Raw genomic sequence first — 72089 nt, 5'->3', positions numbered from 1 at the left:
CATGGTAATTTGAAAACAAATGCCGGTGTCGGACACACAGAAACACACCGAACACACACACACAGACAGAGATGGGGTCGTTAAAAAAGTAATATATTACATATTACTTTAAAAAAAAGTTATATATTACTTTACTTCGTTACCCTCTACATAAAGTAACGCGCTACTTTACTTGTTACTTTACTCGTTACTTTACTCGTTACTCGCAGGGCCGCCTCTCCTTACAGGCAGATCACGCAGACTGCGGAGGATGCTTCATTTTGCGGAGGGAGCCTCATCTGAAGCGCAAATGCGGCGCACCTACAGTGCGTTACTTTACTCAACATCCTCCCTCTGGATTCGGAGGTCCTCCTTAGCTATTAGCTTCACGTTAGCATGTTGTCTTTGCAGGTGTTTGTTGAGGTTTGACGTTGTGTTTTGTGGATAAAAGCTTCTGGCCTGGACACAGTTTGCACCTCACCGTCACATTCCTGTCCTTTCTTCGGACGAACTCAAAATAATGGGCATACCTCCACCCCTCGAAAGTTATCGCTGTTGACTCAGCCATGTTTATGCACTGCATGTGGATGCGCAAGTCGCGCAAATGTTACGTAACTATAAACCTGTGGCGGAAATCCCTCTTGTCTGTCAAAGGGAGAATCTAGTAATTATTTATGTTAGTAGGCTAACTGTAGTGTGAGTACTGATTATATAAAAGTAACAAAGTAACGCCTGTTGGGCAATGTTAGTAACTGTAGTGTGATTACTGAATTATAAAATTATGAATTACTTTGTAACGCGTTACACCCAACTCTGCACACAGAGCGGAGCGTAGCACAAACACACACACATCATGCACCCTGGTGACCAGACCGCTCCTTCATAAAATGAGTAATAGGGGGAACTAGAGAATGCAATTCCTGAAGAAATTGCTAGTGGGAATGCTTTATGCTGAAAAGCTAACGCTGAATTGCTATGTTGAAATGTAATGTGTAAGAAGAAAGTGAAGAATTTAGATTGAAATGATACATGAACACTGGGGGCTTGAATGTGTGATGAGAGAAGAAAAGAAAGTAAAAAGGCTTGGAAAAGCAGCAGAATATTTGAACTGCAAACTTTTGAACTAACTTGATGGCGAATGATCTGTCGCCATGCCAACGGCATTTGATGACATCCCATAATACGCTTCGATGCGTTGATGGCTGCATCGTTACCAAACCTGTGAAGTTTTGGGCCGTTTGGAGCATTTTCACTGAAGTTATGAGAAAACCGTGTTTCATGGTGAGCATTGTGTTGCCATGGCAACGGCATTTGAAGAAATCTCAAAACTGTCCCGTAGATGTCTTCACGGCAGGACTGTTAGCACACATGTGAAGTTTGAGCCCTTTTTGAACATTTTCATAGGAGTTATAACGACATCGTCTTTTATGGCGAGGGATGCGTTTCCATGGAAACAGCATATGATGACACCCCATCATTGACGTAGAGCTGTTGAGGGCTGGACCGTTAACCATTATCTGAAGTCTGGTGCTGTTTTGACCCTTTTCATAGGCGTTATGACAACATAGTGTTTTATGGCGAGGGATGCGTTTCCATGGAAACGGCATATGGTGAAATGCCAGATTTGATGTAGAGCTGTTGAGGCATGGAGAGGTGATATACAGTTGAAGATTGTAGGACGACCGGACCGTGTCCATTGGAGCTACAGCGACATCGTGTTTTATGGCGAGGGATGGGTTTCCATGGCAACAGCCTATGGTGAGATCCCAGATTTGGCGTAAAGCTGTTGAGGGCAGGACCATTAACCATTATCTGAAGTCTGCTGCTCTGAGCATGTCAGTTGGAGTTATGACACCATCGTGTTCCATGACACAGGTGTTTATATTTGAGCTAACGACGTGTCCAGAGATCAAAGGTTTCCATGGTGATGTGCAGTAATCAGTGAGAGGAGAGCATTTTCATTGTTCTGAATGAGCGATAAACCTCTTACATGTGAAAGTTTTGTTGAAGAACCGTAACAGATATCGGTGAAATTTCAAAGCGTGAAGCATGTCAAGGAACTTGAGCATCTGAAGTGTACTTTTTGTGTACTTTCGGATTAATGATGTGGCCTTTTTGGCAGATTAACTAAAGGTGTGCGGCTGCTGTGGGGAAAGATGACGCTGAATTTACAATGGGGTTTAATGGAGACATGTTGAAAGTTTTTGTCACTTCATGCCCTCAAGAGGCATTTTGTTTAATTATTTTTGCTTGATTATTTTTATTCTTCAAGCTACGAGATGTTTTCCTACGTTTCTCATGAAAAATTATGTCTCAGGAATGTAGGGTTTGGGAATTATGGCAGGTTTAAAAAATAATAATAATATGAAGGTGAATTTCAATCTCTCCTCCACTCTAGCTGTGACATCACGCACTCTAAATCTGAAGAAGGCCTCTTTACCAAGGTCTGAGCAATGTTTAATATCTCTAAAAGTACGAATCAGATTTAAAAGTTGTGTAACACGAATAATGTCAGAAAGATGTGTAACATGTTTAAGTTGGAATGAGGTTTCTGAGTGAAAGTATTAAGGAGCAGTTAGCAGTTGAAGAAGGAGCAGTTAGCAGTTGAAGTTGCATGAAGATTTTTCAAGTCTGAAGAGTTTCTCCATTGACTTCCATGTTAAAAATGTGATGAATTATGGGATGTATCTCTGGAATTATGAAAGTTATGAATTTGAAAAGTAATAACAATCGATTCCCGACCGAGCTGAACGTTTTGATGTTTGAACGGAGTTTCTGCGATGTGGAATGTGGGAGAAGAAGAGCAGCAAAATAACCCGGCGGAATAATAAAGAATGTCGTGAGTCGAAGAACAGACGGTGTGAATGCTGTATCAGCATTCCAACTAAATAATCGGGCAGTTCGATGTGTGTAGAGGTGTGTGTGGTTAAACGTAGCAGCCTCGATCTCTATTCAGCGGTTCTAATGAAGGGAAACACAGTGAAGTAACCAGTAAAAGGCACAGCTCTTTGCAGCTGGTGGCCTGGTGCTGCTCTTCTCAGATTCTGCTGAGTTACACGTTACTGCCTCCAGTGCCCTGTACGACGAAGCCAGTTCAACAGACCCTGGATATGTTTGAGTTACCCGGCTTAACTAACCCTAACAAACGTGATCTCGCTAAGCGGTCCTACGAAGCTGGTTATCAACTCAGTAAATCAACCAGGGTTTCTCTGTCCGGCTGAGTGCGCGTTCATGTGAAAAGGAAGGGGTTAGCGACATTTGACCAATCACAAACATGGAGAAGCGTGTTGACAGCACAGCATCATACTTCATGAATGAATAGTAAATAGCAAACCCTGCTTCGTAGTACAGGCCACTGGTGCCGCAGAGATTTCATAAATTTAAGGAGGCTTCCCTTCTATAAAACAGCTGTGGGCAGCAGATACTGTGAGAGTCACGGACATGAATTCATAGATCAAAGCAGACTCTTCTGTTTTGCGAATCCGGTGCTTAAACAAATAGCTTTAAACCCCTGGCCAAAATGTCCCTAAATGAAGTCCGAGTTTGAAATATATCTCAAATAATGTATGCACTGCCATTATAAACATAACAGTCTGCAATGAAACGGTTCTTCTTCTTTCGTGTAACGCAGAGGTCCAACTCGGTGTCGTGTAGCCATGCCCGCATCTCTGGTCCTAAGTCGAAGAGGCTGGCTTCCGAGGGTGGTCTATATAAAGGGCAGGTGGTTATTATATGTTCGGCAGTCTGTTCAGGGTCACCGCACTCGCATGCAGCACTGTCTGCCAGGCCCCACTTCTTCATTTATGTTTTGAAGCGACCGACCCCAGTTCGTAGGCGGTTTAGTGTGGTCCATTGCCGGCGTGGTAGGTCGTCTCCTCCTATGGCGCCATCTCCTGGGTCCCAGATGTAGCGATGGATCCGGGAGGGCCCGGCTAGCTCCAACTCCTGCTTCCAAGCTGCCGCCAACCATGCATCTCTGGAGAGGTCCTCAGAGGTGGAATTGAGAATCTCTTGTGCTGCCTTGTTGAAACGGTGGTCTCCTCTGTGCTCCACTTCCTACTTGGCGCACCGGTAACTTTCGAGAAACTAACGAAATACTAACGAAATACGTTAAAGTATATCGTGCACACAAGATACTTTTTTCCCCCTCCATGAACCTTTGGGCCGGAGGTTCCGTACAATTCTGACTTTTCTTCAGATTTTTTACTTTTTTCTCAGAATTAGTTTTTTTTCGGCTTTAAACTCAGAGGAGGCGGATAAACCAAAATGTGGACTTTTTTCAGGGTTCCAAATGTTCTCAAAACTCAGATTTCAGACTTATTTTTCCCCTCCGAATTTTGGCTTTTACTTGTCTTTTCTGACAGAAAGTGATTCTGACTTATTCTCAGAATTCTGACTTTTCCAACTGATCTCATGTGGCCCCAATCCTCTTCCGTAGGTTTATAGTTTATAGCGTTGTTGACACTGCTCACCTTGTCCAACAGATGTTCTGGTACCGTGGTCCCGTTCAGTCTGGCCGCCCTCTGCAGCTCCTTCAGCGCCTCCTCCTTCCTACCCTGGGTGATCAGCCAGCGGGCGGACTCTGGGAGAAACCTTAAGATAAGATAACACTTTATCCCGAAGGTAAACAATTACAACAAACACAGCAGCATAACATTAACACTGTACAAAAAAGACGGGGTTACAGATGGGGTCCAAAACTAGCAAGCCACATGAATGTCTGGGAGCAAATTCATTTTATATGCTACACAAATATGACCAGGATCCGTTGAATTTTCAGAATATTGGGTTGCAGATTAGAATTATCCGAAGGGGGGTTCGTTTAGCATGAAACACTTGAAATAACTAAAGGATAAGTTAAAAAATAAAGTAGAAATTAAGTGAGGTCAAAGAAAACTATTTCTGCTAAAAAGTCAGTGTAGGAGCCATGACACATGTAGTATTGCGTTTTTGTTTTCATATAAGATATTTGTTTGAGCACTATTGATTGGTTGGCTTGGGTCACATGGATATGGACACTCATTATAATCCTGTTCGCCTGCGTGAGGTGTGTGGAAGAGAGGGTGACACAGGGTCGTTGTACTTTTTGTTGACCGCAAGTTGAAACGATTGCTTCAATAATATAACGATGTTCACGTCCAATGAGAATAAGTTGATTATCCCAGTTTTCATGAAACCACATTATTTTAACAACAGAGCTTTTGATCTCAGCGAGTTCTTTTTTGTAGCGCGACACACAACATCAAACCGGCCCTCAGCCTCTCAGCGACTTTGTTTGTTTCCTGCTGCTATAGTTAGCAATGATTGAGAGTCAGAGCTAAACATTTCAAATGTGTGTATCTCACACTGCACTGCAACTTTAATTCATGTTCCTTTGTTATTCATGCTTTATTATCTTTGCTTTTAAATGTGTTTTTAAATGCCATTTTATAATTTGTTTCTTAATGCTCTTAATGTCTTTCATTTCTGTAAATCACTTTGAATTGGCTTGTGTTGAAAGGTGCTATATAAATAAACTTGCCTTGCCTTGCCTAAAGACACACAGGATCAAAATCACACACTTTTACTTGTTATAATTCAAACCACTCTTATCGCGAGTGTAAGTGCAGCCTTTACATGTTCATAATTTAACTGTAATGTGTATTTTCTAAGTGTACTAATTATTATTGTTGTAATGTTTCATGCGTGCAATATTTCGTCTTTTATTTTGAAGTCCAAGCTCACGTCTCGTTATGCTGTTCTCGCGTGAGTTAGAGAGCGAGAACATGAGAAGCACCCTCAGAGTAAGATGCACGGATACTTAAAGCTCCGTTAGTTTTGTATTCTTATACATATAAGTTGTGAAGAGAACTGAAGAATACTTCCCTCTGTTTACAGAGCATGCAGCCCAACGAGGTATGTTGTTTGTGTTTGTATACTTTTATGTTTATTATCTCACATGCTGTGCATGTTATTGTGTGTCTAACACGAAACTATGTTTGTCATTTATACTGTTTGTTTGTGTAGTTTTCACGGTGGATTCGGAGGAATAAACCCGTTATGAGAAAGCCACTTGTGTCTGCCTGTGCTTCGAGGGAATTACAGTGAAAACTCGACTGTCCATCGACGCGAGTGTGTCTTAATTGACGAAGCGGCAACTTCAGAGGATCACGGACTGAGCACGAGGCTGTCTTCAAATGGCCGCCGGAGGAGGAGAAACTACGCATGCACACACAGAAGTGGACGACGCGCGCAGTTCTTAAAAGAGCAACGCTTCAAGACAGAGCCACAAAGAACTTGGACACTAAGAAATCAATAGTGATCCGAGTAAAGGGCTTCTGTAAAGGTTTGCTAAACCATTATTACCGTGAGTGCCAACTATAGTAGCGTGTGTGGTTAGCGTTTTGACTTATTTGCTCATGTCATTTTACTAAGGCTTGTTAATTAAGGCGTAAAGTTAAAGGGAACACAAGTGTTTTTATTTCCAATTTCTAATTCAAAGTGTGTTTTTGGGAATAATAAGTGAAAGTTATTTCATTGAAGTCATATTTTTGAGTATATTTTTGAAAGGTGTAAAGTTCAATTAAGCTGTTTTTTGCACATTTTCTATTTTAAGTGCATTTCTACCTCTATTGAAGTCTTGTAGGGTACATTTAAGTCACACTTACATTTGAGTAAGTGTTGAAAGTTCATTAAAAGGTTTAACTGCATTTTGCTGTTTATAAAAGTGAGTCACTTTAAAGTAGTGATTACTAATGTCTAAGTCTAGTGAGCCTACAATTCAGGTTAGGGAAAGTGCAGAGCCCCAATACGAAGCTGTGGATAACACTGAAGCACAGCAGCTAAGAAGAGGTCAAAGAACTAAAACTCCTACAGAAAAGGGTAGAGAAATGCAAGAAGAACAAATGAAAACGCTCCTACAAAAGTTCAACTACAATTATGAGAAATGGAGAACACAAGTGAAAACAGCTAAGCAGCCATTATCTCAAACAACAGAGTCTTTGTCTGAAGATTTGCTTAAGGCGAGACACCCCAGGTGAATAGGGTAATTTTTTTAACTTAAAAGTATCAGCTAGAAATTTCTCCAGTTAATTACTTACAATAAGGCAATTGTTTTTTGTATTACAAGTTTTCTGAAATAGCATGTTTAAATATACAAATTATCCATTATCTCATGAAATATGCACATATTTTAACACATTTCAGGAATCGAAATCTGAACTTTGGATAAAGCCAGGTTCAAAATTATTGTTTCATTTTGTAGTCATATTAGTATCTAAGGCTTTTACAGAAGGGATATTGGATATCTCTTTTTATCACTCCATAAATCAGAAAATACTGTCAACAGCCCTAAAATATCAATTTTCGCCATGTTTTAGGTATACAATGTTGTATAATTCAGGCTATGAATGATATATGAACAAACCCTTCTGTAAAAGCCTTCATAATATTGATAGGAATATAACTGGAAGGTTTGGTGTATGTACGTGCTACTGAAGTTGAAATTTCGAACTCAGAGTAGGAGAAAAAACTCATTTTGAGAAAACGACCTTTAAAGATTGTAGTGAGGCGCTAGCTAAACCCTCCTGTTCTTTGGATGACAGCTTGCGCCTCGACGCACTCCGTGAAGGTATTTCATGTTCGGGGTCATTTGTTTTTTGTATAACCTTGCTTCGTGCAAGTGACAATTGTTGTCGTCTTCTCTGTGAAAGTTTTTTTCCCCGTTCTTTTGCTATTTTGAGATTTCAATTTCTAGCGGAAAGCTAACCAGGAAGTGTTTTAGCACACCACGTGACGCATCTGAACGAATCACGTTGTCAGAAATTGACACCAGCCAATGAGATTTCGTTTCTTGGTTTAAGACCCCTTTGTGCTTTCACGATTGGCTGCTGATACAAAGGAAATGACCATATTTGGATCCGATGCGATTGTGCAGGAGAGACACAGCTTTCCAACGATATCTCTGATGACATGGTGCACACAGCGGTCGCGGTACTTTATGTTACGTTAGAATGCTAACTTTTGGTGAATTTAGGATAAATCTACAGACTTAAATAGACAAACTATAGTAAAATAAACACTTAAATGTGTATTTTGTACGTTTTCCTTCCAAAAGCCTGAAAGAAAACATGTTATAGAATCAAAATAGCTCAAAATTGACCAGTACTTGAAAAACGATGTTTTTGCCTGCCGTGTCTCGCCTTAATGACATAATTCATGATGTCACAAGTTTGTCAGAAGATGTCCAACATGTTTATGAGGATCTGCGTACAATCTCAACTCCAGACCAGGACACGCGTCGAAGAGTGGATCTGTGTGCAGAGATTTCTAAGTTTGTCATCATCAGAGCCTCAAGTCTCCTGGATGGAAAGGTTCCAGAAGGAGAAAAGAAAGATTGGCCTGAAGCAGGTTCTCTCTTTAACTCAAGCACCTACACTTCTTCTTCGAAAAGCAACTCCAAGCAATCGAACCAGTCTTCTGTGAAGCGACAAGAAGCTGCTGCTGAGGCTGCTGCAAGCCAAGCTGTTCTGAAAGTGTTACAAGAAAGAGAACATTTGGAGATTCAGCGCCTGGAAGCAGAAGCTAAAAGAAAGATAGCTGATCAAGAGACTGCAGCCATAAGACGTCGTTCAAAAAGAGAATCAGAAGAGTTAAGACATCGTTCAGAAAGCGAGGAAGAGGAAGCTAAAATTAAAGCTCACCTAGAAGAAGAGCATGTAGCTCTACAACAGACTCTGGATGACAAACGGAGAAAAATACAGCATTTGGAAGCAGTAAAAGGTTTAAATGCAGCACGAGCAAGAATGCAAGTGTATGACCAAGAAGAGTCCATTAAAGAAGAATGGAAAGATGTGATAGAGAGGGATCTGGTAAGTAACCCAGTGCCTGCTCCCACAAGTCCTCAACGACAGGTTGTCACTACTTCCTCAAGTGAAAGTACAGCAGAGCTTGTTAAGGTGCTAGCTGGTGCCTTAACTGCCAACAGAATTCCAGTTCCTGAACCCTCAGTATTCAGTGGGGATGCATTGAAATACAATGACTGGAAACTTTCATTTGAAATACTGATTGACCAGAAGAACATCCAAGACAAAGAAAAGATATACTACTTAAGGAGATATGTTGGTGGACAAGCTAAGAAAGCACTTGATGGTTATTTCCTGCTCGGAACCAAATCTGCCTATGTTGCAGCATGGGAGATTTTGGAGGAGAGATATGGGAATCCATTTACAATTGCAAAAGCCTATAGAGACAAGCTTCAATCGTGGCCCAAGATAGGATCTAAGGACAGCTTTGAGCTCAGAGATTTTGCAGACTTTCTCCGTAGTTGCGAGGCTGCCATGGTCCATATCAAGGCATTAGAGATCTTGAATGACTGTAATGAAAACAGGCAAATACTTTCAAAATTACCAGATTGGCTAACTGCAAGCTGGAATCGGAAGGTTACTGAAGTCCAAGAAGACAGTAAACAATTTCCCTCCTTCAGCCAATTTGTAAAGTTTTTGACAAGAGAAGCAAAGATTGCCTGTAACCCTGTCACATCATTGCAATCACTGAAGCAAGGTGAAGCTGGAAACACCAAATCTCAAAGACAACAAAGCTTTGCAGCAAAGACACTGACCACAAGTTCAGACGAAAACACCGTCTTAACATGTATTCTGTGTAAGAAGAATTGGCATTCCTTGCACAATTGCAGGAAGTTCATGGAGCAAGCTGTTCCAGACAGAATTAAGTACATTCAAGCTCAGAAGCTATGCTTTGGATGTCTCGAGACTGGCCATCAGTCAAGCAGCTGCCACAGTAGGAGTGTATGTGAAGTGTGCAAGAAGCAACATCCTACCTGTCTGCATGAAGAGCGTACAAATCAAGAAAGATACAAAGAAAGACTTCAACCAACACAACAAGAAGAAATAACCACAGCGGCTACTTCCAACAGAGTAATACTTGGTGAAGGTAATACACAAACAGCTGCTATAATTCCAGTCTGGCTTTCATCCACATGTCAACCAGCAGAAGAAATCCTTGTATACGCTCTGTTGGATTCTCAAAGTGATACAACATTTGTGCTAAGTGAAGTAGCTGAGGCTTTGGAAGCAAGTAAACAACAAGTCAAGCTCAAGCTATCTACTATGACCTCAAGAACCACAGTTATAAGCGCTCAAAGAGTGAACAACCTACAAGTCAGAGGCTTTTACTCCGGTAAAAAGATTCCCTTGCCACCAGTCTATACACGTGACTTCATTCCAGCCAACAGAACTCGCATACCAACAGATGAAACTGCAAAAGCTTGGTCTCATCTAGAGCACCTCCAAGGAGAGATTGCACCTCTGCAAGACTGTGAAGTGGGTCTGCTCATAGGATACAACTGCTCACAAGCTTTACTTCCAAGAGAAGTTGTGTTTGGCAAAGAAAATCAACCTTACGCACAACGTACAGATCTTGGATGGAGTATTGTCGGAAACTTGAATCCCTGTCTAGATTACGGAGACGCCATTGGTGTTAGCCATCGCATAGTAGTAAGACAAGTGACACCAGGTGTAGAACCTTCTCTCAGTCTCAAAACTGAAGTACACTATGTGAGCCGAAACAAAGTTAAAGACATTACTCCCTCAGAAATCATAAAAATCCTCGAATCAGACTTCTCAGAAAGAGTTGGAGAAGAGGATTCTGAGTCCCAAGAAGATCTCAAGTTCCTGTCGAAGTTAAGAGAAAGCATCACACACAAAAAGAATGGTCACTACGAAATGCCATTACCATTCAAAGGCGAAAGACCAAAATTACCTAACAACAAGACGTGCGCAGTACACCGCCTAAATTGTCTTGAAAGAAGACTTAAAAAGGATCAGAAGTACTACAAGGACTACGTCAACTTCATGGATGACATCGTTTTACGTGGTGACGCAGAGAAGGTCCCTGAGGAAGAAATCAACAACAATCCAGCCTGGTACATTCCTCACCATGGAGTTTATCATCCACAGAAACCAGGAAAAATACGAGTAGTATTCGACTGTTCTGCCAAGTACCAGGAAACATCCCTCAACGACCATCTGCTCACTGGTCCTGATCTGACAAACACGTTGGTGGGTGTACTGTGTCGCTTTCGCAAAGGTTATATTGCTGTCATGTGTGACGTCGAAAGAATGTTCCACCAGTTTCACGTGAAAGGGGAAGATCAAGATTATCTAAGATTCCTGTGGTGGGAGAGCGGAAACTTAGAAACCAAACCATCCATCTACAGAATGAAGGTCCACTTGTTTGGAGCAGCATCGTCTCCTGGCTGTGCCAACTTCGGCTTAAAACATCTGGCAGCACAAGGGCAGGGTCAGTTCAGTGAAGACGCCGTGCGCTTCATTCAAGGAAACTTCTACGTCGACGATGGGTTGGTAAGCGTTGAAACTGAGAAAGAAGCCATTCAACTTGTCAAAGAATCCAGAGAACTTTGCTGCACTGGGAAGTTAAGACTCCACAAGTTTGTTTCTAACAATGAGAATGTGACGGCGACCATCCGAGAAGAAGAACGTGCAGCAGTTAAAGATCTTGACATGGCTTTAAGTTCACCGCATATGGAGAGAGCTCTAGGAGTGTCACATCTGACTCATTCAAGTTCAGAGTTCAAGTAAAACCCAATCCTCTAACAAGAAGAGGTGTGCTCTCTACCGTAGCCTCCGTGTATGATCCCCTGGGGTTCATGGCACCCTTCATCCTCTTGGGTAAACAGATACTCCAGCAAATGTGCAGAGACAAGATCGGATGGGATGAAGATCTACCAGAGAACTTAAGACCTCAGTGGGAGTCCTGGAACAGAGATCTACCCAATCTGGCTGAGATGCAAATTAAAAGATGCTTCTTACCTTCAAGTTTCGGTAATGTCAAGACTTATGAACTTCATCACTTTGCGGACGCAAGTGTCTCGGGATATGGTGAATGTACTTACCTTCGAGCCATTAACAAGTCAAATGAAGTCCATTGCTGTCTGGTAATGGGAAAGTCTAGAGTTTCACCAACCAAAGTTACAACTATACCAAGACTGGAACTCTCTGCTGCAGTTGTTGCAGTGAGAACCAGCGACATGCTCAGGAAAGAGTTGGAAATCCAAGACCTTAAAGAATTATTTTGGACAGATTCAAAAGTTGTTCTTGGCTACATAAACAATGACGCCAGAAGGTTTCAAGTGTTCGTAGCTAACCGCATACAGAGAATCAAGTCCAGCACGAAGCCTGAACAATGGGCTTATGTTGCTTCAGAAGACAATCCAGCAGATCATGCCTCTCGAGGTTTAACTGCAAAGCAACTGAAGACTTCAAACTGGTTCACAGGACCAACGTTTCTTTGGCAAAAGGACCTACCTGTAAGAGAATGCAAGGTGGGAGAAATCAATGAGGATGATCCTGAAATTCGCAAGGCTATCGTGTGCAACACAAAGGCAAAAGAAGACAGGTCATTATTGGATCGCTTACAGAAATTCTCTGATTGGTCAAGGGTAGTAAGAGCAATTGCAAGACTGAAACGACATGCCAAAGAACACCAAGGTACGAAACAAAGAACCAATGAATGTAAAACCATCGAAGAAAGGAAAGAAGCAGAACTTTTCATCATCCAGCTAGTTCAAAAGGAGTCCTTCTCAGATGAGCTAAAGAGCTTGAAACAAATGAAAGCAGTTACCAAGGCCAAAGACAGTAACCTGTTCAAGCTGAATCCATTCCTGGATGAAGAAGGTATCCTGAGGGTGGGAGGACGCTTAAGTCAAGCTTCATTGCACCCACATGTTAAGCATCCGGCTATACTGCCAAAGAAAAATCATGTATCAGCTTTGCTTATCAAGCACATTCACGAAAGACAACATCATCAGATGACGATGAACGAACTGCGAGCTAATGGATGGTGGATCCTGGGATGCAGCAGTGCGGTCTCGGCGCACATCTTTAACTGTGTCAAGTGCAGAAAGTACAGAAGACGTCCTGAAGAGCAAAGAATGGGTGACTTACCTCAGGACAGAACGGAAATCAGTCCGCCCTTTACCTATACTGGCATAGACTGCTTTGGTCCGATCTATGTTAAGGACGGAAGGATCTCAAAAAATATGGTCTCTTACTTACCTGTTTATGTTCAAGAGCCATACATATAGAGATGATCGATGACATGACTACTGATGCATTTATCAATGCTTTAAGAGCATTCATGGCCATTAGAGGTAATGTTCGTCAATTGAGATGTGACCAAGGCACTAATTTTGTTGGTGCAAGAAGAGAGTTTGCAGAACTCATGAAAGGAACGGATCAAGAAAGAGTGAAGGATCTAGGATGTGAGTTTCTTATGAACCCTCCAGCTGCAAGTCACATGGGTGGTGTCTGGGAAAGGCAAATAAGAACTATAAGAAGTGTTCTTACAGCTATTCTGGATAAATCAGCACAAAGGCTCGACAGCACCTCCCTAAGGACTTTCCTGTATGAAGTCTTGGCTATCATTAACAGCAGACCACTCACAGCAGAACATTTGAATGATCCATCCGGACCCCGAACCTTTAACTCCAAACCACATACTCACAATGAAGTCCACAATCATTCTTCCTCCACCTGGTCAATTTGTAAAAGAAGATCTTTACCTTAAGAAGAGGTGGCGCAGAGTGCAGTATCTGGCTAACGAGTTTGGACAAGATGGAAGAAAGAATATCTTTTGAACTTACAGCCAAGACAAAAGTGGCATAAAGACAGAAGGAACGTGAAGGTCAACGACATCGTCCTTCTACAGGGATGATCTGACACCTCGTAATGAATGGAAGCTGGCCAAAATCACAGAAGTCTTTCCAGGGTCAGATAGTAGGGTCGGAAAACTTAAATTACTGGTTAGCCAAACCACATTAGACAAAAAGGGGAAACCCACAATTAGGACTGTGTTCCTTGAAAGACCTGTACACAAGGTTGTTACTCTGCTTGAGGCAGAATAAGGTGTTTAATGTGTTGCCTGAGATTCCATGTTAAGTTGTTATCTACAGGTAATGTCTATTTCAAAGGGTAAAGCGTTTACTTTGTACAAACAATCTTTTGTGTGAAATCTCACGAGTAATGTGTGATTTGGTGGGAGTGTAAGTGCAGCCTTTACATGTTCATAATTTAACTGTAATGTGTATTTTCTAAGTGTACTAATTATTATTGTTGTAATGTTTCATGCGTGCAATATTTCGTCTTTTATTTTGAAGTCCAAGCTCACGTCTCGTTATGCTGTTCTCGCGTGAGTTAGAGAGCGAGAACATGAGAAGCACCCTCAGAGTAAGATGCACGGATACTTAAAGCTCCGTTAGTTTTGTATTCTTATACATATAAGTTGTGAAGAGAACTGAAGAATACTTCCCTCTGTTTACAGAGCATGCAAGCCCAACGAGGTATGTTGTTGTGTTTGTATTACTTTTATGTTTATTATCTCACATGCTGTGCATGTTATTGTGTGTCTAACACGAAACTATGTTGTCATTTTATACTGTTTGTTTGTGTAGTTTTCACGGTGGATTCGGAGGAATAACCCGTTATGAGAAAGCCACTTGTGTCTGCCCTGTGCTTCGAGGGAATTACAGTGAAAACTCGACTGTCCATCGACGCGAGTGTGTCTTAATTGACGAAGCGGCAACTTCAGAGGATCACGGACTGAGCACGAGGCTGTCTTCAAATGGCCGCCGGAGGAGGGAGAAACTACGCATGCACACACAGAAGTGGACGACGCGCGCAGTTCTTAAAAGAGCAACGCTTCAAGACAGAGCCACAAAGAACTTGGACACTAAGAAATCAATAGTGATCCGAGTAAAGGGCTTCTGTAAAGGTTTGCTAAACCATTATTACCGTGAGTGCCAACTATAGTAGCGTGTGTGGTTAGCGTTTTGACTTATTTGCCCATGTCATTTTACTAAGGCTTGTTAATTAAGGCGTAAAGTTAAAGGGAACACAAGTGTTTTTATTTCCAATTTCTAATTCAAAGTGTGTTTTTGGGAATACTAAGTGAAAGTTATTTCATTGAAGTTCTGAAGTCTTATTTTTGAGTATATTTTTGAAAGGTGTAAAGTTCAATTAAGCTGTTTTTTGCACATTTTCTATTTTAAGTGCATTTCTACCTCTATTGAAGTCTTATAGGGTACATTTAAGTCACACTTACATTTGAGTAAGTGTTGAAAGTTCATTAAAAGGTTTAACTGCATTTTGCTGTTTATAAAAGTGAGTCACTTTAAAGTAGTGATTACTAATGTCTAAGTCTAGTGAGCCTACAATTCAGGTTAGGGAAAGAGCAGGGCCCCAATACGAAGCTGTGGATAACACTGAAGCACAGCAGCTAAGAAGAGGTCAAAGAACTAAAACTCCTACAGAAAAGGGTAGAGAAATGCAAGAAGAACAAATGAAAACGCTCCTACAAAAGTTCAACTACAATTATGAGAAATGGAGAACACAAGTGAAAACAGCTAAGCGGCCATTATCTCAAACAACAGAGTCTTTGTCTGAAGATTTGCTTAAGGCGAGACACCCCAGGTGAATAGGGTAATTTTTTTAACTTAAAAGTATCAGCTAGAAATTTCTCCAGTTAAATACTTACAATAAGGCAATTGTTTTTTTGTATTACAAGTGTTCTGAAATAGCATGTTTAAATATACAAATTATCCATTATCTCATGAAATATGCACATATTTTAACACATTTCAGGAATCGAAATCTGAACTTTGGATAAAGCCAGGTTCAAAATTCTTGTTTCATTTTGTAGTCATATTAGTATCTAAGGCTTTTACAGAAGGGATATTGGATATCTCTTTTTATCACTCCATAAATCAGAAAATACTGTCAACAGCACTAAAATATCAATTTTCGCCATGTTTTAGGTATACAATGTTGTATAATTCAGGCTATGAATGATATATGAACAAACCCTTCTGTAAAAGCCTTCATAATATTGATAGGAATATAACTGGAAGGTTTGGTGTATCTACGTGCTACTGAAGTTGAAATTTCGAACTCAGAGTAGGAGAAAAAACTCATTTTGAGAAAACGACCTTTAAAGATTGTAGTGAGGCGCTAGCTAAACCCTCCTGTTCTTTGGATGACAGCTTGCGCCTCGACGCACTCCGTGAAGGTATTTCATGTTCGGAGTCATTTGTTTTTTGTATAACCTTGCTTCGTGCAAGTGACAATTGTTGTCGTCTTCTCTGTGAAAGTTTTTTCCCCGTTCTTTTGCTATTTTGAGATTTCAATTTCTAGCGGAAAGCTAACCAGGAAGTGTTTTAGCACACCACGTGACGCATCTGAACGAATCACGTTGTCAGAAATTGACACCAGCCAATGAGATTTCGTTTCTTGGTTTAAGACCCCTTTGTGCTTTCACGATTGGCTGCTGATACAAAGGAAATGACCATATTTGGATCCGATGCGATTGTGCAGGAGAGACACAGCTTTCCAACGATATCTCTGATGACATGGTGCACACAGCGGTCGCGGTACTTTATGTTACGTTAGAATGCTAACTTTTGGTGAATTTAGGATAAATCTACAGACGCAAATAGACAAACTATAGTAAAATAAACACTTAAATGTGTATTTTGTACGTTTTCCTTCCAAAAGCCTGAAAGAAAACATGTTATAGAATCAAAATAGCTCAAATTGACCAGTACTTGAAAAACGATGTTTTTGCCTGCCGTGTCTCGCCTTAATGACATAATTCATGATGTCACAAGTTTGTCAGAAGATGTCCAACATGTTTATGAGGATCTGCGTACAATCTCAACTCCAGACCAGGACACGCGTCGAAGAGTGGATCTGTGTGCAGAGATTTCTAAGTTTGTCATCATCAGAGCCTCAAGTCTCCTGGATGGAAAGGTTCCAGAAGGAGAAAAGAAAGATTGGCCTGAAGCAGGTTCTCTCTTTAACTCAAGCACCTACACTTCTTCTTCGAAAAGCAACTCCAAGCAATCGAACCAGTCTTCTGTGAAGCGACAAGAAGCTGCTGAGGCTGCTGCAAGCCAAGCTGTTCTGAAAGTGTTACAAGAACAAGAAAAAGAACATTTGGAGATTCAGCGCCTGGAAGCAGAAGCTAAAAGAAAGATAGCTGATCAAGAGACTGCAGCCATAAGACGTCGTTCAAAAAGAGAATCAGAAGAGTTAAGACATCGTTCAGAAAGCGAGGAAGAGGAAGCTAAAATTAAAGCTCGCCTAGAAGAAGAGCATGTAGCTCTACAACAGACTCTGGATGACAAACGGAGAAAAATACAGCATTTGGAAGCAGTAAAAGATTTAAATGCAGCACGAGCAAGAATGCAAGTGTATGACCAAGAAGAGTCCATTAAAGAAGAATGGAAAGACGTGATAGAGAGGGATCTGGTAAGTAACCCAGTGCCTGCTCCCACAAGTCCTCAACGACAGGTTGTCACTACTTCCTCAAGTGAAAGTACAGCAGAGCTTGTTAAGGTGCTAGCTGGTGCCTTAACTGCCAACAGAATTCCAGTTCCTGAACCCTCAGTATTCAGTGGGGATGCATTGAAATACAATGACTGGAAACTTTCATTTGAAATACTGATTGACCAGAAGAACATCCAAGACAAAGAAAATATATACTACTTAAGGAGATATGTTGGTGGACAAGCTAAGAAAGCACTTGATGGTTATTTCCTGCTCGGAACCAAATCTGCCTATGTTGCAGCATGGGAGATTTTGGAGGAGAGATATGGGAATCCATTTACAATTGCAAAAGCCTATAGAGACAAGCTTCAATCGTGGCCCAAGATAGGATCTAAGGACAGCTTTGAGCTCAGAGATTTTGCAGACTTTCTCCGTAGTTGCGAGGCTGCCATGGTCCATATCAAGGCATTAGAAATCTTGAATGACTGTAATGAAAACAGGCAAATACTTTCAAAATTACCAGATTGGCTAACTGCAAGCTGGAATCGGAAGGTTACTGAAGTCCAAGAAGACAGTAAACAATTTCCCTCCTTCAGCCAATTTGTAAAGTTTTTGACAAGAGAAGCAAATATTGCCTGTAACCCTGTCACATCATTGCAATCACTGAAGCAAGGTGAAGCTGGAAACACCAAATCTCAAAGACAACAAAGCTTTGCAGCAAAGACACTGACCACAAGTTCAGACGAAAACACCGTCTTAACATGTATTCTGTGTAAGAAGAATTGGCATTCCTTGCACAATTGCAGGAAGTTCATGGAGCAAGCTGTTCCAGACAGAATTAAGTACATTCAAGCTCAGAAGCTATGCTTTGGATGTCTCGAGACTGGCCATCAGTCAAGGAGCTGCCACAGTAGGAGTGTATGTGAAGTGTGCAAGAAGCAACATCCTACCTGTCTGCATGAAGAGCGTACAAATCAAGAAAGATACAAAGAAAGACTTCAACCAACACAACAAGAAGAAAGAACCACAGCGGCTACTTCCAACAGAGTAATACTTGGTGAAGGTAACACGCAAACAGCTGCTATAATTCCAGTCTGGCTTTCATCCACATGTCAACCAGCAGAAGAAATCCTTGTATACGCTCTGTTGGATTCTCAAAGTGACACAACATTTGTGCTAAGTGAAGTAGCTGAGGCTTTGGAAGCAAGTAAACAACAAGTCAAGCTCAAGCTATCTACTATGACCTCAAGAACCACAGTTATAAGCGCTCAAAGAGTGAACAACCTACAAGTCAGAGGCTTTTACTCCGGTAAAAAGATTCCCTTACCACCAGTCTATACACGTGACTTCATTCCAGCCAACAGAACTCGCATACCAACAGATGAAACTGCAAAAGCTTGGTCTCATCTAGAGCACCTCCAAGGAGAGATTGCACCTCTGCAAGACTGTGAAGTGGGTCTGCTCATAGGGTACAACTGCTCACAAGCTTTACTTCCAAGAGAAGTTGTGTTTGGCAAAGAAAATCAACCTTACGCACAACGTACAGACCTTGGATGGAGTATTGTCGGAAACTTGAATCCCTGTCTAGATTACGGAGACGCCATTGATGTTAGCCATCGCATAGTAGTAAGACAAGTGACACCAGGTGTAGAACCTTCTCTCAGTCTCAAAACTGAAGTACACTATGTGAGCCGAAACAAAGTTAAAGACATTACTCCCTCAGAAATCATAAAAATCCTCGAATCAGACTTCTCAGAAAGAGTTGGAGAAGAGGATTCTGTGTCCCAAGAAGATCTCAAGTTCCTGTCGAAGTTAAGAGAAAGCATCACACACAAAGAGAATGGTCACTACGAAATGCCATTACCATTCAAAGGCGAAAGACCAAAATTACCTAACAACAAGACGTGCGCAGTACACCGCCTAAATTGTCTTGAAAGAAGACTTAAAAAGGATCAGAAGTACTACAAGGACTACGTCAACTTCATGGATGACATCATTTTACGTGGTGACGCAGAGAAGGTCCCTGAGGAAGAAATCAACAACAATCCAGCCTGGTACATTCCTCACCATGGAGTTTATCATCCACAGAAACCAGGAAAAATACGAGTAGTATTCGACTGTTCTGCCAAGTACCAGGAAACATCCCTCAACGACCATCTGCTCACTGGTCCTGATCTGACAAACACGTTGGTGGGTGTACTGTGTCGCTTTCGCAAAGGTTCTTTTGCTGTCATGTGTGACGTCGAAAGAATGTTCCACCAGTTTCATGTGAAAGGGGAAGATCAAGATTATCTAAGATTCCTGTGGTGGGAGAGCGGAAACTTAGAAACCAAACCATCCATCTACAGAATGAAGGTCCACTTGTTTGGAGCAGCATCGTCTCCTGGCTGTGCCAACTTCGGCTTAAAACATCTGGCAGCACAAGGGCAGGGTCAGTTCAGTGAAGACGCCGTGCGCTTCATTCAAGGAAACTTCTACGTCGACGATGGGTTGGTAAGCGTTGAAACTGAGAAAGAAGCCATTCAACTTGTCAAAGAATCCAGAGAACTTTGCTGCACTGGGAAGTTAAGACTCCACAAGTTTGTTTCTAACAATGAGAATGTGACGGCGACCATCCCAGAAGAAGAACGTGCAGCAGTTAAAGATCTTGACATGGCTTTAAGTTCATCGCATATGGAGAGAGCTCTAGGAGTGTCACATCTGACTCATTCAAGTTCAGAGTTCAAGTAAAACCCAATCCTCTAACAAGAAGAGGTGTGCTCTCTACCGTAGCCTCCGTGTATGATCCCCTGGGGTTCATGGCACCCTTCATCCTCTTGGGTAAACAGATACTCCAGCAAATGTGCAGAGACAAGATCGGATGGGATGAAGATCTACCAGAGAACTTAAGACCTCAGTGGGAGTCCTGGAACAGAGATCTACCCAATCTGGCTGAGATGCAAATTAAAAGATGCTTCTTACCTTCAAGTTTCGGTAATGTCAAGACTTATGAACTTCATCACTTTGCGGACGCAAGTGTCTCGGGATATGGTGAATGTACTTACCTTCGAGCCATTAACAAGTCAAATGAAGTCCATTGCTGTCTGGTAATGGGAAAGTCTAGAGTTTCACCAACCAAAGTTACAACTATACCAAGACTGGAACTCTCTGCTGCAGTTGTTGCAGTGAGAACCAGCGACATGCTCAGGAAAGAGTTGGAAATCCAAGACCTTAAAGAATTATTTTGGACAGATTCAAAAGTTGTTCTTGGCTACATAAACAATGACGCCAGAAGGTTTCAAGTGTTCGTAGCTAACCGCATACAGAGAATCAAGTCCAGCACGAAGCCTGAACAATGGGCTTATGTTGCTTCAGAAGACAATCCAGCAGATCATGCCTCTCGAGGTTTAACTGCAAAGCAACTGAAGACTTCAAACTGGTTCACAGGACCAACGTTTCTTTGGCAAAAGGACCTACCTGTAAGAGAATGCAAGGTGGGAGAAATCAATGAGGATGATCCTGAAATTCGCAAGGCTATCGTGTGCAACACAAAGGCAAAAGAAGACGGGTCATTATTGGATCGCTTACAGAAATTCTCTGATTGGTCAAGGGTAGTAAGAGCAATTGCAAGACTGAAACGACATGCCAAAGAACACCAAGGTACGAAACAAAGAACCAATGAATGTACAACCATCGAAGAAAGGAAAGAAGCAGAACTTTTCATCATCCAGCTAGTTCAAAAGGAGTCCTTCTCAGATGAGCTAAAGAGCTTGAAACAAATGAAAGCAGTTACCAAGGCCAAAGACAGTAACCTGTTCAAGCTGAATCCATTCCTGGATGAAGAAGGTATCCTGAGGGTGGGAGGACGCTTAAGTCAAGCTTCATTGCACCCACATGTTAAGCATCCGGCTATACTGCCAAAGAAAAATTATGTATCAGCTTTGCTTATCAAGCGCCTTCACGAAAGACAACATCATCAGGGACGTGGAATGACGATGAACGAACTGCGAGCTAATGGATGGTGGATCCTGGGATGCAGCAGTGCGGTCTCTGCGCACATCTTTAACTGTGTCAAGTGCAGAAAGTACAGAAGACGTCCTGAAGAGCAAAGAATGGGTGACTTACCTCAGGACAGAACGGAAATCAGTCCGCCCTTTACCTATACTGGCATAGACTGCTTTGGTCCGATCTATGTTAAGGACGGAAGGAAGGATCTCAAAAAATATGGTCTCTTACTTACCTGTTTATGTTCAAGAGCCATACATATAGAGATGATCGATGACATGACTACTGATGCATTTATCAATGCTTTAAGAGCATTCATGGCCATTAGAGGTAATGTTCGTCAATTGAGATGTGACCAAGGCACTAATTTTGTTGGTGCAAGAAGAGAGTTTGCAGAACTCATGAAAGGAACGGATCAAGAAAGAGTGAAGGATCTAGGATGTGAGTTTCTTATGAACCCTCCAGCTGCAAGTCACATGGGTGGTGTCTGGGAAAGGCAAATAAGAACTATAAGAAGTGTTCTTACAGCTATTCTGGATAAATCAGCACAAAGGCTCGACAGCACCTCCCTGAGGATTTTCCTGTATGAAGTCTTGGCTATCATTAACAGCAGACCACTCACAGCAGAACATTTGAATGATCCATCCGGACCCGAACCTTTAACTCCAAACCACATACTCACAATGAAGTCCACAATCATTCTTCCTCCACCTGGTCAATTTGTAAAAGAAGATCTTTACCTTAAGAAGAGGTGGCGCAGAGTGCAGTATCTGGCTAACGAGTTTTGGACAAGATGGAAGAAAGAATATCTTTTGAACTTACAGCCAAGACAAAAGTGGCATAAAGACAGAAGGAACGTGAAGGTCAACGACATCGTCCTTCTACAGGATGATCTGACACCTCGTAATGAATGGAAGCTGGCCAAAATCACAGAAGTCTTTCCAGGGTCAGATAGTAGGGTCGGAAAACTTAAATTACTGGTTAGCCAAACCACATTAGACAAAAAGGGGAAACCCACAATTAGGACTGTGTTCCTTGAAAGACCTGTACACAAGGTTGTTACTCTGCTTGAGGCAGAATAAGGTGTTTAATGTGTTGCCTGAGATTCCATGTTAAGTTGTTATCTACAGGTAATGTCTATTTCAAAGGGTAAAGCGTTTACTTTGTACAAACAATCTTTTGTGTGAAATCTCACGAGTAATGTGTGATTTGGTGGGAGTGTAAGTGCAGCCTTTACATGTTCATAATTTAACTGTAATGTGTATTTTCTAAGTGTACTAATTATTATTGTTGTAATGTTTCATGCGTGCAATATTTCGTCTTTTATTTTGAAGTCCAAGCTCACGTCTCGTTATGCTGTTCTCGCGTGAGTTAGAGAGCGAGAACATGAGAAGCACCCTCAGAGTAAGATGCACGGATACTTAAAGCTCCGTTAGTTTTGTATTCTTATACATATAAGTTGTGAAGAGAACTGAAGAATACTTCCCTCTGTTTACAGAGCATGCAGCCCAACGAGGTATGTTGTTGTGTTTGTATTACTTTTATGTTTATTATCTCACATGCTGTGCATGTTATTGTGTGTCTAACACGAAACTATGTTTGTCATTTATACTGTTTGTTTGTGTGTTTGTTTGTGTAGTTTTCACGGTGGATTCGGAGGAATAAACCCGTTATGAGAAAGCCACTTGTGTCTGCCTGTGCTTCGAGGGAATTACAGCGAGTAAAGAGGACTAGAAGAGGACTGAAGAGCACCAGCTGCAGGATCCTCCAATCGCGGATTAAATAGGCGATGCCCGACAGTAAGGTCAGTCCCACACCGCAGAACGTTATGGTGATTGTTGTGAAACGAGCAGCGTAAGAGGGACCAGTCCACTCCACCCCTGTAACACAGATATATATAGACATTTTATGTATTAGGATAAACCCCTTGAGAAGCACCATCTCGTTTTCAATGGGGTCCCGACAAAAGCAACATCTTACAGACATACATGAACAAAATAACCGAAAGCAAAGCATGACAAACCACGTACAGTCTGTTTAGTAAAATGCATGTAATACAATCATTACAATTGTATAGACAGTCGTGTCTAATAGATCAGTTTCATCAATGACAAGAGCAGACCAGCTGAAAGTGAGCATATTGGGATTTAATCTATTCTTACGTTTCATTTTGGAGTGAAAATTGAGTTTAGTAGAGGTTGCCAGCTCAGTGTCATCTGTCCCTTAATATCTGTAATAATTTAATATCTAACATAATGTCCGTGCACCACCTGAAGTTAAACCAAGCTGCTACTTCCTGTCCTATCTTTACTTCTTTGGTGAACCTAGATGTGACACGAGATGGCCTTTCCATCCAACATCACTCACAAAAGTGTCAGCTATAAATATAGTGTCAAATCTGACAAACCACCAAGATTAATTAAGTAGTATACCCAGGGCCGCCTTAATGCACGGGCTGACCTGGGCTGAAGCCCAGGGGCCTACGGAGATCAGGGGCCTATCATGAGCCAATAAAAAAGTTTTTTATTTCGGATGTTTTTAAAAAACATTTAAATAAACAAAGTCTTGGCTTTCAGAATATGAAACTTTTACTTCCAAAATCACACAATAAATACATTTTTGAAGCTTGTAAAGGGAAGATGACAGCTCTCACTCGCCACTCACTCCCCCTCCCTCCGGCTGAAATTATGAATGTAAGGCGTATAGTAATCATAGATAACACGGCAGGGTCCATTACAGTTTGTTTTCATCTGATTTCAATTAAACAAAGTCTTGGCTTTCAGAATATTAAACTTGTTTCGGCAAATTCAGATGATAAATACAACGTTGAAGCTTGTAACGGCATAATTACAAGCGGAGAACGGAGTAACTTGACGTCACAGCAGGCATAACAACAGCCGGTGTTTCTCGTGAGTGTTTTCCCCGGGAAACAAACACAATACACACAAACGCAAAAATACACAAACACGCACGTATACATACACACACACACACACACACACACACACACGTGAGCTTCCCCCAGACCAGTAATCCAAACGAAAATATCTTCCCTCCTTAGTATTTTGATCATTTGCTCCGCTAATCAATCAGATCAATGGGTTCCAGAGATTTTTCTCAAAAATTATGACTCCATAACAGTCAGTGGGCACCACTTCACAGCGAATGAGAATATGTTTCACATGTGACTTATTAAAATTGCGAGTGATTGAGTGACAGATGAAGGTTGTTTAGGAGAAAAAGTTTGAGAGTGGCGCTCGGGAAAGGAAATTGTTGAGGGAAAAGGAGTTTCGAGACAAGCAGCTATTACAAAAAATGCCGAAGCTTACAGGTTATTCTAAACCTGTAGGCCAGGATGAGGAGGAAGGACAGATTAGTTCTGTACCGAGCGGTAGCGGTGCCGGCCTCGGAGCCAAGTAGGCCGTCTGGTTCTGATAGCGATGGAGTAGCGGGAGAGGAAAAACAGACAGGAAGGATGTTGGAGGAGATGGAGAGGACGACGAGGCCTTGCTACGTGGAGGGGAGCCAACGGCAACCAGACAAATACACGAGGGAGGTCCGATACGTCACTCATCTGGAGGAGAGGACCAGGCGCGCGTAGAGCAGAGTGGAGAAGTGCGATCACAGAGCCTGCCGAGGCTATAAATGACTTTGATTTGTTGTTTAAATAGGGGGCCTACAAAACCTATCAGCCCCAGGGCCTGATGGCAGGTTAAGGCGGGCCTGAGTATACCGGAAGTTAATAAGAGCGGGTAAACTCAAAGTTGGATGTGTTATCAAAGTGTGTGTTTAATGTAAAATGATGATGGGAAGAACAAACCTACCCAAGGTTGACACTCGAGGTGCCGCAGAGAAATTTGAAAACCATGTAAACGTAGATGTTGGGGGAGAAAGCTGAACCAACACTGAAGAACAGGAGGAGAGAAACACAGAGCAGGATCGAGAAGCGCCGTCCAAACCTGCAGGGAGAGGAGAGAAGACGTATGCTTTCACCTCAACACAATATAAACTACAGATAAGATTAACCACCACGGAGCACCACAGGAGGTCTTTCCACCCAGTGGCCATCAAACTCTTTAACTCGTCACCCTTCAGTAAAGGGAACTGAGAACTTCCACACCAACACTATGTGCAATATAAATATCATTACCATCATTACAAAACACTCGCTGCTATATGACATGTGCAATATTATTATTGTTAACAATGTGCTATGATAACGTGCAATTACGTATCTGCCACTGCGTTTATTTGCACTACTAAAGACTGTTAATATTTACATTAATTATGTGACCGTCTGTTTCCTGTAGATATTTAATTGCTCTTTTTACTGCACTGTTAGTGTACAGTTTTGCTATCATGCTGCTGTGTTTGTTGTATTTGTATGGCTCTGGCACAACAATTTCCTTCGGGATAAATCAAGTCTTATCTTAGAGATTATTTTTGTTATTTTCTAAAATAGAGATAATAACATACGTGCATAGATAAATACATAATTATTTATATTAATAATAATAATTAGATAAGGCTATTTAAAGAAAAAATAGACAAACAAAAAGGTGGATGTGTTTTGGTGTCTTACCGGTCAGAAATCGCCCCATAAGCCAGCGCTCCAACCAGAACTCCGGCCATGGAGATGGACTGGGACGCCTCGATCAAACCCCTCCTGTCACAAACTACATCAAACTGAAGTGAGAGGGGGACACAAATAAACAAAAACAGAGACCTTACTGCAGTATTTGTTTATAAAGTTATCAGTACAGTCACCACAGGCAGATAGAGGAGGGCATATGAGGTCACCGCTTCTCAAACATCAGAAACATTTACTTATAGTTTTAATAGTAAAGTGTTTAATATTTACCTCTGTCACGATGCTAGACGCCCCAACAGGTGCGTCATAGTCCCATCCATGTGTGCATCCTGTAGTCTTGTTGATGCCATACGCCTCAATGGTTTCCAAATCAAGATCCACAGGTGTGAACATCTCACAGCTCTCAAAGCCTCCATCCCTGTTCAGTGGGAGGGTGAGATTTCTTTGTCGCTCCTCCGTCAGGTTGGGTCCTCGCTCCAGGATCCAGTCGGTGTTACAGGAATGTGGGAAGTTCAGTCCTACAAACACCTGACCGGCGATGTCGAAAGCAGAAAAAATGCTGAGGATGCATATTCCAGCCAACAAGCGTTTCTGAAAGCTACCAAACTCCCCGATCTCCCGCAGGATCTTCCCGAAGCTGCTCATAGTGATGCTTGTCTATGCTGTGGTGCCACATTCACTGTGATGTGATGGATGTGCCAATCTGAAGGTGCTATACCTCAAGGAAGTGGGCAAAAGGTGCCAACTAACTAATATTTAACCATGGACATAAGATTAGTACGATGGACTTCAGACATAACAATAATAAAGTGTACACTTTAATAACCTGCCCATGCCAAGAGGTTATATGATGACTTAATTGAACTATTCATATCTTAAACTGCACTGTGACTTTTATTCATGTATTTCTTCTTTTAATGTTTATTTTATTATCTTTGCTTTTTAACTGCCATTTTCTTAATGTCTTTCATTTCTGTAAAGCACTCTGAATTGCCTTGTGTTGAAAGGTGCTGTATAAATAAACTTCCCTTGCCTTACAATGCTAAACCAATTCTTGAAGAGCACAGAAAATAATTTGTGCTGAAGTCATGATCAGATGTAAAAAAACAAAACGTGTGTCATTAACAGTGTCGGGACTAACGCGTTACAAAGGAACCCGTTACTGTAACACCGTTATTTTTGGCAGTAACTAGTACTCTAACGCATTACTTTTTAAATTCAGTAACTCAGTTACCGTTACTACATGATCCGTTACTCCGTTAGTTTTTTTTATATAGTCAACAGCCAGGCGAACAGAGATGAGAACTGTACTTAAGTACAGTACTTGAGTAAATGTACTTAGATACTTCCTGTGTCACATGCGGAGAAGGGCTGTGGGCGTGTTTATGTTGTTTACTAACAAGACTATCATGGCGGAGCTCAAGTCTAGTTTCTCCACCTGGAGATATTCTCACTATTTCACTTTTGTCGAGCACAAAGAAAAGAACGTTTTAGTTAAATGTAAGTTGTGTCTTGGCGGATCAAAGATCCTATCTACTGCCCAAACCAGTAATTAAAATCTCTTAAAACATCTGCAAAAACATGCTGGGACGAAGCTAGTAGCTAAGACCACAGAGACTCAGCCGACGCCACTCCACCTCCACCTAAGCAACAGCGGCTGGATTTTAACCAAGGGACTGCTAGCCAGGGAAAAGTCGATAAAGCCATTGCACGGTATGTTGTAGAACACATGCAGGCTATTGCTACAGTGGAGTCACCCGCTTTCAGGGAGCTAGTTAGCATGATAGCATGTCCGGGCGGCACACGGCATATGGGACGGAAAACTTTTTCCAACTACCTGGAGAAAGAATATACAAAAATGGAAAGCCAGCTAATATCGATGCAATCCAGATTGCATATAATGCATGTCAAGTTGATCAACAGATTGTATTATTCTCCAATGCAATAACAGTACTGAAATGAAGGCTATCCTTATAGCCTTCATTTCAGTACTGTTATTGCATTGGAGAATAATAAATGGGAGCCCTTTTTGTAAGTAAAAAAAAAAGTTACTTTTCACAGTAACGCATTACTTTTTGGTGTAAGTAACTAGTAATGGTAACTAGTTACTGGTTTTCAGTAACTAGCACAACACTGGTCATTAACAGGTTTTTGTAGTTTTACAACGGACGCAAAACATGTAGGCCTATATTTGAAGTGCCAATGTGTTTGATTACATTTTAAAAGTTGAATTGGTGACAGACTAGTTTTTATAATCTTTTCAGAAGCATTGGAAAAAGGGGACATGGAAAAAAAAAAAAAACGCTCTCGTGCTCACCAGTTAGTGAACCTGCAGAGAGAGGAGAGATGACGTATGCTTTCACCTCAACACAATATAAACTACAGATAAGATAACGCTGTCAAATAAAGGTGGATGTGTTTTGGTGTCTTACCGGTCAGAAATCGCCCCATAAGCCAGCGCTCCAACCAGAACTCCGGCCATGGAGATGGACTGGGACGCCTCGATCAAACCACTCCTGTCACAAACTACATCAAACTGAAGTGAGAGGGGGACACAAATAAACAAAAACAGAGACCTTACTGCAGTATTTGTTTATAAAGTTATCAGTCCAGTCACCACAGGCAGATAAGAATTTACAGAGGAGGTCATCGCTTCTCAAACATCAGAAACATTTACTTATAGTTTTAACAGTAAAGTGTTAAGTAAAGTTACCAGACTTACGTGTATGTGTGTAGATATCAGTACAGACATTATTTAAGTTATATTTAAATCTCAGACTTCATTTAAGGACTCACAAGATCTAGTAACTTCATCCTGAGCACAAGCACGTTTTTCTTTGGTTGTTTTGGCCATCTCCCCTCAGGGGCGCCGTAGAAAAGTGTATTATTGTACTGGATATACTGTATGTATATCCCAACTTTTAGTAGAAAACCACAACTAATGTACACCACCTGTTAAAGCTGGGATGAATAAGATAATACAATGAGTACAGACAGTTACAGTACATGTAGCTGTGTTCACCTCTTAACCTGTGTACAGTGTCAAAGTACAGTGTAAGGGAAACTTCTGTGTAGCAATGCAGTGGGAGTCACCGACTCAGGAAGGAGACACGGTAGAGCAGGAGCTTTTGATATCAAACACTGGAGGTTTATTTGGAGTTACGGCCGGAGGATTCACATCACAAGTCCAAGAGCCAGAGGTTCTGACTTCACGGTAGAGTTGCCACGTCAATTCTAAAGAACTCTACCTCAGACCCATGTATTTAACTAGTTCTGAGAGCATCATCAAACTGCTGCATAACAAGATAAAATCATAACACCTCTATCAGCTGACGTCAACAGACAGGAACATAGAATCAGAACACCTCTATCAGCTGACGCCAACTGGCAGGAACATAGAATCATAACACCTCTATCAGCTGACTTCAACAGACAGGAACATAAAATCATAACACCTCTATCAGCTGATGTCAACAGACAGGAACATAGAATCATAACACCTCTATCAGCTGACGCCAACAGGCAGGAACATAGAATCATAACACCTCTATCAGCTGACGCCAACAGGCAGGAACATAGAATCATAACACCTCTATCAGCTGACGCCAACAGACAGGAACATAGAATCATAACACCTCTATCAGCTGACGCCAACAGACAGGAACATAGAATCATAACACCTCTATCAGCTGACGCCAACAGACAGGAACATAGAATCATAACACCTCTATCAGCTGACGTCAACAGGCAGGAACATAGAATCATAACACCTCTATCAGCTGACGCCAACAGGCAGGAACATAGAATCATAACACCTCTATCAGCTGACGCCAACAGACAGGAACATAGAATCATAACACCTCTATCAGCTGACGCCAACAGACAGGAACATAGAATCATAACACCTCTATCAGCTGACGCCAACAGGCAGGAACATAGAATCATAACACCTCTATCAGCTGACGCCAACAGGCAGGAACATAGAATCATAACACCTCTATCAGCTGACGCCAACAGGCAGGAACATAGAATCATAACACCTCTATCAGCTGACGCCAACAGGCAGGAAAAGGGAGACAGAACACTGAGAGCACAGCAGCCAAGGTTACTAGGTGCGTGGGCTCAGTCAGGACAGTTTGAACTGATAAACTGGGTCAAAGTTATGGGCCTTGGAAAATATTCCACAACAGTTTTTTCTTTTTATCAATTTTGATAATCTAAAAACCTTAGTCTAATAATATTTTGTTCAATACTTAAATCAATGGGAATCTTCAGATTTGAGTGTGGACTTACACAACATCAATTACATCAATAACAATCACATTAAGATTGAAACATTCAATCACAATGATTGATACAGCCAATCCATCCATCCATCCATCCATCTTCTCCCGCTTATCCGTGGTCTGGTCGCAGGGGTAGCAGTTCCAGCAGAGAGCCCCAAACTTTATTTTCCCTGGCGACATCAACCAGCTCTGACTGGGGGATCCCAAGGCGCTCCCAGGCCAGCGAAGAGATATAATCCCTCCACCTGGTCCTAGGTCTACCCCTTGGTCTCTTCCCAGTTGGACGTGCCTGGAACACCTCCCTAGGGAGGCGCCCAGGTGGCATCCTTTCGACGCGAAGGAGGAGCGGCTCAACTCCGAGTCCCTCCCTGATGACCGAACTTCTCACCTTATCCCTAAGGGAGACGCCAGCCACCCTACGGAGAAAACCCATCTCGGCCGCTTGTATCCGCGATCTCGTTCTTTCGGTCATGACCCATCCTTCATGACCATAGGTGAGGGTAGGAACGAAAATGGCCCGGTAGACGGAGAGCTTTGCCTTCTGGCTCAGCTCCCTTTTCGTCACAACGGTGCGGTAAAGCAACTGCAGTACCGCTCCCGCTGCTCCGATTCTCCGGCCCATCTCACGCTCCATTGTTCCCTCACTCGAGAACAATACCCCGAGATACTTGAACTCCTTCACTTGGGGTAAGGACTCATTCCCTACTTGGAGTGGACAGTCCATCGGTTTCCTGCTGAGAACCATGGCCTCAGATTTGGAGGTGCTGATCCTCATCCCAGCCGCTTCACACTCGGTTGCGAACCGATCCAGTGAGTGCTGAAGGTCGCAGACCGATGAAGCCATTAGAACCACATCATCTGCAAAAAGCAGTGGTGCAATCCTTAGTCCACCGAACTGCAGACCCCCTCCCCCATGACTACGCCTCGAAATCCGATCCATGTATATTACAAACAGGATTGGTGACAAAGCGCAGCCCTGGCGGAGGCCAACCCTCACCGGAAATGGGTCCGACTTATTGCAGAGGACCCGGACACAGCTCTCGCTTTGGGAGTACAGAGATTGGATGGCCCTGAGTAGAGACCTCCTCACCCCATACTCCCGCAGCACCTCCCACAGTAACTCCCTGGGAACTCGGTCATACGCCTTCTCCAAGTCTACAAAACACATGTAGACCGGATAAGCGTACTCCCAGGCCCCCTCCAGGATCCTTGCGAGAGTAAAAAGCTGATCCGTCGTTCCACGACCAGGACGGAATCCGCATTGTTCCTCCTCAATCTGAGGTTCGACAATCGGCCTGACCCTCCTTTCGAGTACCTTAGAGTAAACTTTCCCGGGGAGGCTGAGTAGTGTGATGCCTCTGTAATTGGCACACACCCTCTGATCCCCCCTTTTTAAAAAGGGGAACCACCACCCCGGTCTGCCACTCCTTCGGTACTGTTTCCGACTTCCACGCAACGTTGATGAGACGTGTCAACCATGACAGTCCCTCAACACCCAGAGCCTTCAGCATTTCCGGGCGGATCTCATCCACCCCCGGGGCTTTGCCACTGTGGAGTTGTTTGACGACCTCAGTGACCTCCCCCCGGGAGATTGGTGTTGATCCCCCGCCATACTCCAGCTCTGCCTCTAACATAGAGGGCGGAGTTGTCGGGTTCAGGAGTTCCTCAAAGTGTTCCTTCCAACGCCGTAACACTCCATCAGTTAAGGTCAACAACGTCCCATCCTTACTGTACACAGCTTGGATGGTTCCCTGCTTCCCCCTCCTGAGGTGTCGGACAGTTTTCCAGAACAACTTTGGTGCCGCCCGAAAGTCCTTCTCCATGTCTTCTCCGAATTTCTCCCACACCCGCTGTTTTGCCTCGGCCACGGATGAGGCTGCTGCCCTTCGGGCCTGTCGGTACCTTGCAACTGCCTCGGGAGTCCCCCGGGATAACAAATCCCTGAAGGCCTCCTTCTTCAGTCGGACGGCTTCCCTGACCACCGGTGTCCACCAGGAGGTTCGAGCGTTACCGCCCCTTGAGGCACCTAGGACCTTGAGACCACAGCTCCCCGCCGCGGCTTCGGCAATAGAGGCTTTGAACACCGACCACTCTGGTTCAATGTCCCCAACCTCCACAGGAATGCCCGAAAAGCTCCGCCGGAGGTGTGAGTTGAAGGCCTCCTGAACTTGGGCCTCCTCCAGACGTTCCCAGTTCACCCGAACTACACGTTTGGGCTTACCAGGTCTATCCAGAGGCTTCCAGCCAATCATAATAGAAAAATCATCTCTCATCAGTGTTTGATCATCCTTTGTCAAAAGCATATTAATGAACACACATAAAACACAGGTGCACAATAGCTAAATATTTGTTTTAAACTAATATCTTTTATCATTTACCATTAGTTAATTTCATTCATTAAACTATAAAATCAAAACCAGCTTGCCGCTTTAAAGATTTACTTCAAGGCAATCACTAGTCAAAAGCATTTTAAAACTCAGGATCGTAAGAGATCCAGCTAAAAATTCACAGTTAGAGTATAGAATTCACAATGGTGATTTGATCAATCTGTAATCTGCAAAAGTGCAGTGTCCTCAATTTTAGGATTACTTTTACGTTTACTTAAATACGCTTTAGTCAAGAGTAAGGCACTTAGTGAAATCAATACATTCATTTTAGTCAAGTACATTGTTCAAAATCTGAAAAGGAAAAGTTAGGCAAATATTCAAAGACTTGTAAAACCCTGGAAAGGAAGGATTAAACATTCTTAAAACTTGAATTATTACATTTGTGAATGCTACCACTGATCTGTACCAAATTAAGTCTATCAATTATTCCTATTAGCCATACTTACCTGAGCATCTACTTATGGTACTTGGAAAGGATTCTTCTGTGTTTATCTAATGTTGAATATAGAATATCAATTTCTTTAAATTATACTTCTCTAATTTGAGGATCAAATATGCTACATAATTGTTATATGAAATATTATAAATATTAGTTTTGGGCCAAAACTGAAATGAATCCAGTACTTAAAACATCATTGTAGGTCTTTCCGTGCCTCGATAATACATTAAAGAGTAGTGTTGTTAAGCCTGATTGCTGGACGATTAAGGATATTAACATTATCTGTGATAATAGTAGAAATATCTTATGATTCAATACTTTATAATCTGAATTAATTTTGTTTAGTGCGAAAGTGTAATCTGATCCGGCAAAAATATATTAATCACCACTATTCAACACATGTCTGGACATTGGAAATATAAAGACAGTCATTAATTGTACATATGTGAACATCCAAGATATAAAATCAATTCAAAGTTCATCTTTGTACGAGAGCTGGAAGAACATGTCCTTCAGTCTTTCTGACTCGTTCTCCTCCTCTCTTTATGACAAAGAGTGTCTGGTGTGTGTAAAGGCATCCTGATACTGTAGATTAGCACTGAGGTGCTGATTGGCTCAAACTCTTCCTCAGAGCGCCATATTTAAACCCCCCAATTGCTCTGCTTTTGTGTGGCTCATTAGTGAGCACTGTAGTTGATCCCCCCAGTGAAACGGAGGCTCATCCGCCTGCATTCCTTCTGCTATCTGCTTGAGAGCAGTGCCAGACAAAACTGCGTATTCCAAGTGGCGCATCCAGGTCTCCCCCCGTGATGGGAGAGGTTAGGAAGACATCTGATCCTCCAAGAAACAAGGAACCTTGTATGAAGCCTCTGAAGTCCTCACTCGTCCCGCAGGGTTGTCTGCCTGAGCCCACCGAGCAGAATGGTGAAGAAGCATCCCATCTCCTCAGATAGTTGAAGATTAGAATCCTCTCATCTCGAACGACCTCGTGCCTCCTTGCCCGTGGATGGGGGTGCCCTCTGCAGCCGGAGAGTGTGACCCTCTCTCTCTGACCCTTGGCCTTCAGAACTGTCCTAGTTATTGGGTAACACTTGATAGGGATGGTTTTCCTGAGTGCAGACAACTCAAGGTAATGGATTAGCACATTATCATTTAAATACAAAAATAGGATAGGCCCCTCAGAATTATTTGGGAGCCTTCCTGACACATGCACATGCATAAATGTAAGTCATTTTAACATGCAAGAATCATATACTCATCAGTCCAAAGCAGAGAAATGTTATTGTAATTTAAAGGTGAGCTAGTCCCTGGATATCACCCCTTCTCAATGATTCTAAATGTTATATTAATTCACCATTTGATAAAATATTAGTTTATCAGAAATATATATTTTTCCTCTTCCATAAAACAGGTTTGAGAAATAAATGTTCCAATATAAAATCAATTACTCAATATAATTGACTCTTCCCTCCCTTTTCTTACATATGTCACATATGAAATAATAACTTAGGAGTCTATTTAAGCATGGTGTAATCTATTACTCGAGAAGACTCAGTATCACCTGTGTGCAGCTTGCAAAAAAACAAACAATTGTGAGACACATATTATGCAGGAAATGTATACCTTTGTTGAAAAACAAAGCATATCTGATTTGGGAGGAAAAGCTTCATCCCCCTTAACATCTGAGTTACCACTGAAGGCATAGCATGAATGATAGTGGGTGTCTGAGGGTGTTATTACTGAGAAATGTCAAACACATTCAAAACCTTACATTTGAAAACAGGTTTGCATTCCTTCTCTTAAAATGACGTTATCATTGGAAACAATAAAAGCTAATTGTTTTGATGTAGAATCTATCAATTGAATCGTTAGAGCAGAACAGAATGGTCGTATTGTAGCCTGAGTACCGTGCAGCCTTCAGTTTCACCAGGTGGAAACATTGTCCATATAATGTGAATACATGTAGAACTAAGAGGCCCCTGACATTTAGGCCTATTTTAAAAATAGTAGGGGCTTTTAACAGCTTGCCAACCTACAGGCATCCTCTGCATAGCAGTATGAATAGCCTTAAAAAAACAACCCACTCTGCGGTAACGAGAGTAATATTTCTGAACCAAATGCCCTAAGTGAAGCCGTTAGTCCCATCTGACTGACCCAAGGGTTGGTGCTGGTGTGACCGGGAGGCTTCCAGGTGTTCAAAGCAGATGTCAAGCTTTCAGTTCATGGCTTGGTGGGGGGAGTGGCCCACGTGAGACAGTATTGTTCAGTTTGAGGAGCGTCATTGTCTCTGGAAGCAGGGAATGGTGTCCATTCTCGGACTAGACCATTAATGTCATTTCATGTAGAGCAGCCATAGCATCTCTGTGACTGCACTCAGCCGGACTGTAGCAGGGCAGAACTGGGTGACTCTTAGTGAAGCCGTCCAAGGCCATAGACAAAATGGAACCACGTACCAACAAAAAGGACACAAGGTCATCAATGTCTCTCTTTACCATTGGCCTAATTGCACAACAAATTAGTGGAAAAAAATGTGGATCACTAACCCATCATGTGAAATGTTGAGTTAATCTAAATAATTACTTATGGGTTGAAATCAAATTAACATTAACATTAGAACTAAAGTCAGTCAAAATTGGACTTGCACGGATCAGAATCTAAGCAATACACCATTTTCCCAGCTCTGTAATGAAAAGGATAACAAGATTAGGTACATCACAGGAGTGTTAAAACATCCAAACATGCACACTTATCTTATTCTAGCAGAGATTAGAGGACAGGGTCTAATGTTGTGAACAAAATTATCAAATCAAAGTTATTTTACTTTATTCTATGTTATGTACCACATTTAATTTAATAATTAATCTTGAATTACTAATAACTTTAAAGAGGCAACTATTTACAATTTGGATAAAGTGAATACTCATCCAAAGTGTGTGTGTGTGTGTGTGTGTGTGTGTGTGTGTGTGTGTGTGTGTGTGTGTGTGTGTGTCTGGGGGGGGGGGGTGTGGGTGTGTGTGGGTGTGTGTGTGTGTGTGTGTGTGTGTGTGTGTGTGTGTGTGTGTGTGTGTGTGTGTGTGTGTGTGTGTCTGGGGGGGGGGTGTGTGTGTGTGTGGGTGTGTGTGGGTGGGTGGGTGGTTGTGTGTGTGTGTGTGTGGGTGGGTGTGTGTGTGCTTGTCTGCCCAAGGTTTAAAACATTTGGGACAGCAGTGAAAATGTTATGAGAAACAATTTGTTGCTTAGATTAAACTCGAAGGAAGCTAGACTGGAACATTTTAAATAAATCAAAGCACTTGCACATTAATTAAATACATTTGACATTTAGCTCAAGCTGGGTTCAATACTTATTTAAAATTGGGCTCGAGTAGAACCCCTGGATTTGGCTTGCAACACAAAAGTGATACTGATCTAAAGAGATTGCCCAAGGTTTAAAACATTTATTATGCACACAATAAAAACTTCAACAAATATATTGATCCTGGCTTAACCAGCGACCTTTACTCTATTGTTCATAAGCTCGGTTTCAGAAAACTTCTCAGTAGTTTAACAACTATTTTAATTGTAGTAATGTCTACGGAGACCAATTGGTTGATACGAGAAATAATTTGAAGCAGTTTAATAAAGAATGTTAAACTATTTTTAAAACTGTAATTGAACTTCAACTTATATTAATTATCTGATTGCAGTGACCAGTTGGAACAGACAATCAACAAAGTTTCCATTTTGCAGCAACAGCGCAAAAGGTTTCAACAACAATTAGAGTCTAGTTCTGTCTTATCTGCTTTGTTTCAGAATGTGTTCAATACATTACGTTTTTATTCATTATTACCATACAATACATAGATTTAAGAATAAATGAAACAAATAATACAACATTGACCTAAAACCAGATTTTGCAACCCTGATCTCCTCAGGCAGGTCTCTGAGGGTCTCGGGGCGCAGGACGGGCATAGGGTTTATACAAGGTCACAAAGATATCTTAACATACCAGCAATACCATTTAAGAATGGATTCTTAAAGCAATATAATCTTATTGTCTTCTTACACCTACAGCGCACACCCTGAACAGTGGGCTTCTTGTTTACATTTTTCCCCTGCACACTCAGAGGCAGGACATAAAAACACTCTTTTGCTATTTATTTTCATTTGGCAGCACATTTATACGACCAGAATTTTGCTTTACATCTATTTATTATTTATTTTTCTCAAGTCATTTACTTTTGGTGAGATAACTAAAGTTTAGTTCATTTTACCCTGTCTATGGACTGATTCATTATTAGTTGTTACAAAACATACACAAGACGGCGGGTAGACAAACCAATATAGACCCCCCATACAAACAATCAGACAAACAAAACATGAACTCGTAATAAACACCAGCGTGACCGCAAAGCTCATCCAGCTCAATTTAGTCCGAATTAGGAGGTTTTCAGAGGGGGTAGGGAATTATAGAAATGGAGCACCTACTCGCGCATCCACCCTTGTACAAGTGCTAAGATCGTGCCTGAAGACCGTCCAAAAGCGATAACTAGCTTATCCTCTTGCGACAACCACTACTATATTCTAGTGGCGCTATGAACCCCCGACCAGGAGAACATAGACTTTTTTTTCTCTACCCTTTCTCTCCAAAAACAGCACAGTTAACTGTAGTCCTACACGACCAGCCCAGAGCCATATAATAGAAGAGTTACGACAACGGAAGTCCAAAAACGGTTATCGTCACGTGGTTCATGTAGAAGAGGATCGTTCCCCGGAAGTTCATGGCGGGCAATGTGAATGCATTGATAACAGGAGATAGAACTACCATTTTTGGTAATTATTAGTGAATAAAGGTTTTGATTTGCAATATTTATACAAAAAATCGATATGTGTATGTATTTACATCAATATGTTTTTTTAAAAAAAATAGAATTTGCTAATATTAAGTGCTAATATTAGGATTAGTGTGAACAACTAGTTTACATGTTAGGCTAACAGTGCCTTGGTTAAAGAGCCTGTTGCCGTTTATTTATAGCTTTGAATTCTTTAAAACCAATATTATCTTCTTAAACTTGTATGGTAGTCAGGAGCATCACTTTCTAATGTTTATTGATATATTTAGAGAGAGGGGATCTAAAGTAATGCTTTAAAATTCAGATTAGATTAATGTCTACCATTTTCTTAAATTCATGGTAGTTTCAGTAATCCCATGGTAATTGAGGACACAAGTTATCTAAATGACTAATGTCATCTTTATGGCTTTCAGAAAGGACAGGAGACCGACAGGTGACTATCAAAGGACTAGCAGCAGCATGATGATGATGATGTTAAATGTGTTGTTTTAGGAACATCCATTGCAAATACATGGAATTCAATAAACATTGAATAGCATATCATGCAGTTTGTCTGTGCCTTTTCCTCCGTGTTGTCCTGGTTTGCTGTGCTGCCTCCTAGTCGCCACCATGGTTTGCTGTGCTGCCTGGGGATGCTCCAATCGCTCAGAGAAAGGAGTACGAATGTACAGCTTCCCCACTGACACAGAGCGGAGGAAGCAGGAGCAATTTCACGACCAACAGCAAAAAAATATGTGATTTATATACAAACACTGCATTTGCACTTTTTCACAAAACGAAAACCACACCATTGGGAAAGCTTAATGTTTTGTTTAATACAAAAAACAGGGAAAGGCTTGAAAAACACAGAGTTGAGACTCAGGGTGCAGGGTGAGGGTCTCAGTGCAGGTATTCAGGCTCCATTGAATCCCCCTCTGGTTCTTGTGCTGAAAGAGGGATAAACAGACAGGAGAAAGGGTTATACACACCTATATAGCACACCTATTGGATGGGAAATTGCCTTGGGGAGATAAGGTGTGGTCTTTGTTCCCAACTGAAGTTATGGAACTTTATTATTTGTGAGTTTAACAAAGTATGACAAATGGCATCAGTAACAGATGTGATATGAATTTCTATAAAGTTGTCTCACATTCTTGGTCATATTGTATATACAGTATGTAATGAGTATAACATGTCCAGTAAGTATAAAGTGTTTCCTAATACTGTGTATTCAACCACTATGGAATATGTATGTGGGCAGACAAAACTGAGTTGTTCTGTGTGTGAAGTAACCTCAAGTCACTCCGCAGGCACATTTTGATGCAGACCAGTTTGTCAAGACAAAAAAGGGCAAGACTAGGCTGAGAGCAGAGGCTATACCCACCATCTTCGTGCATCGCCCTGTGGTCAAAAAGTGAAGGGCCCCTGCACCACGATTCACCCCGGGACCTGTATCTACAAAGCCCATAGCTCATGATCACAGCTATAGTGTGAAAGGTGACACAGGTATAATAAGTATGAACTCTTAGTAAAAAAAGTAATATTTCTTATTTTTAAGTGGTATAATATTTTAAATGTTCGAACATTTACAGTGCCATGTCTTCTACTTACATTAGTCTCAAAGATTGAGGGAAGAAGGGAAGGGATCACTGCCCTCCACCTGCCAGAGGAGCGCAAACAACAAAAACAAGCAAGGTGTCCCGTCATGTACCTGGAAGTTTGGGTTGGCAAAATGGAGTAAGAGAGGGACTTGAAAAACCTTGGTGGCTCTCTACTCCTGTTGTTACAGTTGTCTTGGTTACAGCTCTCAAGTTTTTTTTGTGCCATTTCCACATCTTTAGAAAATATGAAAAAATTGAAGTGAAATCAACCTCATCTCTGGAGAACAAACTTCGATTTCTCTGTCTTGTGAGTTTGCAGTCTTGCAGTCTTGCTCCTCCACCTGTAACATCACTGCCCCTCCACCTGCCATACAGTAGGTTACTAACAAGATTACTTATATAATACAGTGACATAATACATGTTTAGTATGCTTACTTATATAAAACAGTAGTATTAAACTTACCTTGTGTTTTCACTCTCACTTAAGTCCCTCTCCCTTTGCCATCAATCCAAAATCAGCTGAGCTGCAACATTATACACACAGGTAATAATCAACATAATCACAAGGACACAATATGGCTCTGCTAAAAACTCTTACACGCACCAAAGTTATATTTATCTAATATTTAACTCCCTCCACCCCCGCATACAATCCCGTTTAGAAGCCCCTCTTCTCTAATTCAACAACGTTGGACCAAATAGACATTAAGAGAACGGAATTTACAATTAAAAGGCTGTTCAACGTGTGTTTCTAACTTGCTTCGGTATCCTAGCTTGATCTGTTATCTGTAAACGTTCCCTAAATCTACTAATTTAGGGATAATCCACTGACATCCTTTAATACACATGTTCAATTGAATCAGATGTACTGATAATATCCGCAATATAAATCTTTAAACTTCTTCTTACCTTTAAAAGTCCGTCACGAACGGTCTATTATGCTGCAACTCCACAGCTCTGCTAGCCTTGGCGCTAACTTCCGGGGAACGATTGAGAGGCTCCACGATCCGCCATTGCTGTAAAAAAGTGGTCCATTGGAGTGAACGGAGATGTCATAACTCTTCTATTATATGGCTCTGGACCAGCCTATATACCCGCCATCGAGTTCATCACAACGGTGAAACACAGCTTCTGTTCCACACTTGCTTGCCACTGCCCACCTGTGATCAATTAGCCTATAATTTTTATGTATGCACCCCGGATCGCCACCAGCTGGTCCAGCAACGTAGGCAACACTTCCAAGCAACGTAGGAAATGTTCCTCCAGCAGAGCTGTGGCGCATCGGGTGATGCACGCACCTCGTGCTGCCCCAGCCTTACCAGCAATGCAGAAGACGGTCACAAACAACGAGTGCTTTTAGACCATCCCGTTTTTAATAGGGATGGCGGTGGTGTGAGTTAAAGATATAGACAGGAACTGTGACTTTCTTCCTCTCAGCTGCACGGCTGCAGCCACCCAGACACGGGGGATGTTTACACACACACCCGTGGCTGCTGCTGGAGCCGTGCTCACAGAGGCGATGGGGGGAATATCTCTGGCTGCTTATTTTTAACTGCTGTTTTGGCCGCTGAAAACCCCAGAATTCGGCGATTTGTTCAATACAAATTCTTAACATTGCTTTCATACAGAAGCTCCACTTTACTGATGTATTTCTTTAAGGTTACTCTAAACATGAGCTGTGTATGCTTGTATGGCACTTCCGTCCCGAGCAGCACACACAGAGGAAATCAGCCAGGACTGAGTCCCCAGACACTGATCTCCTGGGTTTATTATCCCCAAATGTTCATTAACCAAAAACGAAACGCAGCCGCCCAGTTTCACAGGTAATTTTAGGATACCGTCAATCACAGATTCTGGTAAGGCAATGTCCAAATGTAGATTTGAAAGTCACACTTACCAGCTCTGAAGATTTGTTGGTATCCTGCCGAGAACGCCAAATTGTAAGGGAAACTTCTGTGTAGCAATGTAGTGGGAGTCACCGACTCAGGAAGGAGACACGGTAGAGCAGGAGCTTTTGATGTCAAACACTGGAGGTTTATTTGGAGTTACGGCCGGAGGATTCACATCACAAGTCCAAGAGCCAGAGGTTCTGACTTCACGGTAGAGTTGCCACGTCAATTCTAAAGAACTCTACCTCAGACCCATGTATTTAACTAGTTCTGAGAGCATCATCAAACTGCTGCATAACAAGATAAAATCATAACGCTGACATCAACAGGCAGGAACATAGAATCATAACACCTCTATCAGCTGACGCCAACAAATTATGTCTTACAGTTGCTGTTTTGTGATCAAAGCTCTTGTTCAAGGGAATAAAAACGCTGCTTAAGGTTAATCCAATGTCTCTTAGTCACTTTAGAATTGTTCCTGATAATCTATCATTACAATCATGGCAGCAGAGTAGGTATAAAGTTTTGCAGTCCCGAGCTAATGCTGTCTCACGTGCTGTTTACGCAAACCTCTCTCTACTTGACGTAAGTGTTTAGCGGGACTTACTAACTGTCACTCGATTATATTGGCTCTAACGGTTCAGAAAAGGTGTCAATCACCCAAATCGACCAATGGGTTCCAAATATATGATCCTGGTAGTGTAAACTACGCCCGCTCCGGCTCCATTACGCAGCCAGAAGGGAGAGCTTCACCACCGAGCAGGTGCTAGAGATGCTAGCGGGGCTATGATCATACCAGATGACTCTTCGTCGGATGATGAAGATCTCCTCCAGCCAGACCTGGATCCGGATATTAGTGACTCGGATGTTGAACTTCCACCACGGGAAAGGTATGTAATCTCTCTGTTTTTATATATTACTTTTGTGTTTGGTGGAACTGCATCACAGTGTTAGCTTAGCCAACAGGAATGATTAGCCAAAATGCTAAATAATGTTACTCGTCTTTTTGGAGTTACATTTTCTAAATGAATGGCCAGTGAATGAATATATATATGTGTTTACTTATTTATTTGGTGTAATATTATTCATTTATAGTCCAATATTGTCCTTTTTATATATTACTTTTGTGTTTGGTGGAACTGCATCACAGTGTTAGCTTAGCCAAGAAGCTACAGGAATGATTAGGCAAAATGCTAAATAGTGTTACTTGTCTTTTTGGAGTTACATTTTCTAAATGAATGGCCAGTGAATGTGTTTACTTATTTATTTGGTGTAATATTATTCATTTATAGTCCAATATTATCCGATAAGTATAAGCCAGTGAATTAATCTAATCTCTTTGTTTTTCCACATTTGTTAGATGAGGAGTGACCCCAGCAGGACAAAGCCACACACCCAGAAGACTTTCAGGGAGCAGCTTGCTGCAGAATTGTTGGAGTTTGCTGAAGGCCCTGCTGAAGGCCCTGCACCTACACCACCCCCTCCTCCACCACTCACATGCATGCCCGAGTATTATGGGGAAGATGCCACCAAGGTCAGGAAGAACTGCAGGAGGTGCCCATAGCCGCGGGAAGTAGGGGTGCTGGGGGTGCTGCAGCACCCCCTGTTGGCGAGTGGTATATATTTGAAAAACTGAGTGACCACCTAAATAAAAATTATTAAACTACATAAAATAGTTATGATTTTACTTAAAATAAAATTAGCTGTATACAGTAGCATATAATAGTCATAGTATATATTTGTATATATCAGGTGGCTTGAATTTATTTTCCAAATAAATAAAATCCGAGTCATCTAGGTCGTAGGTCCTGGGAGAGTGACGTAATTGACGCGACACACACACTGCAGAGTGACAACTTTATAGAATGGCGCAAAAAAGGATTTTGGATTTTTTTCTCCAACAAACAACCCAATAAAAATAGTGGACCACCAGCTACTCCTCAGCCCACCACCTCTACAAGTAATATGACACAGAAGAGACTGACACATCTGACTTTAATGCATGTCCATAGTAACATTTTGGACAATGTGGATGTATCTGCTCTAATGAGGGTCTTCATTAGTGCCACCCCAGGCTACATTTGGAGTTTTGTGAAGCCCCAACACAAGGTAAGACGATATTTTTCCTTTAATGCTGCTGCCGCTGTGCAGTGTTTTGCCTTGTCAATCAGTTAAAATTGAATTCATAGTTTTATTAATATTGTAAATAATATTGTCTGACTATTTGTAATGTTATGTAGGTTTGTAAGACCCATAGTTAGCATGTGGGCATGTGCAGCTGTTGCTAAGTGATGTAGGTCTATAATGGTGTATTAAGCCTAGTTAAGGCGAGACACCCCAGGTGAATAGGGTAATTTATCCAGTTAATTACCTACAATAAGGCAATTGTTTCTTATATTACAAATTTTCTGAATATGCAAATGAGCCATTATCTCATTAAATTTGCGCCTATTTTAACACATTTCAAGAACCGAAATCTGAACTTTGGATAAAGCCAGGTTCAAAATTCTCGTTTCATTTTGTAGTCATATTAGCATCTACGGCTTTTACAGAAGGGATTTTGGATATCTCTTTTTATCACTCCATTAATCAGAAAATACTGTCAACAGCCCTAAAATATCAATTTTCGCCATGTTTCTAGGTATAACATCTTATATAATTCAGGCTATGAATGATATATGAACAAACCCCTTCTGTAAAAACCTTCATAATATTGATAGGAATATAACTGGAAGGTTTGGTGTATGTAAGTGCAACTGAAGTGGACATTTCTGACTCAGAGTAGGAGAAAAAACTCATTTTGAGAAAATGACCTTTAAAGATTGCAGTGAGGCGCTAGCTAAACCCTCCTGTTCTTTGGATGACAGCTTGCGCCTCGACGCACTCCGTGAAGGTATTTCATGTTCGGGGTGATTTGGTTTTTATATAATCTTGCTTCGTGCAAGTGACAATTGTTGTTGTCTTCTCTGAACGTTTTTTCGCCGTTCTTTTGCCATTTTGAGATTTAAATTTCTAGCGGAAAGCTAACCAGGAAGTGTTTCAGCACACCACGTGACGCATCTGAACGAATCACGTTGTCAGAAGTTGACACCAGCCAATGAGATTTCGTTTCTTGGTTTAAGACCCTTTTGTACTTTCACGATTGGCTGCTGATACAAAGGAAATGACCATATTTGGATCCGATGAGATTGTGCAGGAGAGACGGAGCTTTTCCAACGATGACATTGTGCAAACAGCGGTCGCGGTACTTTATGTTACGTTAGAATGCTAACTTTTGGTGAATTTACGAGAAATATACAGATGCAAATAGACAAACTATAGTAAAATGAACACTTAAATGTGTATTTTGTACGTTTTCCTTCCAAAAGCCTGAAAGAAAACATGTTATGGAATCAAAATAGCACAACATCTCAACATTGACCAGTGCATGAAAAACGATGTTTTTGCCTGCCGTGTCTCGCCTTTAACAAACAATTGATGCGGCTTGTATCGCTTAAGCGGCTCCCTCTCCACTTTTGGCAGCACCCCCTGAGCCAAATGACTTCCCGCGGCTATGGAGGGGCTTAGATGCTGGACTCAAAAGGGTGAAGACACCTGTGTACTGCAGGAAGTGCCAGGTCCCTCTGTGCTTCACTGTCAAAAAGAACTGTTTCAGGGAGTGGCACGACCTAAATACTGGAACATTCAGGTAGGTATAAAGTTCAGGTAGGTATAACGTTTTGCGAGTGTTTATTTAAAAAAAAAAATACTTGTTGTTTTTATATACCTAGTGTGATTTTATTGTATAGTGTGTTGGTAAACTATTTGTTTTTACATGCCTATAGTGTGTTGGTAAAATGTTTGAAATAAATCTGTCCCAGTTGGAGTCAAATGTTACCTATGTTTCCGGTTTTTTTTATTGTGCAAGTACACCTACACACAATGACCTACAGTGTAGTTTTATTGTATAGTGCGTTGGTACAGTTACATACACACACAGCTACACTTACACATACACACCTACACATACCCACACAGCTACACTTACACATACACACCTACACATACCCACACAGCTACACTTACACATACACACCTACACATACACACACACATACCTACACTTACACACACCTACACACACTCACACAAAAATATTTTTAAATTTTTCTTTTTTTTTAAAAATATTTTTTTTTTGTTGGGTGGAATGAATACCTATAGTGATGATTCAATGTAATACAATGATTTTTATAGTCTGGTACCTGAAAAAGGTCAAATGGCACTGATGGAACCAAATGTGCCCAAATGTGCCCAAAGCTTATTGCGCCTGGACTTTATTTTCATAAACCTCTCTAAAAAGGTCAAATGTCACTTGTTTCGCCTCAATCTTGATACAGGGTACTTATTATATGTTATACTTTGGATTCCTAAAGCGTTTAGGCTACTAACCCATCATTCAAGGTTGGTCTTCACTATAAGTAATGGGTTTTCTTTAGGCGGAGACAGGAATTTATATTTTTTTGCTATGTTCCATCTGAATTTACTCTGACACAGAAAGATCTATATTGATTCTGACACTTCTACATCAAACTCACAGATGTAACCTTGCTTTGATAACAACAATTATTCATATAAACCTTTTAGAAGTGAAGTTATAGTCATTTGTTCTGGGAATGTCATTTTCGAGCCTGAAACCTGAAAAACAGGCTCGGGGTTTTTTAATGCAGTATGCTGCTTTGTTGCTTCTGTACTCTGTGCTCTTTTATTCCAGTAAAACTCCTCAGAAACCATTAGAAACCAGTATTTGACCAATAAACAAAACAATTGACAAAACTTTGAACTATGAAATATATTAAACTTTGGTGAGCTTCAGCGGGCTAATGCCATATAGGAGCTCCCTCACAAATACCCAGGGGTTAAATTGGGCTGGGGCTGTCCGGAGCTAAGCCCGGCACATAGGACGATGCTCTGACGTCATCACCCTCACACATTTGTCATATGTTTACAAAAAACGATATATATGTTAAGACTTTTCTCGTTCTTAATACAGACTATATTTAGGGTCGATATGTGTTGACATTACTTTAAAATAGCAGATCTCTGTGACCGGATATAGTTTGGCTTAGACCCCGGCCCCACGAGGACGCATACAGTAAAACGCATACGCAAAAAAGTCTTCCGTTCACACGCATTCGATTCATTAACGTGTCCGTTCACACTAGACCGCTGGAAATGCTGGAAACGCTGTAGTACATATGCCAGGCCTGTAAGTGGCGCTGCTGCCGCCACAAAATACACCAAAAGCAGCGAAGAAGACCCTGGAGCATGGTTGCCCCAGAGCCATATAATAGTTTTTTATGGACAACTTTACCATTCAGTCTCGTCCAACTGATCTTGCAGCTGTCACTCCTCGGCTCTTGGTAGTTCAGGCATTTATCAAACCTGGCAACTCCGGGCTTCCTGGCAGCTGTCAATCAAAGTCGAGTGGCTCCGCCCCAAAGTGTCAGAAACTTTTCACGCGCGCGTAGACAGACTCCGCGAGCAAGTGAGGCTGACACTCCCGCGAGCAAGCAAGAGGGCTGTCTCTAGCGAGCGAGCGAGCGAGCGCATAGCCGCTCGCGGGGATTTAATCCGCGCGCTGGGGTCATTTAATGCGCTTGTAAAAGCACATTTTCCACTCGTGAGTAGCTTGTTTTGCGCGCTAGAATATTGACCCAAATCTGACTCCATAGGTGCGATAGGAGCGTTTAGAGCGAAGCAAATATTCGCATCGCGTCCGGTCTGAACGCAGCATTAAAGCGAGCTCCGCGCTGCACTGGAAACACGCCATTACATCAACAGAAGTCCTAATTTAAGGGGTAATTTCTCCCAAAAAAATACTCACTATATCAACAGCCCCACCAAAATTATTTTCCACCAGCCGCCACTGATTAAAACGGTTAATCATCTGTTATATTTGTCTCTATTAATGTGACAGTGTTTTTATTTTTAATTGAATAGCCATATCTTAAAGTAGCTTATCCGTGATACAGTCTTACAAGTATAAGAAATAATGTGTTTTACAGTTCAATAGTCTGCTATTCAGGCTTATGCCAAGTTTATCGATATTTCAATAACAATCCGTTTTGTAAATCATTAATAATTTTTGCAGTTCTACAGGCAGATTATTATAAGTGCACGCTTTATTATTGTTATGTCTTAAGTCCATCGTACTAATCTTATGTCCATGGTTAAATATTAGTTAGTTGGCACCTTTTGCCCACTTCCTTGAGGTATAGCACCTTCAGATTGGCACATCCATCACATCACAGTGAATGTGGCACCACAGCATAGACAAGCATCACTATGAGCAGCTTCGGGGAGATCCTGCGGGAGATCGGGGAGTTTGGTGGCTTTCAGAAACGCTTGTTGGCTGGAGTATGCATCCTCAGCATTTTTTCTGCTTTCGACATGCTCGGTCAGGTGTTTGTAGGACTGAACTTCCCACATTCCTGTAACACCGACTGGATCCTGGAGCGAGGACCCAACCTGACGGAGGAGCGACAAAGAAATCTCACCCTCCCACTGAACAAGGATGGAGGCTTTGAGAGCTGTGAGATGTTCACACCTGTGGATCTTGATTTGGAAACCATTGAGGCGTATGGCATCAACAAGACTACAGGATGCATACATGGATTGGACTATGACGCACCTGTTGGAGCTTCTAGCATCGTGACAGAGGTACATATTAAACACTTTACTATTAAAACTATAAGTAAATGTTTCTGATGTTTGAGAAGCGGTGACCTCATATGCCCTCCTCTATCTGCCTGTGGTGACTGTACTGATAACTTTATAAACAAATACTGCAGTAAGGTCTCTGTTTTTGTTTATTTGTGTCCCCCTCTCACTTCAGTTTGATGTAGTTTGTGACAGGAGTGGTTTGATCGAGGCGTCCCAGTCCATCTCCATGGCCGGAGTTCTGGTTGGAGCGCTGGCTTATGGGGCGATTTCTGACCGGTAAGAATCCAAAACACATCCACCTTTTTGTTTGTCTATTTTTTCTTTAAATAGCCTTATCTAATTATTATTAATAATATAAATAATGATGTATTTATCTATGCACGTATGTTATTATCTCTATTTTAGAAAATAACAAAAATAATCTATAAAATAAGACTTGATTTATCCCGAAGGAAATTGTTGTGCCAGAGCCATACAAATACAACAAACACAGCAGCATGATAGAAAAACTGTACACTAACAGTGTAGTAAAAAGAGCAATTCAATATCTACAGGAAACAGACGGTCACATAATTAATGTAAATATTGTAACAGGCCTGGGCAGATAAAGAGGAAAATGGTAGTGAAGCAGTCACGATAGAGGCAGTGTTCAAATCCAAAAAGAGGCTTTATTGCTGTTCAACTAAAAAATACCTTTTACAATAGAAAGGCTAACGTAGCCGGGCCGCTAACCGACTTGCCAGCTTACAACTGTTTCCTCACGCTGGGAGTCTCCTGCTCCCTCCATGTGCCACACACACCTGAGCAACTCTAGGTGCTTTTGTCTCCCTTGAGGGAGTGATTAGCACCAGGTGTGAGGTCTCCCCACCTGCTCCCAATACTGATAATTGGCAGCAGGTGGAGCCACCTATTGGGAATGTAGGTGTCTCCCACTACTCTGCCTCCCAGTCCCTTACACACCCCCCCCTTCAGTTCTGGCCGAGGAGAGGTGACCATGGTCCACAGGGCATCTCTACGGGACAGAGCATCTGCATTCCCATGCTTAGCTCCGGCTCTGTGGATGATAGAGAAGTTAAACTCTTGTAGTGAGACAAACCACCTTCCTACTTTAGCATTTGTGTCTTTTTTATTTGCCATCCAGATCAGTGGGGCATGATCAGATACCAGAGTGAAGTGACGTCCCAAGAGGTAATACCGGAGGCACTCAAGCGCCCATTTTATTGCTAGGCCTTCTTTCACCACAGTAGCATACCCTTGTTCCCTTGTGTTCAGCTTCCGGCTGATGTACATGACGGGGTGTTCCTCACCTTGAACCTCCTGGGATAGTACTGCTCCTATGCCCACCTCTGACGCATCCGTCTGCACAATCATCCCCCGGCTGAAGTCTGGGGTCACCAACACCGGCCGTGCGCAGAGAGCCCTCTTAAGTCCCTCAAAGGCGTGTTCAGCCTCTCCTGTCCACTTGACCATTAGCGGCTGTGAGTCTCTGGTCAGGTCTGTAAGGGGAGAGGCGACTGTGGAGAAGTTTGGGATGAAACGGCAATAGTAGGACGTCAGACCCAAGAAGGTTTTCACCTGTTTCTTTGTTGACGGCCGTGGCCAGTCCTGGATCGCCTGAACCTTCCTTTCTTGTGGTCTAACGTTGCCCCGCCCAATGGTGAAGCCCAGATATTCGGCTTCCTCCAGTCCAAGCTTGCATTTTCTTGGATTGGCTGTCAAGCCCGCCCTTCGGAGAGATTCCAGCACTGCTGCAAGCCTTGTGAGATGGCGATCCCATGAGTCACTGTGGATCACAACGTCATCCAAATAGGCAGCTGCATACTCACGATGTGGCCTCAGAACCTTGTCCATCAGTCTCTGGAACGTCGCTGGTGCTCCATGAAGCCCGAAGGGAAGCACAGTATATTGGTACAGCCCTGTGGGGGTGGCGAAGGCCGTCTTCTCTCTTGAGGCTGCTTCAAGTGGGACCTGCCAATACCCTTTCGTCAAGTCCAGAGTGCTGATATATCTGGCTTCCCCAAGCCGATCAATCAGCTCATCTATCCTGGGCATAGGATACGCATCAAACTTGGAGATTTCATTCAACTTTCTGAAATCATTACAGAACCTGTTGGTTTTGTCGGGCTTAGGAACCAGAAGGACAGGGCTGGTCCACTCACTGTGAGATTCTTCAATCACCCCCATAGCCAGCATTTTCTGCACTTCTTGCTCAATGGCCGCCCGTCTTGCCTCCGGCACCCGGTAGGGCCGCATCTTTACCTTTTGGCCAGGCTCTGTGTGGATTTGATGTTCCACCATCGTTGTGCGTCCAGGTCGTAGTGAGAACACGTCCAAAGTCTGCTGAACCAGTTCCTTGGTTTGTTGTAACTGAGCTTTGGACAGCCATGGACCGTATTCCACTTCGGCCACCTCCTGGTCTGGAGAAGAGGGGGACACAACCGGGGAACCACAACACAGCAGTGCCTCTCGGGCGTACCATTTCTTTAACAGGTTAACATGGTATATTTGGGATGGTTTGCGACGGCCAGGTTGGCGTACCTTGTAGTTGACTGGTCCCACCTTCTCTACCACTTCATAGGGACCTTGCCACGATGCCAGGAATCTGTGTTCTGTGGTGGGGACCAGGAGAAGCACTTTATCCCCGGGCAGGAACTCACGCGGTTGGGCACCTCTGTTATACACTTTCCTCTGGGCTTCTTGGGCTTGAGCCATGTGCTCTCTGACCATGGGCCAAACATCTTTCATATGCGTCTGCATCGTCTCTACATGCTCAATCAGGCTCCGATGGGGGCTTGGTTGCTCCTCCCAGGCTTCCTTCGCGATGTCGAGAAGTCCTCTGGGCTGTCGGCCGTACAGCAGCTCGAAGGGGGAGAAACCGGTTGAAGCCTGTGGAACTTCCCTGATTGAAAACAGGACATAGGGCAGAAGCTGGTCCCAGTTACGACCATCCTTGTCAACAACCTTCTTTAACATGGATTTCAATGTCTTGTTAAAGCGCTCTACCAATCCGTCTGTCTGAGGATGGTAGACAGATGTACGAAGCTGCTTTACCTTGAATAGCCTGCAGAGATCCTTCATTATCTTGGACATGAAGGGAGTGCCTTGGTCTGTTAGTATCTCTTTAGGAATCCCAACTCGGCTGAATAGGTGAAGCAGCTCCCGTGCAATCTCTCGTTGTCATGTTCCTCAAGGGAATGGCCTCCGGGTACCTGGTTGCATAGTCAAGGATCACAAGAATATACTGATGTCCCCTGGCAGACTTCACCAGCGGTCCCACTAAGTCCATGGCAATGCGAGAAAACGGTACATCGATTATCGGTAGAGGTATTAGGGGATTTTTAAAGTGTGGCTTGGGACTCATCTTTTGACATTCAACACAGGTGCGACAATAATCCTCTATAGCTCTTACTACCCCTGGCCAGTGGAACCGGCTCCCAATCCGCTGCCTTGTCTTCTCAACCCCTAGATGGGCCCCTAGGACATGGCTGTGAGCCAGATGCAACACTGTGGACACATATTGTTTTGGGACCACCAACAAGTCTCTTCGCTGACCTTCAACCTCTTTGGCATAGTATAACAGATTATTTTTGATTAGGAAATGAGGACATGTAAGCTCACCTACTCCTGGAACAGGTTTTCCCTCTATTTCCGTAACATTACTGCGTGCATGCAGCAGATTGGGGTCTTCCATCTGGGCGGTCCCGAACTGGCCCTTCAAACTTGGAAGCAATGCGACTTCACCCTCCTCATCCCCTGTGCTTAGGTCTTCAGGGAAAGCAACAAAAGGGTTATCATTTGCCTCGTCTGCACTGGAAGATTGGTTGCCTCTCTGCTCCTCCGGCACAGCACACACAACTTTGGGGAACTGCTGAGGAGACGTACCCGGGGTGGCAATTTGTCCTTTCTCTCGCTTTCCTTTGGCACGCCTGGGATTTTTGGGCCTCCCCTCCTTCTGGTGCCGCAGGCGCTTGTACAGTCTCGCCCCACCAAGACTGGGACTGGTAGGGAAGGAACCACCCCCACTTTCAGCTCACAGCTGCCTTTAACTGTGGTAAGGTGGATGAGGCAAGTGGGGTATAATTTAGTGTCCCCATGGACACAGGAGACGGCCACAGTCTCTTTGGATGGCAAATGGTCGAGGAGGTGGGGTTGAATGAGGGACACCACACTTCCTGAGTCCACTAGCGCCTCTGCATCTTTTCCATTTACCTTGACTGGTATCATTTGAGCCAGGGAGCTTTCCTGTGCCCAGCAAGAGTCAAGAAGGTGGCAAGGCCTTGCACCAGATGAGTGGGCGGTCGGCATTAGCTCATCCTTCCCTGGGCAATCCCGGGCAATGTGGCCTATCTCCCCACACTGGTAGCAACGCGGTTGGCCCTCTGGCAGGTAGGACTGTCGTCGCCTTACCTCTTCGGGTTCCCATCTCGGTTCTCGTGCCCGCATTCTCCACCAGTGTAACAGGCCTGGGCAGATAAAGAGGAAAATGGTAGTGAAGCAGTCACGACAGAGGCAATGTTCAAATCCAAAAAGAGGCTTTATTGCGGTTCAACTAAAAAATACCTTTTACAATAGAAAGGCTAACGTAGCCAGGCCGCTAACCGACTTGCCAGCTTACAACTGTTTCCTCATGCTGGGAGTCTCCTGCTCCCTCCATGTGCCACACACACCTGATAAACTCTAGGTGCTTTTGTCTCCCTTGAGGGAGTGATTAGCACCAGGTGTGAGGTCTCCCCACCTGCTCCCAATACTGATAATTGGCAGCGGGTGGAGCCACCTATTGGGAATGTAGGTGTCTCCCACTACTCTGCCTCCCAGTCCCTTACAATATTAACAGTCTTTAGTAGTGCAAATAAACGCAGTGGCAGATACGTAATTGCACGTTATCACAGCACATTGTTAACAATAATAATATTGCACATGTCATATAGCAGCGAGTGTTTTGTAATGATGGTAATGATATTTATATTGCACATAGTGTTGGTGTGGAAGTTCTCAGTTCCCTTTACTGAAGGGTGACGAGTTAAAGAGTTTGATGGCCACTGGGTGGAAAGACCTCCTGTGGTGCTCCGTGGTGGTTAATCTTATCTGTAGTTTATATCGTGTTGAGGTGAAAGCATACGTCTTCTCTCCTCTCCCTGCAGGTTTGGACGGCGCTTCTCGATCCTGCTCTGTGTTTCTCTCCTCCTGTTCTTCAGTGTTGGTTCAGCTTTCTCCCCCAACATCTACGTTTACATGGTTTTCAAATTTCTCTCCGGCACCTCGAGTCTCAACCTTCAGATGAACACATCTGTGATGGGTAGGTTTGTTCTTCCCATCATCATTTTACATTAAACACACACTTTGATAACACATCCAACTTTGAGTTTACCCGCTCTTATTAACTACCGGTATACTACTTAATTAATCTTGGTGGTCTGTCAGATTTGGCACTATATTTATAGCTGACACTTTTGTGAGTGATGTTGGATGGAAAGGCCATCTCGTGTCACATCAAGGTTCACCAAAGAAGTAAAGATAGGACAGGAAGTAGCAGCTTGGTTTAACTTCAGGTGGTGCACGGACATTATGTTAGATATTAAATTATTACAGATATTAAGGGACAGAGGACACTGAGCTGGCAACCTCTACTAAACTCAATTTTCACTCCAAAATGAAACGTAAGAATAGATTAAATCCCAATATGCTCACTTTCAGCTGGTCTGCTCTTATCATTGATGAAACTGATCTATTAGACACGACTGTCTATAAAATTGTAATGATTGTATTACTTGATGCATTTTACTTAACAGACTGTACGTGGTTTGTCATGCTTTGCTTTCGGTTATTTTGTTCATGTATGTCTGTAAGATGTTGCTTTTGTCGGGACCCCCTTGAAAACGAGATGGTGCTTCTCAAAGGGTTTATCCTAATAAATAAAATGTCTATATATATCTGTGTTACAGGGGTGGAGTGGACTGGTCCCTCTTACGCTGCTCGTTTCACAACAATCACCTTAACGCTCTTCTCTGTGGGAATTACCTTACTATCGGGCATCGCCTATTTAATCCGCGATTGGAGGATCCTGCAGCTGGTGCTCTTCAGTCCTCTTCTAGTCCTCTTTGCAGTCTATTACAGGTCAGCAGTAACACTTGCGATAAGAGTGGTTTGAATTATAACAAGTAAAAGTGTGTGATTTTGATCCTGTGTGTCTTTAGGCAAGGCAAGGCAAGTTTATTTATATAGCACCTTTCAACACAAGGCAATTCAAAGTGATTTACAGAAATGAAAGACATTGAGCATTAAGAAACAAATTATAAAATGCATTTCCTGCAGAAAATGCGTGCGAATGCTGTAAACTGTGAACATTTATGGCTGAATTTAGCTGAAAATGCAGAAAAAGCTGAATATGGTATTAGCTGAATGGTAGCTGCTTTTAGCTAAACAAATGCAGAAAAAGCTTAATATTGAAAAGAAAAGGTTTAAAAAAGGTATAAGCAACAACATGTATAGCCTTGATGTCCTGAAATAGCTGAATAATGTAATCGTTGAATGGGTTCTGCAGCTGAAAATAGGCTGAAGGAGTTAAATATCAGATTTAAGTAGTAGTGAATGAATTTGTATTAAGATGAGAAAAGAAAGTAAAAAGGCTTGGGAAACTTTTGAACTAACTTGATGGTGAATGATCTGTCGCCATGGCAACGGCATTTGATGACATCCCATAATACTCTTAGATGTGTTGATGGCTGCATTGTTACCAAACCTGTGAAGTTTTGGGCCATTTCGAGTATTTTCACTGAAGTTATGAGAAAACCGTGTTTCATGGTGAGCATTGTGTTGCCATGGCAACGGCATTTGAAGAAATCTCAAAACTGTCACGTAGATGTCTTCACGGCTGGACTGTTAGCACACATGTGAAGTTTGAGCACTCTTTGAACATTTGCATAGGAGTTATAGTGACATCATATTTTATGGCGAGGGATGCGTTTCCATGGAAACGGCATATGGTGAGATCTCCGATTTGGCGTAGAGCTGTGGAGGCATGGACCGGTGATATACAAGTGAAGATTGGGGGACGATTGGACCGTGTCCATTGGACATATAGCGACATCATGTTTTATGGCGAGGGATGCGTTTCCATGGAAATGGCATATGGTGAGATCTCAGATTTGGCGTAGAGCTCTTGAGGCATGGACCGGTGATATACAAGTGAAGATTGGGGGACGATTGGACAGTGTCGATTGGACTTACAGCCTCATCGTGTTTGATGGCGACGACATTTGATGACACCCCATACTACGCTTAGATGCATTGATGGCTGCATCGTTATCAAACCTGTGAAGTTCTGGGCTGTTTGGAGTATTTTCACTGAAGCTATGAGAAAACCGTGTTTCAAGGCGAGCATTGTGTTGCCATGGCAACGGCATTTGGAGAAATCTCAAGACTGTCCTGAATCGTCTTCACAGCTGGACATCGTGTTCCATTACACAGGTGTTTATATTTGAACTAACGAGGTGTGTTGAGATCACAGGTTTCCATTGTTCTGAATGAGAGATGAACCTCTTACATGGGAACCTTTTGTGGAAGAACCGTAACAGATATCTGTGAAATTTCAAAACGTGAAGCATGTCAAGGAAGTTGAGTATCTGAAGTGTAATTTTAGTGTAGTTTTGGGTTAATAATGTGGCCTTTTTGGCAGTTTAACTAAAGGTGTGCGGCTGCTACCATTAGGAAATATCTGCCTGAAATTACAATGGGCTTCAATGGAGGAATGTTGAACGTTTTTGTCACTTAATGCCCTCAAGAGGCATTTTCTTTAATATTTGTTCTTATTTTTTATTTATTTTCCAACCTAGGAGAGGTTTTCCTACGTTTTCCATGAAAAAATACGTCTGAGGAGTGTAGGGTTTGGGAAGTATGGCAAGTTTAAAACATTTTTGGGGGAGAATTTTGAGCTGTCCTGCACTCTGTTTTGAGATCAAAGCACTCTAGAGTTAATGAGCTGCTCCATCCACTCTAATGTAAAAATCTTAAAAATGCCTCTCTACCAAGCTCCAAACTAAATTCAATATCTCAAAAAGTTGAAAAGATATCAAAATTATTTTATATAAGTTTTATAGCTGAAGGTATTGTGATCATTTGAAAGTTGGAATGAAGTCTCTGGCTGAAATTATGTGGAAGGAGATGCATTTGGCGCAAAGTGTAGGAAAAGTGGATTTGAAGGCATCTCCCATTGACTTCAATGTTACAAAAATAGTTTAAAAAGCTGAATATTTCAAAAGGTATGAAATATTTTGAAAAAGTTGAAGGTTTCCCATCGATTCTTGAACAGGCTGAATAGTTTAATATTTGAATGGTTTCTGTAGCTGAAAATAAGCTGAAGTTATGGAGAGCCAAAGTATTGGCTGAAATAATAAGGGGAAGAATAAAGTTTTGAAGTACTATAGTGGAATGCTGTAAACAGCATTCGCACTAATTATAAAATGGCATTTAAAAACACATTTAAAAGCAAAGATAATAAAGCATGAATAACAAAGGAACATGAATTAAAGTTGCAGTGCAGTGTGAGTTACACACATTTGAAATGTTTAGCTCTGACTCTCAATCATTGCTAACTATAGCAGCAGGAAACAAACAAAGTCGCTGAGAGGCTGAGGCCGGGCCTGTTTGATATTGTGTGACACGCTACAAAAAGGTACTTGCTGAGATCAAAAACTCTGTTGCAAAATAATGAAAACTGGGATAATCAACTTATTCTGCTTGGACATGAACATTGTTATATTGATCAAAGCAATAATTTCAATTTGCGGTCAACAAAAAGTACAACGGCCCTGTGTCACCCTCTCTTCCACACACCTCACGCAGGCGAACAGGATTATAATGAGTGTCCATATCCATGTGACCCAAGCCAACCAATCAATAGTGCTCAAACAAATATCTTATATTAAAACAAAAACGCAATACTACATGTGTCATGGCTCCTACACTGACTTTTTAGCAGAAATAGTTTTCTTTGACCTCACTTAATTTCTACTTTATTTTTTAACTTATCCTTTAGTTATTTCAAGTGTTTCATGCTAAACGAACCCCCCTTCGGATAATTATAATCTGCAACCCAATATTCTGAAAATTCAACGGATCCTGGTCATATTTGTGTAGCATATAAAATGAATTTGCTCCCAGACATTCATGTGGCTTGCTAGTTTTGGACCCCATCTGTAACCCTGTCTTTTTTGTACAGTGTTAATGTTATGCTGCTGTGTTTGTTGTATTTGTTTTCCTTCGGGATAAAGTCTTATCTTATCTTTAGGTTTCTCCCAGAGTCCGCCCGCTGGCTGATCACCCAGGGTAGGAAGGAGGAGGCGCTGAAGGAGCTGCAGAGGGCGGCCAGACTGAACGGGACCACGGTACCAGAACATCTGCTGGACAAGGTGAGCAGTGTCAACAACGCTATAAACTATAAACCTACGGAAGAGGATTGGGGCCACATGAGATCAGTTGGAAAAGTCAGAATTCTGAGAATAAGTCAGAATCACTTTCTGTCAGATCTCAAAATAAATTCACCATATATTCAACCCTATAAAGGATTGGGGCAGGGGCGGCGCCAGGGGGGAGCTAGGGGCTGAAGCACCCCCCAGGATTGCCAAAGCACCCCCTAAGCACCCCCAAGAAATATGTGTTTTTTTTTTTTTTCAAAAATTATTATTATTATTTTTATTAAATTAAATTAGAAATATTATTGATTACATCAATGCATGTGAAACAAACACATTTTTGACCAAAAACATAAAGCCAACACAGGTGATATGATTAGGCCAATGGCCAGCACCCATTCGATTTTTGACCTACCCATAGGCTAAATTACTTTGTGACACTTGGGTGACTTCCTGTTAGCTAGAGCGCCAAATGATTTGCTAACAGCAAAGTGAAAAATTGATCGTTTTTAATCCTTAAACGTCCACGTGTGGACACTCAATCAAAACCAACTGAAAGCGAGAGGGATTCTGCACATAATAGGCCTCGTGAGTACAAGTAGCTTACTTCTGGGTCTCTGTGTTTCATTCAAGCCCTGCTCTGTGTGTGTGTGTGTGTGTGTGTGTGTGTGTGTGTGTGTGTGTGTGTGTGTGTGTGTGTGTGTGTGTGGCACGAGCCATTTTGTGTGCGTGCGTGCGCGAGCGAGCGAGAGAGCTCGCCTCGCGCACCAGTGGGTATCTACCGGAGATCGTTGTGGTTGTCACTACCCGATCTGCAGCTCTGCCCGATCTGCAGTGCGCATGTGCGAGATGGTCCGCCATATTGGACAACTCCGGACGGCAACCCAAATAGGACAACATTGACACAGTGGCTTTTGGCAAAGCTAAAAAGGAAAACTCGAGAGGGATGAGTTATTGTTATTATAACGTGACTTCACTAATATTTAACAACTCTTTTTATTGGGTTCGTTTATTTGGGGTTAAGTACATTGTCAGAATAAGTGAGAAATGGATTTAACTTCTGTTAGACAGCTATCATACTGAATACATATTTACTGTGAATGTGTGCAAAAACGTATGGCATATAGCTGTCTAACAGAAGTTAAATTCATTTCTCACTTATTCTGACAATGTACTTAACCCCAAATAAAAGAACCCCATAAAAAGAGTTGTTAAATAATAGTGAAGTCACGTTGTAATAACAATAACTCATCTCTCTCTCGTTTTATTTTTGAGCTTTGCTAAAAGCCACTGTGTCAAGTGTCCATCTTGGGTTGCCGTCCGGAGTTGTCCAATATGGTGGACCATCTCGCACATGCGCACTGCAGATCGGGCAGAGCTGCAGATCGGGTAGTGACAGTGGTTAGCATCTGGTGCTAGCTAGCCAAGCTAACGGATATAAGGAGCTTTTTCAACAACAAGGTGGAGAGAGCACTCTCTCCTGTCAGACGGAGAGTCTCAGGTAACCTCAGCTCAGGTGAAGTAAAGGACTCTCTCAGTGTTTAGATGGTTAACTTTAGTCTAGTTATCTCAGTGGGTCTCAAACGGTTTGTTTTAAAAGGGGAGTGATTTGTAAAATATCTATAAAGAAAAAGTAAATCTGTTGACAGTTCTGTTTCGTATGGGTATTGAGAGATGTATCCATAGATCTCTTAATGTTGCTCTCAAAGTGCACCAGATTGATGCTTTTAACTTCAATATTTAAAAACAAATCTTCCAGGGGGAGCATGCCCCCGGACCCCCCTAGAGGAGGTGAGGTCCGCTCTCCACTTGTAAAAATAGCACTTTACCCCTGCCTATATGCCGTGAGCTGGTTATCGAGCCTTCATTGTAACAGTCGCGGGTGCACTGTGGGTGTGTGTGTGTGTGTGTGTGTGTGCGTGTGTGTATGTGTGTGTGTGTGTATGTGTGTGTGTGTGTGTGTGTGTGTGTGTGGTGTGTGTGTGTGTGTGTGTGTGTGTGTGTGTGTGTGTGTGTGTGTGTGTGTGTGTGTGTGTGTGTGTGTGTGTGTGTGTGTGGTGTGTGTGTGTGTGTGTGTGTGTGTGTGTGTGTGTGTGTGTGTGTGTGTGTGTGTGTGTGTGTGTGTGTGTGTGTGTGTGTGGGGGAGTGTTGCAGTAGACAATTCAACTGTAGCGCTGGTGCATTAATGGGAAACCCTTAATGTTTGAGCACCCTCTATGAAACGTCAAGCTACCCCACAGCACCCCCTAGAGGAAATCTCTGGCGCCGCCACTGGATTGGGGCCACATGAAAACAGTTTTTGGAGATCTGACAAAAAGGTAAGAAAAGACAAGTAAAAGCCAAAATTCGGAGGGGAAAAATAAGTCTGAAATCTGAGTTTTGAGAACATTTGGAACTCTGAAAAAAGTCCACATTTTGAGGAATCTGAAATCTGAGTTTAAAGCCGAAAAAAAACTAATTCTGAGAAAAAAGTAAAAAATCTGAAGAAAAGTCAGAATTGTACGGAACCTCCGGCCCAAAGGTTCATGGAGGGGGAAAAAAGTATCTTGTGTGCACGATATACTTTAACGTATTTCGTTAGTATTTCGTTAGTTTCTCGAAAGTTACCGGTGCGCCAAGTAGGAAGTGGAGCACAGAGGAGACAACCGTTTCAACAAGGCAGCACAAGAGATTCTCAATTCCACCTCTGAGGACCTCTCCAGAGATGCATGGTTGGCGGCTGCTTGGAAGCAGGAGTGGGAGCTAGCCGGGCCCTCCCGCATCCATCGCTATCTGGGACCCAGGAGATGGCGCCATAGGAGGAGACGACCTACCACGCCGGCAATGGACCACACTAAATCGCCTACGAACTGGGGTCGGTCGCTTCAAAACATAAATGAAGAAGTGGGGCCTGGCAGACAGTGCTGCATGCGAGTGCGGTGACCCTGAACAGACTGCCGAACATATAATAACCACCTGCCCTTTATATAGACCACCCTCGGAAGCCAGCCTCTTCGACTTAGGACCAGAGATGCGGGCATGGCTACACGACACCGAGTTGGACCTCTGCGTTACACGAAAGAAGAAGAACCGTTTCATTGCAGACTGTTGTTTATAATGGCAGTGCATACATTATTTGAGATATATTTCAAACTCGGACTTCATTTAGGGACATTTTGGCCAGGGGTTTAAAGCTATTTGTTTAAGCACCGGATTCGCAAAACAGAAGAGTCTGCTTTGATCACAGTATCTGCTGCCCACAGCTGTTTTATAGAAGGGAAGCCTCCTTAAATGTATGAAATCTCTGCGGCACCAGTGGCCTGTACTACGAAGCAGGGTTTGCTATTTACTATTCATTCATGAAGTATGATGCTGCGCTGTCAACACGCTTCTCCATGTTTGTGATTGGTCAAATGTCGCTAACCCCTTCCTTTTCACGTGAACGCGCACTCAGCCAGACAGAGAAACCCTGGTTGATTTACTGAGTTGATAACCAGCTTCGTAGGACCGCTTAGCGAAATCACGTTTGTTAGGGTTAGTTAAGCCGGGTAACTCAAACATATCCAGGGTCTGTTGAACTGGCTTCGTCGTACAGGGCACTGGAGGCAGTAACGTGTAACTCAGCAGAATCTGAGAAGAGCAGCACCAGGCCACCAGCTGCAAAGAGCTGTGCCTTTTACTGGTTACTTCACTGTGTTTCCCTTCATTAGAACCGCTGAATAGAGATCGAGGCTGCTACGTTTAACCTATCTGTTCTTCGACTCACGACATTCTTTATTATTCCGCCGGGTTATTTTGCTGCTCTTCTTCTCCCACATTCCACATCGCAGAAACTCCGTTCAAACATCAAAACATTCAGCTCGGTCGGGAATCGATTGCTATTACTTTTCAAATTCATAACTTTCATAATTCCAGAGATACATCCCATAATTCATCACATTTTTAACATGGAAGTCAATGGAGAAACTCTTCAGACTTGAAAAATCTTCATGCAACTTCAACTGCTAACTGCTCCTTCTTCAACTGCTAACTGCTGCTTAATACTTTCACTCAGAAACCTCATTCCAACTTAAACATGTTACACATCTTTCTGACATTATTCGTGTTACACAACTTTTAAATCTGATTCGTACTTTTAGAGATATTAAACATTGCTCAGACCTTGGTAAAGAGGCCTTCTTCAGATTTAGAGTGTGTGATGTCACAGCTAGAGTGGAGGAGAGATTGAAATTCACCTTCATATTATTTATTTTTTTTAAACCTGCCATAATTCCCAAACCCTACATTCCTGAGACATAATTTTTCATGAGAAATGTAGGAAAACATCTCGTAGCTTGAAGAATAAAAATAATCAAGCAAAAATAATTAAACAAAATGCCTCTTGAGGGCATGAAGTGACAAAAACTTTCAACATGTCTCCATTAAACCCCATTGTAAATTCAGCCTCATCTTTCCCCACCACAGCAGCCGCACACCTTTAGTTAATCTGCCAAAAAGGCCACATCATTAACCCGAAAGTACACAAAAAGTACACTTCAGATGCTCAAGTTCCTTGACATGCTTCACGCTTTGAAATTTCACCGATATCTGTTACGGTTCTTCAACAAAACGTTCACATGTAAGAGGTTTATCTCTCATTCAGAACAATGAAAATGCTCTCCTCTCACTGATTACTGCACATCACCATGGAAACCTTTGATCTCTGGACACGTCGTTAGCTCAAATATAAACACCTGTGTCATGGAACAATGGTGTCATAACTCCAACTGAAATGCTCAGAGCAGCAGACTTCAGATAATGGTTAATGGTCCTGCCCTCAACAGCTCTACGTCAATTATGGGGTATCATCATATGCCGTTTCCATGGAAATGCATCCCTCGCCATAAAACACGATGTCGCTGTAACTCCAATGGACACGGTCCGATCGCCCCCCAAACTTCGCTTGTGAGAGGCATGGACCGGTATATCACCGGTCCATGCCTCAACAGCTTTACGCCAAATCTGAGATCTCACCATAGGCTGTTGCCATGGAAACCCATCCCTCGCCATAAAACACGATGTTGCTGTAGCTCCAATGGACACGGTCCGGTCGTCCCACAATCTTCAACTGTATATCATCTCTCCATGCCTCAACAGCTCTACATCAAATCTGGCATTTCACCATATGCCGTTTCCATGGAAACGCATCCCTCGCCATAAAACACTATGTTGTCGTAACGCCTATGAAAAGGGTCAAAACAGCACCAGACTTCAGATAATGGTTAACGGTCCAGCCCTCAACAGCTCTACGTCAATGATGGGGTGTCATCATATGCCGTTTCCATGGAAACGCAACCCTCGCCATAAAAGACGATGTCGCTATAACTCCTATGAAAATGTTCAAAAAGGGCTCAAACTTCACATGTGTGCGAACAGTCCAGCCGTGAAGACATCTACGGGACAGTTTTGAGATTTCTTCAAATGCCGTTGCCATGGCAACACAATGCTCACCATGAAACACGGTTTTCTCATAACTTCAGTGAAAATGCTCCAAACGGCCCAAAACTTCACAGGTTTGGTAACGATGCAGCCATCAACGCATCGAAGCGTATTATGGGATGTCATCAAATGCCGTTGGCATGGCGACAGATCATTCGCCATCAAGTTAGTTCAAAAGTTTGCAGTTCAAATATTCTGCTGCTTTTCCAAGCCTTTTTACTTTCTTTTCTTCTCTCATCACACATTCAAGCCCCCAGTGTTCATGTATCATTTCAATCTAAATTCTTCACTTTCTTCTTACACATTACATTTCAACATAGCAATTCAGCGTCAGCTTTTCAGCATAAAGCATTCCCACTAGCAATTTCTTCAGGAATTGCATTCTCTAGTTCCCCCTATTTCTCATTTTATGAAGGAGAGGTCTGGTCACCAGGGCGCATGATGTGTGTGTGTTTGTGCTACGCTCCGCTCTGTGTGCAGAGTTGGGTGTAACGCGTTACAAAGTCATTCATAATTTTATAATTCAGTAATCACACTACAGTTACTAACATTGCCCAACACGCGTTACTTTCGTTACTTTTATATAATCAGTACTCACACTACAGTTAGCCTACTAACATAAATAATTACTAGATTCTCCCTTTGACAGACAAGAGGGATTTCCGCCGCAGGTTTATAGTTACGTAACATTTGCGCGACTTGCGCATCCACATGCAGTGCATAAACATGGCTGAGTCAACAGCGATAACTTTCGAGGGGTGGAGGTATGCCCATTATTTTGAGTTCGTCCGAAGAAAGGACAGGAATGTGACGGTGAGGTGCAAACTGTGTCCAGGCCAGAAGCTTTTATCCACAAAACACAACGTCAAACCTCAACAAACACCTGCAAAGACAACATGCTAACGTGAAGCTAATAGCTAAGGAGGACCTCCGAATCCAGAGGGAGGATGTTGAGTAAAGTAACACACTGTAGGTGCGCCGCATTTGCGCTTCAGATGAGGCTCCCTCCGCAAAATGAAGCATCCTCCGCAGTCTGCGTGATCTGCCTCTAGGGAGAGGCGGCCCTGCGAGTAAAGTAACGAGTAAAGTAACGAGTAAAGTAGCGCGTTACTTTATGTAGAGAGTAACGAAGTAAAGTAATATATAACTTTTTTTTAAAGTAATATGTAATATATTACTTTTTTAACGACCCCATCTCTGTCTGTGTGTGTGTGTTCGGTGTGTTTCTGTGTGTCCGACACCGGCATTTGTTTTCAAATTACCATGAACAGTAATTTACCCACATCTGGTTCTCCATAGTAATATGTGTATTAACAAGTGAAAGAAATGTGTTTAATCTCGATGTATTGCTACTGCTATAGTCCTGTCGGAGTGCTCCGGAACGAACAACACTATCATAAACAAATGCCCCCACACACACACACACCCTGGCGACCGGACATATTCTTTATAAAACGGCGTATACTGTATGGCGTAGTAATCGGGCAGTTCGATGTGTCTTAAAAAAAGAAAGTATCTCGTGCGAATGAGAAAGTATATTGTGCGCAATTTATAAAACGTGGCCTCGTTTTATTTATTTTTCTCTCTATGAACCCTCCAGGGCTCCGTAGAATTGTTAGGAAAAAGTCAATTCTCTGAGAATAAGTCAGAAATCTGAGAAAAAATCTGAATTTTAAGAAAAGTTGGAATACTGTTTAAAACGTTTTTATAAATATAAAATAATTTAAAAAAATTATACGAATCCTCACAATTCAGATTTGTTTTCTTCTCAAAAAAGTGGTCCCTAATCCTCTTCCGTTTAAACCTCTTTGTGACACATACTCATTTTCTTTCTTTTCACTTCCTAAGCTTGAGATTGAGGGAACATCCGGAAGAAGAAACGTGTTCGACATCTTCCGGATATCGTATTTCAGAAAACGTACTCTCATAATGGGCTACAACTGGTGGGTCTTCATAACAATTGCTCTGTTCTTTCTCAGTCAGTGAATCAGTATGACTAATGTTTATCAATGATATCTAATCGCCACGCTGTTAATTGTTCACATTTGTCACATTAATCCTTGATTGGGAACTTGAACAAAATGTCTTTCTTATTCTCCAACTGTACCAGGTTTGCAGCAAATCTTCTCTACTACGGACTGACCCTGAATGTGGGCAGCTTTGGCCTCAATATCTACCTCACACAGTTCATCTTTGGAGTCGTCGAATTTCCTGCACAGGCTACTTCTTACGCTCTGATGCAACGCATCGGAAGGAGGACAGGACTAGTGGGCTTCCTTTTCTTCGGGGGAGCTTCTTGCCTCATGGTCCTTGCCATCCCAAAAGGTATATAGTACATGAAAACATTTGTTATAGACGTGTCGTTTTCTTCACGTTCACTATGTGTTGCAACTTGCAATGTATTATTTCCCCATCAGATCTTCCTGCCGTGGTGACAACCATAGCAGTCATCGGGACGTTTGCTGCTACTGCCAGTTTCAACGTAATCTATGTGTACACTACAGAATTATACCCAACTATTTTAAGGTAATGTCACTCTTTTTCAATTGCATTTCAAGCGCTGTATGAACGCAGTCCATTCACCATTGTGTGTTCTTGCAGGCAGAATGGTTTTGGTGTGAACTCGATGTTTGGTCGCGTGGCGGGGATCCTGGCTCCACTGGCGAGACTCCTGGACGTCTACCATCACTCCATCCCCATGCTGATATACGGCATCGTCCCCATCACTGCTGCTGGTCTCTGCTTGTTACTGCCTGAAACCCTCAATGTGGAACTCCAGGACCACACTGAGTCCGAGTGAGTGCAGTATACACTATGGCAAGCCCATTTAGCTTTTATTCATTTCTGGAGGATATCTAAAAATCAATTCTGCTAGTAAGAATGGATTTTTTGATATCCTCCAGAAACGAATAAAAGCTAAATCGGCTTGCCATGATACACAGATTTATTTGAAAAACAAATGTATTCGGTGTAAATAATTGTATACAACAATAATTTGTTCTGTTTTTCATTTTAGGAAACCATCAAATGGAGCTTTGGAGAATGCTGAAGTAATAATTCAAGAGAAAAAACTTTAATTTGTACTCTACTTAATTTGTACTCTACTTCCTTTATTATAGTCAGAAAACTTTTCTACATGTATTTGCATTTTTTTTCAACTTCTTTTTATCGGTGTTGTTGGGATAAAAGTGTTATGTGAATACAATTTAATTTACCAGAGCTTTATTGAAAGTGTTGAAAAAAAAGTATTGGGGCAACAATTTAGCTTCAGGGGAAACCTGAGATATTCACACAGAAATTACAACTTTATATAAATTAATAAAAAGCAAATAATTCATATTATTATTATTATTATTATTATCTGCACAGACATACAATTCCAATGTGTTTCGAATCTACATTTGCAACAAAAAAATTAGTAAATGTTTGGATCTTTCTGCATACCCAGGATTTTAATATCAAATCTGTTACTTTTTGTATTCCTATTTGTCAAACCTATTTTTAATTAACACTGTGACCAAAAGATAGAATTTTCCAAAAAGTTAACTGTGATTCGTTGTGGTAATTCTAAACTAAACAAACGGTAAATGATCAAAACTGATTGATTAAAGTTAAACCATTGAAGCAATAGGCGGGTTATGCGTCAACACATTATCACGTATTATGAACACACAAATTTAAACACTCGTTGGTGCCTCAAACGCATCGTCATGATTCTCCGTGTTCACCGTTAAATCAGCTGAGGAGAGAAACAAGACACAGTTTTAAATGAAGGGATGCCACATTAATAACCATTTATGAACAACAAAAGGATATATATGGTACTCACTTTGTTTGAGTGTCTATGCCTCCGACTCACTGGACACCGCGTCAGCAGAGTTTCTCAGAAGCCATCGGTTCTTGTGTTGAACGTGTCCGAAGCCTTCGTCGTAGTTTCCCTTTCTTCTGAACAGTTGTTGGTAGTGAAATATGCAGTAGAACTCCCCATGCAGTGGTGAGTAATTTTGCATGCTACAGTACAATAAGCAAAATAGTTTAGTTAAAGTTATGTTTCACTGTTCTGCTGTACCTTAAACCCCGATCCAAACGAAGCTGATTGGTCTTTGCTCAATTTATATGCGGTGGTGAAGCAACATTAAAACGGTTAATCATCTGTTATATTTGTCTCTATTAATGTGACAGTGTTATTTTAATTGAATAGCCATATCTTAAGGTAGCTTATCCGTGATACAGTCTTACCGGTATAAGAAATAATGTGTTTTACAGTTCAATAGTCTGCTATTCAGGCTTATGCCAAGTTCATCGATATTTCAATAACAATCCGTTTTGAAAATCATTAATAATTGTTGCAGTTCTACAGGGCAGGTTATTATAAGTGCACGCTTTATTATTGTTATGTCTTAAGTCCATCGTACTAATCTTACTGTATGTCCATGGTTAAATATTAGTTAGTTGGCACCTTTTGCCCACTTCCTTGAGGTATAGCACCTTCAGATTGGCACATCCATCACATCACAGTGAATGTGGCACCACAGCATAGACAAGCATCAATATGAGCAGCTTCGGGGAGTTTGGTGGCTTTCAGAAACGCTTGTTGGCTGGAGTATGCATCCTCAGCATTTTTTGTGCTTTCGACATGCTCGGTCAGGTGTTTGTAGGACTGAACTTCCCACATTCCTGTAACACCGACTGGATCCTGGAGCGAGGACCCAACCTGACGGAGGAGCGACAAAGAAATCTCACCCTCCCACTGAACAAGGATGGAGGCTTTGAGAGCTGTGAGATGTTCACACCTGTGGATCTTGATTTGGAAACCATTGAGGCGTATGGCATCAACAAGACTACAGGATGCACACATGGATGGGACTATGTTACTACCTGTTGGGGCGTCTAGCATCGTGACAGAGGTAAATATTAAACACTTTACTATTAAAACTATAAGTAAATGTTTCTGATGTTTGAGAAGCGGTGACCTCATATGCCCTCCTCTATCTGCCTGTGGTGACTGTACTGATAACTTTATAAACAAATACTGCAGTAAGGTCTCTGTTTTTGTTTATTTGTGTCCCCCTCTCACTTCAGTTTGATGTAGTTTGTGACAGGAGTGGTTTGATCAAGGCGTCCCAGTCCATCTCCATGGCCGGAGTTCTGGTTGGAGCGCTGGCTTATGGGGCGATTTCTGACCGGTAAGAAACCAAAACACATCCACCTTTTTGTTTGTCTATTTTTTCTTTAAATAGCCTTATCGAATTATTATTATTAAAGGTCCCATGTCATGGCCATTTCTACTGATCATATTTCCATTGTTGAGGTCTACTAGAATAGATTTAAATTGTGCAATTTTCCAAAATCACATTGGTTCCTCATACAGCATCTCTGTATAGTATGTGTATTCACTCTCTGTCCTAAACGGCTTGTTGGAGCTCCTGCCCCCCCCTCCCTGTGAGCCCAGTAAATGGTAAATGGTAAATGGACTGTACTTATAAAGCGCTTTATCCAGTCTTTAAGACCCCTCAAAGCGCTGTACATACTACATGTCATTCACACCCATTCACACAGAGCAGTGTACCTTACTCTAGGACCTAACATTCATACACATTCACACACCGTTGGCCATGCCATCGGGAGCATCTCAGGGTTAAGTATCTTGCCCAAGGATACATCGACATGTTGGCTGTACGGGCTGGGATCGAACCCACAACCTTCTGGTTGAAAGACGACCGCACTCCCTCGCAGCCACAGTCGCCCAGTGTGCTCTGATTGGTCGGGAGGTTGCGAGGCTCGCTGCTGCGAGGAGCGTACAGGTTTCCGGGTCGGCGATACAGAGAGACACAGCAAAACTCATCCTGAGCACACAGAAACACTCACAGCCAAAGTAAAAACAATAAGTGTGGCTTGATATTGAGTAAGAAAAAGGTTTAGAGCGCTGTGAGAATGGGTGTGCAGAGAGCATTTCTCCGCACACCCAAATGAGAACTCTTTAGTTCTCATGAAATAAGTACAGATCGCGTTCACACCGGAATAAGTCCCTGGGGGAGGATTAGGCAAATGAAGCCGCCGACGTCTCTTCTTCTACTTCTGCTTTGGGTTTACTGGCAGGCCGCAAACAACTTTACTGCCACCCGAAGTCCCCGGCCGGAAGTCCCCGGAGTTGGGGTGAGAAGCTGACCGTTGAGCGGCCCGACCAAGTAAGGAGGCAGAGGCAAGGCAGAACGTCCAAATACAACCCGGTGTGGGCATTTATTCATCACTGACACATGATTCACAGCCTCAGTTGCTGTCCACCTGAACACAGTCAGTAGCCACAAGGATCTCACACCCCATTACAAACAGGAAACATCAGTGGCGACCCTCTGTGAGGGCCTAAGATATTCTACAAAAATAATATTTAAAAACACTAAAAAAAAAATTATATTTTTTTATATATATATTTTTTATATTTTTCATAAGTTTTACCAAAATAACTTGATTTAATTGTATTTAAAATAACATTTCCAAAGAAATAAATCCTTCGAATCTGCCTATTCAGTTTCTGTTGGAATGTGAAGGGTTAAATGAAAGAAGAGAGGAGCTGTTGGACGTCCAGGCAGTCCAGCTATGAATTCACAGAGGGTTGCTATAGTAACTGAGCGAGAGAGTAATGTCAAATGACAGTACAATTGACCAATCATATCTTCCCTCTAAATGGGTGGGTGTTATTATCGCGGACTTTATGACAAGTTCCGCCCGCTGTGAAACTTTTCTTGTTTCCATAGCAACAACAACTTCCTGTCAACAGCGTTAACTCGCCTTCAAAATAAAAGCATGCCAAATTACACTTAAGACATACAACTGCAACGAAAGTAACAAACACAATGCAATATCCTTTTCAATTTCAAAGAACACAAATAGGGTTATTTACAGGTGTTGTTTTGTGTGGTAGAGGGTCGCTTTCATTGATGCGTTTTGCACCCCGGGCCGTTTTTTTTTGATATTCCGCTGAAGTATACGCTGTGACGTAATAACTCGAGGGAAGGGGGGGGGTCAGAGGGCCTAGGTATAAAAGTCACGGCTACTGGGAAACACAGAGCCTAAATGCTGACTGATTTCACTGCAGTTGACACTGATGACCTTTTGGAGGTTCTCGACAGCTATGGCTGTAGAAGGAAAGTCACCGCAGAGAATCTTCCTAAAATAATTGAAGAAATTGCCCACAAAGAGATGGTCCAAAAACCGATGTTCGTTATTGACTGCTGGAGGGAGATTAACCATCAACATCACGACCTCAGTCCAGAGGCACTGACTAAGTTGTTGTCTGACCTGCAACCCACCACAAAAAAAACTACTGACATTTGATGTTGATTTGACTACAAACCAAAAGGAGGTAGCAAATCATCTGAAAAGATTCATCAGAGAGCTATAATAATAATAATAATAATAATAAATCATATTTATATAGCGCCTTTCAAGGGACCCAAGGTCGCTGTACATGGTGGACAAACAAAACAAACAGACAATCAACGGGCAAACCAAAGAAATAAATAAAGGAAGCCAGGGGACCAGAAAAGGGCTAGGGCCCGAAGGCCAGGGTGAACAGGTGTGTTTTTAGTGATAATTTGAAGATGTCCAGGGAGGCATTATTACGGATCTCGGCAGGAAGTGCATTCCAGAGGGTGGGGGCCGCAACACTGAATGCCCTGTCACCAACAGTTCGGAGGCGAGAGCAGGGGATGGAGAGCAGGCCCGTGTCTGAGGACCGCAGACTCCGAGAAGGGGTGTAGGGATGGAGGAGGTCCGATAAGTACTGGGGGGTGAGGGTATGGAGGGACTTGTACGTGAAGATGAGTGTTTTGTATTGAATCCGGGACTTGACCGGCAGCCAATGTAGGTGGATGAGGGTGGGGGTGATATGGTGCCATGGCTTGGTGTGGGTGAGTAGCTATGAGAGTAAACTTCAGACGTTTCTACGGTTCTGCACAGGATCTGATCTCATCGTGACAGACAGCATCTACGTGGGATTTGAGAAAATGACAGAGTTCACAAGAAGACCGATTGCGCACACATGTGGGAATATTTTGCACATAGCTGACAGCTATGAGAACTTCCCAGATCTCCGTTCAGAATTCAATGCAGTTCTTGAGAGCAATGTGTGGGTTACGGACATTGTTTAGACTCCAACAACAATCAAACCAATCCAAACGGTTAAGAGTTTTTCATGTTCGAAGTAGTTGTGCAGAATTGCAAGTAATGGTGTGCCATAGATACTGTATATTTGGGACCTAAAAGAAGCACTTCACCAGGACCTTTAATAGTTATGTAGAAGTCCAGCTGGCCAGAAGGGAGCCCATCTTTCACTACTCAAACTTGGTGGTGTGTTCACAAACTACAACAAACTTGCATATTGACTATTATTCTCCAGTTGCAGAACACAAACCTGACTGGACAGAAATGTAATTTGTTCATGTAATTCAAGACCTTTTAATGCTGCTAAGATGTTTAAGGATTCAAACAAGAACAGTGGCATGCTTCATTGTTCCTATATGGAAACAGTTGTAAAATACAATGTACTGTTTGCTGCTCCCTCTTACTTTTTGTGTACATTGTAAAATGATATGCCACTTACCCAGGTGAATGACTTGTGTAAAAGCATGAATGTGTAGCTAACCCCTTATCTGACCATTGACTGGAATATAAAGTTGCAAAGCAAGTGCCTTGTTCAAAGCATACTTGTTTATTTAGAACATATGTTATACTAGTGTCAAAAGTAATTAAAGGTGGGGTAGGTAAGTTTGAGAAACCGGCTCGAGATACACTGTCTGTTATATTCCATGGAATGCTCTTAACATCCCGATAGCAATGAATATCTGAAGTGCTTTGACAACAAATCCATAACAAAAATGTCATCTGTGGAAGCCGTAGCACTGTAAAAAGCACGACCAATCATCTGAGCCGGCTAAAGTAACTGGATGACCTACCTGCCTGTCAGCTTTCCATCTGTGCACAAACTTATCCCGTGCCCTCAAGTTTCAAGTGGTGGACTGGTTGGTTCTTCTAAACAAGTAGATACACATACACACACACACACACACACACACACACACACACACACACACACACACACACACACACACACACACACACACACACACACACACCACACACACACACACAAAACTCTCAGATGTGCATATAAACAGACTAAACTAGTTCTACCAGTTATCTTAGTTATGAGAAGTT

The 72089-nt window shown here is 42.2% G+C and overlaps 3 protein-coding genes across 3 annotated transcripts in view; 2 read left to right on the top strand and 1 right to left on the bottom strand.

Moving 5' to 3' along the window:
• The window catches only part of LOC117549842 (solute carrier family 22 member 13-like), a 28413-nt gene extending 1875 nt beyond the window's left edge, over positions 1-26538 (bottom strand). Inside the window, exons 1-6 of the mRNA XM_034221945.1 lie at positions 26164-26538; positions 25885-25988; positions 25138-25261; positions 23018-23228; positions 20196-20202; positions 4452-4572 (exon numbers count right to left, since the gene is read on the bottom strand). Coding sequence (XP_034077836.1) covers positions 4452-4572; positions 20196-20202; positions 23018-23228; positions 25138-25261; positions 25885-25988; positions 26164-26538 — 942 coding nt within the window. The remainder of the gene's footprint in view (positions 1-4451; positions 4573-20195; positions 20203-23017; positions 23229-25137; positions 25262-25884; positions 25989-26163) is intronic.
• Positions 17062-23019, top strand: LOC117549819. The gene is made up of 2 exons (XM_034221914.1): positions 17062-22818; positions 22942-23019. The coding sequence occupies exon 1, from the start codon at positions 17235-17237 to the stop codon at positions 20046-20048; it is 2814 nt and encodes a 937-aa protein (XP_034077805.1). The 5' UTR covers positions 17062-17234; the 3' UTR covers positions 20049-22818; positions 22942-23019.
• Positions 26539-47165: 20627 nt separating the features above from the next.
• LOC117549825 (solute carrier family 22 member 13-like) lies at positions 47166-68076 on the top strand. The gene is made up of 12 exons (XM_034221923.1): positions 47166-48003; positions 48179-48282; positions 53148-53302; positions 53949-54120; positions 57293-57413; positions 64722-64816; positions 64984-65198; positions 65291-65399; positions 65475-65669; positions 65890-65923; positions 67522-67780; positions 67956-68076. The coding sequence occupies exons 1-11, from the start codon at positions 47629-47631 to the stop codon at positions 67765-67767; spliced, it is 1821 nt and encodes a 606-aa protein (XP_034077814.1). The 5' UTR covers positions 47166-47628; the 3' UTR covers positions 67768-67780; positions 67956-68076.
• The last annotated feature ends 4013 nt before the right edge of the window (positions 68077-72089 follow it).

Source organism: Gymnodraco acuticeps, unplaced genomic scaffold (assembly GCF_902827175.1).
Source record: "Gymnodraco acuticeps unplaced genomic scaffold, fGymAcu1.1, whole genome shotgun sequence".
Lineage (NCBI taxonomy): Eukaryota > Metazoa > Chordata > Actinopteri > Perciformes > Bathydraconidae > Gymnodraco > Gymnodraco acuticeps.
Note: the sequence above shows the minus strand (reverse complement) of the source record. Positions and strands in the feature narration are given on the sequence as shown.

What these genes read in the sequence shown, in the direction of transcription:
- LOC117549819 (XM_034221914.1), top strand. Translation starts at nt 17,235, where the DNA reads ATGCAAGTGTATGACCAAGAAGAGTCCATTAAAGAAGAATGGAAAGAC.
- LOC117549825 (XM_034221923.1), top strand. Translation starts at nt 47,629, where the DNA reads ATGAGCAGCTTCGGGGAGATCCTGCGGGAGATCGGGGAGTTTGGTGGC. An exon ending in CTCTTTGCAGTCTATTACAG is followed by an intron (nt 54,121 to 57,292) that starts GTCAGCAGTAAC and finishes TCTTATCTTTAG; the next exon opens with GTTTCTCCCAGAGTCCGCCC. An exon ending in CAGGACCACACTGAGTCCGA is followed by an intron (nt 65,670 to 65,889) that starts GTGAGTGCAGTA and finishes TTTTCATTTTAG; the next exon opens with GAAACCATCAAATGGAGCTT.